The 72,089-nt window shown below is 42.9% G+C and overlaps 2 protein-coding genes across 2 annotated transcripts in view; both read left to right on the forward strand.

Annotated features, from left to right (window-relative positions):
- Positions 1 to 21,105: 21,105 nt before the first annotated feature.
- Positions 21,106 to 36,675, forward strand: LOC142932816 (gamma-aminobutyric acid receptor subunit pi; the record flags this gene model as incomplete). Its single annotated transcript, XM_076076896.1, has 8 exons — positions 21,106 to 21,232; positions 23,816 to 23,883; positions 24,335 to 24,552; positions 26,581 to 26,663; positions 34,250 to 34,387; positions 34,497 to 34,649; positions 35,902 to 36,092; positions 36,304 to 36,675. Coding segments are annotated over 8 exons (1,350 nt in total), but the record flags the coding sequence as incomplete, so codon positions are not given.
- Positions 36,676 to 70,635: 33,960 nt separating this feature from the next.
- Positions 70,636 to 72,089, forward strand: part of adgra1b (adhesion G protein-coupled receptor A1b) — a 148,320-nt gene continuing 146,866 nt past the window's right edge. The window contains exon 1 of the mRNA XM_076077200.1: positions 70,636 to 70,856. Within this exon, the coding sequence (XP_075933315.1) occupies positions 70,636 to 70,856 (221 nt within the window). The remainder of the gene's footprint in view (positions 70,857 to 72,089) is intronic.

Here is a 72,089-nt window from a genome sequence, read left to right on the forward strand (position 1 = left end):
TAGAGGTGATCATTGTTGTGTTTGTATGATTAATGATCTGTAGTCACTGCACTGTGGACATCAGCCAACGCTGCCTTCAGAAAATACAGCTGTACAAGTCATCTCTGTTCTTTATCAATTAGTTAAAAATTTTTATTTTAATGTGAAAATATAACTTTAACTTTCATCCTACCAACATATTTAACATACAAGGCGACCAACTGGGGTCCCTGAGGAAACTACTGTAACAAACAACCGTTGTAGCGAAATTATATTTCTTCCCAAAACATTGTTAGTTATGTAATTAATGTCATCTGAAGAAAAAAACCGAACAGATTGTCATTATTATTTTAGGAAAGTTGCAGTTCATTTGCATATTGCGTAAACAAAAATAGACACTTCAAAACCACTGACAGAGTGTCGCTGATCGTGTGTGATACTTCAAATGAAGGCCTGTGCATGAACATGAACGTGAACTCAATAAAAAAGTTTGTTTCCATTTAAATTGTATCGGTGGACTTGAGTGCTTTTGATCGGGGTCCCCCAGCAGCCCAATACGTTGGTATGTTTTAAAAGTTCTTATTAAAATGGAAAACATGGATATGAAGTCATTCGGTACAAATTGATTGACTACATCATGAGAAGTTGGAATCATAGAATAAAGCACACCTGCAGGATATGACAGCTGCAGGGACCCCAGTTGGTAAGATGAGGGTCAAATGCAATTGAGCGTTCGCTAAGTCACGCTCTCGACTGTCCAATCAGAGCGCAGCATCGGACGGTTTGGACCAGGGTCTGCCAACTATCCGGCTATCAGCCAACTGTGTTTTAAAAATTCAAGTTAAATCTCGTGACGAGTAATCGCTTTGACTTAAGGTTTGCAGCATTTCAGCGTCATATGTTCGCATGTATGTAGGACAGACTTTGACTCGGACTCCCATTTGTCCATGAACTATATTGAGAAGGAGAATTTTAGGATATTTTATTTGAGTAATTTTGCAAAGTATAAGTGCCCTTTCATCCGCATGCCACATTACCTCTTTCACAGCCATTGGCGGTTGCACGTCTGTTATTTACGGTGATAAGGTCATTTTTATCCCCACCCACGAAGACCCGCCCTACTCTGCCTCTGATTGGCTAGTGCTCTTTCCCTTCTTCGCAGGATTTGTTCAGTTGATTGCTGATGAACACGATTGGTGGAAGGTTGGTAGGGTGATTTCATTTGAGATGTAGATGTTTTCATAATGATGGCGGCCGTCTTGTATAGAGATTTAAAAATGTTTCTATGCACTGTCTATATACTATGCTATGCAGTATCTTTGCGTATGTGGATGGGATACGATTACAGATCTGTTGGAGATTTAGTCTCGATGTGATGTCGTAAACAAACTTAATGTTAACCTTAATGTGGATTTGGCAAACTGCATAACGAGAACATTTAAAAATGGCACTTGCTTAAGCCTGGTATATGCTATCGAAGGAGAAAATCCTGTATGACCTCTAATTCTGTTTTCAATTCCAGATCTATACATTATTACCACAAATGCACCAATGTAATAAATCAAAATCCTGTCTTCTTTTTAATCTGGTGTGTTTAGTGAACTAATCGTGTGTAATGTGATGATGGAAATCCAATGATTGCAAATGGTAACAAACAACACAGTGTGTAATTGATATGAGCTGCGTGATATGAAGACCCTGGGAAAGTCGATTTATTGTGGCCTGGAGCCCATCAGCACACCGTGTCAGCATGAGGTGTTCAGCTCCGGAGGCTTGATAGCCTCGGTGATTTAGTGATTAGGAAAACGCCGCTCGCCCTCTGCCAGTGGAATACAAATGCGCTATACAGCCATTTTCACCAGCACAAGCGGCGCCATTATTGACCGAGTTTTATTGAGCGGTTTTATGAAGACGACCCATGACCTTGACAATGCTCAACACTGCCAGGACCCTCACCTCGTACTGAGCGAAGAGCTCGTAGAGGGTCAAGAGAGTCGCACATTCATCCAGCAGAAAAAGACTCACGGGGACACAAATGCCCCGCTTGGACTCGGTGGAAAGACGGATGTCCTGCTTTATGTTGAGGATACAGTATTATTACCAACAATGCAGCAGAATTCAATAATGACACAATGGCAAGTGCTTGAGTGTCAATCCAGCCTCAGAACAAACCTCCTCTCGTGATCCTGTGGCGCTCGGTGAAAACCCTGGCAGAAGAGAAAAAGAACAAAGTACAAAATTCAAGAGGATCAAATATAAAAAAATATAAAAAATAGACTAATTTTTACATGAGGCAGTCAGCCATAATACGTATTTACTGATGCAGCCAACACACATTTACTTTTTTACCTGTTGAATTTCCTGCTCTAAACTTAGCTAGATGTTCACATCGAGGCTGGTGTCTTTTGCAAGAGAGATAAAAGATGCAGAGACTTGCAAAGTATTTCATTCCTGAAACAAAAACACAAAATAAATGTGGCTTTTGTAATATCTAATTCACCTTTGCTTTGTTGCTGTTGCTAAGCCCGTCGAGCTTGTTTTTTCTGTGAAGGTCTTGCACATCTTTTATGCAGTTTACAATTATAACGGTTGCAGATTCACCACTCTCAATCCTTTGCCATTTTTTAAACAATTGGTAACACAGAGACAGACACAGGAAACAAGGGTAAGTTCAAAAGCAAAGTCTTTACTGAGAAAGCGGGCAGTCAAACACCGGGGGACAGTCGAAACAAAGCAAACGAATCCAGGCAGAGAGTGTAGGAAAAAAATCCAGAAACCTGAGAAACGGGCAAAGTCAAAAAAATGTATTCTATATTCTATAACACTTCTGCTCTCGAGTTTCTGGTGGTGGAAAGGCTTTAAAAAAAAAAAAACGCCATCTTTCAAAACACTTCAAATGCCAATCGTTGCTCTTACGTAATGGTTGCCGTAGCCGAGTCTTTGTGATTGTCTTTGTTAAAACAACCACAGGGTATGAAATGCACGCATTTACAATGTTGTAACGAAACGTAACTGCGTCCCTCTGCAAGTCATCTATAAACCCAGGCAGCAGCATCAAAGGATTGATTTCTATTTTAATCTCTCTCAATAGAAGCTTAGTAACATAAAGTTACACCGTAGGACTGCATCTAGGAAGTGATGGTTTGACAGCACCGGTTACAGAAAGCATGGATAAAAAACACTTCTGAAGCGTATTACAGACAGATTAAAGGCTTACAGTATGCCTTTACTGGAGAGACACTACTTAGTCCTGTATAGAGCTCTATTCCATGTCAGCTTTTTAATAAAAAAAAATGTTTTATTGATTGTCAGTGGAGAGATAAGCATACCCCTGTGCTCAGATGGTTACGTGACTGAATTGTCTCAAACTCCCACAAAAGTGAACATGAGGAGAAATAACTGGCTTGAGAGTTTATTACACCCTGCACTATGTTAAAAGGGAATAAGTTGTGTTTTTAGTGTCACTTATTTAGATGATGTTTATCATGTCTTTGAGGAGTTGTTAAAGTTGTTGAATAAAAGGAAATTTGGGTTTGGGGGAAGCGTATTATATTTTCACCAATAACACAGAATCAGACAATGTCTCTTCAAGCCGTTTGAAGCCATGTTGAACTGTGAGCCTCCGGGAGACTGTACAAAAAAACAACAAAAAAAGTGAGATTGGACTCCAACATGTGCGTTGGCACGTTGATTTGGAAGAGTGATGTTCAATTTGACTTCGTCTGACAAGTCAATGCTTGAGGCTGCTCACGCTGATGTCACTTGTCAAGGGTTACCAAAATATAACACCACTGACGCGTCGGAGGCGATGCCACGGCCCATTGAATGCCCGACTGAAAGCCCAAAAACACACATAACATCTGACTTCAGCTCTCACACTAAAGTGGGTTGAAACCCTCAGCCTTGTTGCCGTTATTGCAGCTGTTGCCATAGAAACGCTAGATAGCCGATGTTATCCACGGGTTTGTCGGTGATTTAACTAAAAGCTTCCAGGTTTGTGAGAAAATAAGAGCTACAGTTTCTGACAGTTGAAGAACTTCCTAGACAGGTCAAAGAAGAATCTTTAATAAAGAATATTTGAGCTTTTTTACTCAGAGTTAAATAAGGAGGCAATTGAGGTTCTTTTTAATTTCACAAGATCCTCTTTTGTCTTTCCTACAGCGACTGTCAGAAATTCCCTTTTCCTCGCCTATTTTGAAATCCATCATTTATCATTTTCTGCAGCAGAGAGAACTGAGAACCAGTTTTTCATGTTCATTAAGTTTAATTGTAGCTCCCCTATCTGGAGCAATATCTCGTCTCTGTTGGGTTTCTCTGCCATTTCCATTTTCACAGCGGTTTGTCATGACACCATTGTCCCTTTTATTTTTTCCCCCTCTGCGAGACATTTTCTCATTAGAGACCCTGATTATTCGACACTGTTCAACTTTCTCAACCACAGCGCTGCGCGTGTTTATTGGCCTCTTTATTTCTGTGAGAGCAACTCATAACAGTTTACTGGGGAACAATACAAACACTTAGCCACCGCTCAGGTCTGTGAAGGAATGGGGAAAATGCATTTTGTCGTTTCTTGACAGGGTTGAACATATTCCTCTGAAGCTGAGTCTTCTTTAACAAATGATATTACATTTGCATGAGGAGCTGGTTTCACTCCCTGCTGCTGATGACACATGTGACAGATGTTTTTGGGGCCCAAGATTTGAAGTTTAACGTTCTAGCCATAAAAGTAATTTGAATTTTCTGAATTTAATTAGCGTGCATAATCCTTTTTCTGACTTTTTTCCCCCCTGGCCGCTGGTTCCCCGTCTATCCCAGTATCCCTAGGAATTATGTTCATATTGGACAACTCAGCACCTCACAATCGTAATATATCCAGAAATGGTGTTCCCATTATGTAGTTATTTTGAAAGTCAGTTTGGGGGGGTGAGTCGACGAGTAGTGTTTCTAACTTTCTTGTTGGAGACCAGAGTTTGCAGCTGCAATAATTGTTTCCTTATTTTCAACCTACCCCAGATTTTTCCCTACCTTTAATCAAGTGTTGCCTAAACTTAATCATAAGTTAATTTGCCACAACCACAACCTTTCTCTAACCATAACCATACTATTGCCCTGTGCAGATACTGTAGGAAGAAGGAATGAAGCAATCATTGGCATTGAAGATTAAAAAAAACAAAAACTAATTTGGCCTCATGCAAGAACGTTCCTGTATCCTCATCCTCATCCTGAAACTCTTACTTTTGTTTTTGCGGTTTTGTTCGTACTAGTGTTCCAACAGGTCATAAATTGCGTGTTTCAGCCGGAGTAATGCCGCCCGTTCATGAGGAGGTGCGTGCTCTTTAGATTTCATCATTACCACAATCAACGACCCTGAAAGGCTTTACCCCATTAAGGCTGCCGTTTGTGGGTGAGCTGTATTCACAAAAGTGTTCCAACAGAGTGCAAATAAGAGGAGTTGTAGGTTGATCTTTTGAAAATGATCAGACACAAAAAGTGTCAGTAGTGTTGTTGAACTGTGGCAGAAATGAGGAGGGGAAAGGTTTGATGCTACAAAACGTCTTTCTGAAGCAAATGGTTCCATGACTAATCAGCATACACGTGAATATGTTACGTTTAGAGCAAGTGACGTGCTATAAAAAGTGAGTAGGACTACTTGGTGGGTCAGATAAACCCAGGACATTTACACAGGAGACCGGTGTTAGTGTTGAGTTATGTTGAAGTTAAGTTAGTGATGTTTATGACGTCTTTTCTGGACTTAAGTGCTCTGTTGATTTCAAGCCCTACCACGAGACTTTTCCTGAACCTCACTAAGTGGTTTTAGAATCACAGAGATATTAGACATTTAAATGTTATAGCCTACAGTGGGTGATGTCCCACTGTCAGGTGTACCACAGCGACCTGCACGACACTTTTCTCTCACTCTGAGCTTTATGTTCTTGTGGGGAAATATGCTTTTAAAAAGGAAACGTAAAACAAAACTCTCAGTATATTAGCAAGTGTGGAGGGTTGAATCTTACCCCACAGAGGGAAGGCCGCAGCTCACGCTCCAACTGCTGTTTACAGTAGAGACGCTGCGATAATAAAATCTACCATAAACTGGTTTACAATCAAAAAGTATTTAATCCTACTGAATCTAATACAAATACAGAGTGAAACACATTAATTACAGTGTCTATAGATATATATTCTCTGCGCAGAGAAACATCTCACCCTCATCCCAGCTGTTCCCACCTTGAGACGAGAGCAAAGAGACTGATTCTCTTCCCCGCAGTTCCTCATACAGTTTGAAATCCCCCCCCCCCCCCCCCCCTTTTGTCCATCTCAATTCCTATTGGCTAATTTCGGTTGCCTCCTCCTGGCGTCAGGCTTAGTGGAACCTGCAAATCACTGTCTAGAAAATCTCTCTTTCCCTATTCTCCACAGTTAAATACATTCAATGACTCTTTTATGGCTTAACACTTCTATGATAAACATTCTATATAAAGTTAAGGATTTGCAACTTTTGGCAAAAACTTCACAAGTTTCACAAACAGATATAAAGGTGCTACTAAGATACACTTCTAACTACAAATCACTTATAACTACAACTTCTAAAACACTTCTACAATTATGAATCTTCTAATTATGTATTCCAAAACACTTCTAATTATGAATCATTAAACACTTCTATTATAACTTCTTAAAACACAGTTCTAAACCCAAATTTCCTACACAAGTCACATTTCCGTGTTACATTTAAACTCATTTAAATTCAGATTAAGGCATTAGGATTTAGAATCAAACAGGTGTTTTCCCCTTTGCCGGGGATTGCCTTAAATCACTCATACGTGGCAATGTAACTGTTCATACGAGCGGTTCTTGCGTGCCATTGAATGTAATTTCTGGATTCATTGTTGTGATTGGGGTCGCCTGGTCCCCTTTTTCAATATGCAACATGTTTGTTGCTGGAATTGAATACAACAGTACCCTGGTTAGTAACATTCATATCTGACCTATAACTGGAAACATCAGCGCACCATTTCTAAGACAGCATTAAATAGAAAAACAAGGTGTCACTAACAGCCTGCATGCTCCCATACCAAAGCCTGGATGTGGGGTTTTTTCTTTTCTTTTTTTGTAAATTTAGATAAGCGAGTCAATACCCATGGTAAAGTTTAAAGAAGTAAGCCCGAACAGTGTTTACAGTATCCGTGCATGAGCTCCTCCAAAGCTCCGAGTTCTACAAAGCCTACAAAGCCGGAGCCGGGGATAAAAGCTCTTATTACCACGATAACGCTTAGTTGTGTCATTTTAATTAATACTAACTGAGATCTTATTTTGGCTTTCCTTTGAGCTCCTAAAATCTCACAGCTCGTGTAAAAGAAAATGTATTAAAGAAAGCACATGCTCGCCCCAAAGAGGGCTGTTAGCGGATAGCTAAACTCTAGATCATAGAGGTTTGCTTTGTAGCTCCTTCACCAACAGAGCCTCTCTTTCTAAGGGCTGGAAGCTAAAACGCTTATTGTCATGTGTTCAGCTGTCGCATACACCACGGCTTTACAGACTCATGATCCCAGGATATAATTCAAGAGTAAAACAGCAATTGAATCGTTATCTGCTAAGTTCAAGCTGTGGAACTTCGTTCCCGGTTCACTCAATGTTGAATAATCAGTGCGAGCATGTTCTTGCTATGATCTCAAAGACCTCGTTGAATTTACTCATTGAACACAACACCCAAAATGACCTCATTAATAACGCAGCTTTATTAAAATAGCATGTAATTGCTGTAATTACCTTCTTATACTTACTGTGACACATTAACAAATAATTATTTACTGTCCAACACTGTTGTGTATACACTTTAGTGAGAATGGACAAATGTCCCACAAAACAAACCACAAACACTTGAGAAGATTTGAGAAGATGATTTTATCCACAAAGGTTTGAGCTTCTCAAAGTTAAAATATCCTCAACTTTATTCAAAGTCTTATTGCAGTATTTCAAAACACACCATTGTCTCCACAGTATCCTTCTTGCTGCTCTCTCAGTCACTGGTATCCCGCTGTACAGAACCTTTGAACTTTCTTACCCTGATGGCATCCCGGATGTGAGTCTTTCCTCTGGTTTGTGTCTGCGGGTTTATATTCCAACGATGCGTTTCTCTGGCTGATATGACAAACTAGTTTCTCTGGCTGAAGTTGTGATTTTCTGTGAAATGAGCTGGTAAACTAGAATGGGGGCCCCCGTGAAGACAATGGATGTTTATTGTAGGTGTGTTAGTACAGGTTTTGATGAATGCAGTTGCCCTTTAACCAGACAAGAACATAAAAAAAAAGTCCCATCTGATAGTAGTGATACTAATGATCCTCACTTTCTGGCTCGTTTACCAAAATAACCTGTTACAGGTGCCTGGTGTCCTCTTTCAGTGCATTCAGAGTGAAGAATCGCTCTGGCAACATATTGCCCAAGAGGGGATCATCCCTATGTTCCTAGGAGGGCACGGGTGTCTCTTGACAAACTAACATGGTAAGTGATTGGTAGGGGCTACCCTGGAGATGGATGTTTCAAATGCAGTTTAAATGGTGAGGTTCAGTTCAGCCAATGTGGAGATATAATTGAGTTGAGGAGTATAACATCAGCTCCTCGGGTTTAAGGAAACTGAATACATGGAACAGCAGTAAGTAATTAGGATACAAAAAAGGTACATTTATTCCATTACAGTTGCAGAAAAAAAAGGCATATTCAGATTGATACATTTAATACATATGGGGATTATTAGCAGGATTAGAATTTGAAAATAAAGAAGAAAAACAGAATGGTGTACCTTGCCAGCCCTCCTAAACATGATGTTACCAAACAAAGAAACTGCATTGTGAATTAGGTTTTGAGGAAATCATATTTCGCTTTGTGCGGCACACACTCAGTAACTGGGATGATACCTCTTCCACAATAAGGAATCCATCAAAGCTTTTAAAAAAAACAACAACAAAAAACATATTAAACAAAAATGATGCAGTTCTAATCCCTGCCTAAAAAATGAATCTGCACAATGATAGCAGGTTGGTGGCTTTTTGAGAATATAATTAGACTCTTATTATACTCGCCCTGCAGATATCTTCATTCTCCGTACCTCAATGTTTCAGCTCTGCAAAAAAAAAAACTCTATTAAGTGCTGCTTGATTAACTGAATACCCTCCGGACCTGATTTCATGTGCTCTCTGACGGATGTGACGAAACTGCTGCCAACTCTCCTCCAGTGTTGTGTTGTTTGACGGACTCACTTTTGACAGCCTGTAATGAGAGAGCTGGGGGTGATGGTGGAGGTGTTGTGACTTCCGTTTGTGGTTGGTCTTCAAGTATTTCTATAGCCCTTTAAAAAATATAAAAATACACCTTTTGTTATTCCATTGTCTAACATGCAGTGCCGGTGTGTTTTGCATCCACATGTTGGTGCAGCAGCTCATATCAGCTGTTTATTTTTAATAATTATCAACATACAAACACATATCAAGATGCTGGTATGATGTTTTATTTCATATTAGGTTGGATAAAAAATATCCCATGAAACCTCACTGTTGTCAGTACAGTGTTATTGTTGATTACGGCACGATTGTTCTGAATTTGGCACAAATCTGCATGCCATGTGTGGACCGGTTGGGTGAAGGCATCCATTAGCACGCTTGTTACTCCGTTTCATCTGGCGTCGGCGAGAAAACACAGTTAATTATCCCGCTGATGGGATTTTTCTGGATGGTTAAATTTTTCTTCATAACTAATGAGTTTTTTCCTCAGTAATGACTTAACTCTGCATGTAATGGGCAGGAACAAAACGCCAAATGTACTTATAGATTACCCACAGAGGCATTAAATGTGTCTCCCCTTTAATGAAAAGCCAACTTGTTGATCACAGTCTTGGCAGGATGACATCAAACAGTTTCTGTCAATATAACTTCAGTGTTATCTTTTAGTCCATTTGATTAGATTTAGATACTTTCTGCGAAAATGTTGACATCAAATTTTGGATTCTTTTAGAAGTTTTAGTTAAAAGAATGACTTTTGTTTTTGGGAGCTTTAGTTTTGAAAACACCAACATGACCAACCTTGAATTCAAATCGCTTTATAATAAATGTATACATTGCAAGTTGAAACCTCTTTTTATTGTTACTACCTTCTAACTGTGTTGCATTTGTGTTTGATAATTAGAGTTTAGACTAATGATGAGAAAGATGAGAAAACACAACATGAGCCTCTTAATGGCCTGACCCAACTGATGAGGGGTGTCTGGAACACAGCTGAAAAGCAGGCGCATCAGTAGCTTGTTTCACCCTGTGTAGTGTGTCACAGTAAAAGCGTCGTACTGTCGGTACAGAATTGAAAATTTGATCTGATTGTAGCGCTACATGAAAGACCAAAAGTTCACCGAAATAATTACACTTCATCCTGACGGGAATGTGAATGTGTACAGTATATTCTGAAAAAAAGCTCAGAATATCACCAAAAGATTTTTGTGCTTGACAGGGCTGAAAAGGTTGGTTTATTGACAATAAAAGAAAGCGTGGCAGAATGCAATTGAAAGAGACTTGGCGAATAAATCATGACGTGCATGAAGGATGTGATTTAATTGTCGCTCAAGCTTCCGCTTCACTAAAGTGACGAAAACATCAGCTTCGTGTGGAGCGATGAGTCTGTACGCTTGCTCAATTTAATACATGAAAGAAGCATGAGGCCATTTTTCCATCTTTTCTACATTGTTTACCGCCGTTTGAGGTTCAACCATAGAATGTACTGTGTATATAAGCAGTGAACATAGTCACTGTGACCTCACCCATTGGTTTGTGAACTACCATTTTGAAGCTGTGAGTTTGCCTTTTTGACCATTTGGCCGTCGCCATCTTGGTTTTGGGTCGTTGACATCTTGGTTTTTTGTTGCTCCCATCTTGGTTTTTGGCAGTCGCCATCTTGGTTTTTAGCCATTGCAATCTTGTATTATTTACAACCAGAAGTGACACGAGAGGGTAGAGCTAAGAACAACTGAGCGCTGAACAAGACATTTTTAGATGACCGAAAAAGTTACAATTAATTGTCATGAACTGAAAACACACTATGAAAGGGTAACAATGTTAAGACAAAAACACGGACAACTCCCAGACATTGTAGCGTCAATCACAAGGTAGGCAGTACGGTACCCTGCTTTGTCATCTATTTGACTCTAAATGGACCATAGTTTACTAAATGAACATCATGCTGTATTGAAGAAGACTTGAAACTAAAGATTGAGACCATGAACTCATGTTTACAATGTTTACTGAGGGAATAAATCCAGTGAGAAGTAGAGTCATTTTCTCATACACTTCTATACAATCAGACTTCTTTTTACAGCAGAGGAGTCGCCCCCTAATGGCCATTCGAGAGAATGCGAGTTTAAAGCCCTTCCGCATTGGCTTCACTTTTCAGACCTGGAGGTTGCAGCCTGGGTTTGACTGGCGCTTCTTTAATTGCATTCAATGTTGTTGCGTCCTCTTGTTCTGCAATGGCTTATTGGCAGCCAATTGACCAACTCCTAATACTTGCTAAACAGTAATGGATGGAAACGCACATTTAATTTGCATTTATTTTGCCAATTTTTGCCAAAACGTCTGTAGCTTCCCAAAAGTTGCTAGCATGGCAATAGAAGAAAAATGTCTGTGCTCGCAGTAATGTCCTGCTGATGCACTGGCATCCATACGAGCATATATTCATATTGTCCTCATCTTTGCACTAAAGGAGCATGTGGAACTTGGATAAATTGTTTGGCCACTCATGAATCCCTTTCCAAGTCTTCTCTAACACTGCAGTCTCTAATTAAAACAGGTAAGGGATGAGCCCCGTCAGTTCTCACACAGTGTTTGTCCTCATGATTCTATATATTTATTTATATATATATAGTGTACTATGGAATTCTGAGTTACTTTATGTCAGTTAAACCATTTTCCAAAAAGGCATTCAAATTTGCATCAGTGTTTTTCCAGTCAGAGGAAAATTGCATTATCTCGCAGTGCCGGCTCTCATTTTCTTTAGCATTGATGGGAAGCAGCAAAGGACCGGCTCACCTGCATGACAACCAGCCACCTCGCCGAAGTTGAGCCACTCAGGAGACTGTGCGCACATTCAATCAATTACTCATGGCTGAGCAAGAGTTTGGATCTATAAACATCAGACTGAAAGCAGGCCAGCTGATTTAATGCCTGCTGGATTTGTCTCGCAGCGGGATCCCGAAAAGCTGTTTAATCACTCCGAGAAACTCGCTGAAGAACATTTTGTCAAACCACGCACCGCTTGTTGCTGAGACAGCCATATGTCTCTTTTCTATCATTTTGTGTTTTCTATTTTTGTCCAGATGCAGTTTGGTAGTAGGCCTACGACGGCATATTCCAACACTCACACACAAACGATATAACTTTGCAGCTCGTTGAGTGACAAACCGCCTCCTGAGAGCAGTCTTGTATAAAAGCAGCGGCTGATGCGCGTTAACAACACAATTGACACGCAGACATGTTGTAAAGCTCACACGAATAATCCATCCAGTTTTGCCGCAGCGGCGATTCACGACACCGGTTAATTTCTGATTGTGCCGGCGCCGTAATTGATTAAAAGCCGCATGGACACGAGAGGGCATGACAAGTTGATAGTGCAAAGTGAGCAATACTTCCTCTTAATTGGCTTGGGGTGATGGAGCAGAGCCCTTCATTGACAAATCTCACTCTCAGTAATCAGCAGAGCCGAGTTTCCAGGCCTGCATGTATTATTAATGAACATGAGGTCAGAATAATATAATAGAATGAGCAAAAACGCCACATCTATATCTGTAAAGATTAAGAAGTGGTACTTTAGCATGAAAGAAAACCTATCAGGATTGTCAAGCACACGAAGCCTTGTAATCCAGGCAAAATGGAAGACGGGTAATGAGCTTTTTTTTTTTAATTACAACTAACTTGCCAAGATTATTCTACAGCAGGCGCCTTCTTTTTAACCCTCTGAACCCCAAAACCCGCAGAGGGGATTGAAAAGCATGCTATCTTTATTAAACAATCGTCAAAACCGTTTATCCTACCCACAAGATTTTCATCCCCACGGTCCTTGAACACATCGTGTGTGAGGAACGCTTCCGTCAAATGCTTCCAATTGTGATATTTCATGAAATCTTTTTACTCTACATGTCTCATTTAAAATCAAATAAACCTTTTGCTTTAGCCTGATCCTGTAAAACTGACTTGCCTGAGACCAACAGTCACGCGACAAAAAATTCTGTGAAACTTCAACTGGACCGCAAGCCACTGAGCACCGTGCATTGAGAAGAGGACAGCAGAGGTTGTAAGTAGAAGCTTAAATAGTTCAGTCTATACAGCACGTAGAGCCTCCATTTTTTTTCCAACATTGGTGACACTTGTGGAAATATATAAATTCCATTGTTTCCAATTTTTGCAAAATAAATTAAAAAACAAATTCAACTTGCATTCTCTCTGCTTCTAGCCATGATTGTGCCATTTCCGTAGAGGTGCAGGATATACATATTACCGTAAAAAACAAGAACAGAGATTAATATCTGACAGGAGCGGGGGAAAAAAGGCTCCAAAACTGCTGAGGATATACAGTACATGAGACTAAAGAAGCCAGAACCATCTAAAAGTGGACCAGCAACACTTGCCAATTTGCCTGAAATATAGTCACACATTTTTTTATGTCACAGCTCCCATTTTTTCCCCTGAGATTCAAACTTCAGTGGGCTTATAAAGATAGTAAATGTTCTGTATTTGGCTGGGGGGGGGGGGGAGTTTTTCTATTCTCCCATGTGTTGGGGCTTAGGGAGCTGCCTGGGATAGCATGAAAGGGAGAAACAGCTGCTTTTATCCACGAAAGCCTGCGACATGAACTCAGGAGGAGTTTTTTCTTTTCTTTCTCGCGGTGTCTGGTTTGCCTGCCTCAGCATCTCCGAGCCCGGAGTGGCTGCCGAGGGGTCCGAGGACGCTTTGGAAGTCCCTGATGAGCGAGAGAATAATCTCTGTCTATGAGAGCAGCAGCGACTTTCCTCAAATCCCATTTCACAGCGGCAAAAAATAAAGAAAGAATATTCTCTGAAAAAAAAAAGAAGAGGCTTAATGCAACCTGACAGGCAGAGCATCCAGTGTGGGGGAAACGTTTCCGGCACACTTTGAGGATCGAGCTAATGCCGTGTGTTCTACCTGTTCTCTCCAGCAGCCTCCTCGTCAGACTTATGGCCTACTGTACCGAGGAAGCGATTTCTATGGCTTCCCATTTGATCTGCAGCCGTGAATAATACGCACACGTCATTAGCCGTCACGTAAATATGAATACGCTTGATTCTCTGCCCTTGAAGGTCAACTAAGGGTTGTGCCTCATACCATACATGACCTTATTTACTGTAAATCATAATGGCATAACCCACATAATTAGAACCAATCCAATTCTATCATTTACTAATATTAGGGAAGAAACTAAACTAATATGACCAACAGTAGAGTCTATATAACTGATTTGCTTGCAACAAATCAAACTCTTCTCATGAAAATGCACCGGGGAACCCGTCCATGCGCCACTCTGGGGGCACCACTAAAAACAACAACGTATTCCTTATGCCTTATTAAACTCAGCTGATTTGCACAATGCTCCTGAATAAGGTAATATTTTCATCAAATTGCTCCCCGTGCGCATACAGAACACACATGTGTTACTTTTGTCTCATGCGAATGACTGTGGGGATTCCTGCAGTGGAGAGGGGGAAGGGGGGGGGGGGGGTTATCTGGGGAGGCTATGTCATGAAACAGGATCTGAAAAGGCGAATTCCCCCCACAGTGTTTGGAGTCCTTCGTTCCGAGCCACCCTGTGATCCCTGTACAGTATTGCTCTGTCTGAACCTATTCCTCCACCCACGCATCCACCATCATTAGGCAAGCCTAGGGGCCACAGAATGTAGAGCACAGAGGCCATCCTGCAGTGGTGGAGGTCGCTCATGGCTGGCCAGATGTTTTGTGTGCACTGTGTTCTTTTTTTGTTTGTTTTTATATCCATATGTCCTAGCATTAGCTAACCCTGCTACACTGGATGTTAACCAGCTAACTAGTGAATGTGTTATGAGGTATCATTGCCCGACATATGCACTGCTTTTTGATCCCTTAAGGTTACTGTCAGGAACTTTTAACTGGTTATAAAACAGTCTCAATTTAATACTGAAGCCTTTATATAACCTACATAAGTAAACAAGAGCATCAGCGAGAAGGTTGCCTATATTTCTATATAGTTATTCTTACTGCTTGTCACCGGTGCCACCGGGACCGATTCTGGCGAAATCAGACGTAATCACGCAGGTTCACCGGAAACTCCTACAGATCAGATTCCAGCTGGGCCTTGGAAAGCCACCAGCCCGCCGCGGACAGACCCAGATCCGGCTTTGCCACCGCCTTTGACATGCAGGAATGCTCCACAACCGGCAGCAGCGAGGCGAAGCTCTGCTCCTGGCCAGGAGAGGAGACGCTGCTGCCGGTTGTGGAGCGTTCCTCCTCCCGCCGGAGCTTCCGACTGCATGTCAAAGGCGGCGGACGCAGGCCGTATCGCTGAGAGGTCTGAAATGAAATGAAAGATTTTGCATATTGTGGTGGATCCAGCCCTAGTGGCATGTTTAACATCTGGATAAAAGTGAGCTCACTGAAATGAGAAGATCAAAATCAATCTCATGTCAATGCATTCAGTTTTGAGCTGGAGCCAGGAGGCGAACAGCCTAGCATGAAGACTGGGAGCTGGGGGAAACTGTTAGCCCGGCTCTCTCTTTGAAGTTCAAAAGCTGACTGATATTTCGCTAACAATAAGCGATAGACTCCTTTCCCATTGACAGTCGACGAGTATGTGAGTACCTCTGCTTCTAGTCGTTATGCTAAGCTAATCATCAAACTCTTGAAAAGAAAAGCAAATGAAAACATTGTCAAAATGATGAATTATGATCTTTCAAGCTACGCGGTAGTGGATTTCGCCTTACTCTGGGACCACTGTCCACCTGTCCTGTTTTGATTGGCGGTTCGTTTCTGGTTTCTTCCTTTCATTGGTGACTACTGAGTAATTACAAGTGTTACTGGTGTTTTCATGCTTATTTCTCATACAGTATAGCCAGCAGTCATATGACGGGTGTAACAGTTTAACTAATTATCTTCATCACGGCGCAGTGAAGCAACCCAGACATTGATTGTTAATACTGTGACAGAGAGAGAGAGAGAGTGAAAGAACAAGGAGAGAAGCAGGCGCACAATAAGCAAACCAAAGGGCTCATTACCGAGAATAACAGAAGACTCTGATCACGACCGAAAGAGACACTGATCATTGTCTCCCGCTGGCACTTCCATCCCACCGAGTTCAGGGGGGGCCAAGAAGAAGCGATCAGCGACGACCGGCCAATTAGCACGTTAGAAGATGATGTTTACATCCACGGCATAATGCGTCTGTGCGGATAATGTATATCTGTTCCAAACGCCATGACGGATCAAGCACTCAGCCGACGTTCCCGTTTCAGCAGGGAGTCGAAGTGCTGATCTGCTACATGCGTTTGCGTCCATCTCCCTGGTAGATGATCACCAGAGATCACGTGTCTGTCACAGGGTTTCGCTGGCGTTTAGTTGATTAGTAGTGGTGTAACGGACCGCTGTCGATCCGTAAACGTACGGATTCCCCCTCGGAATAATTACACAGTTTAACGTTAACCATCACAGTGTGAAATAAAGTTTGACTGACGATCGTTATCCGCCAATATTCAGTCAAATCTGCGATCAGGACATCGTTTATGCTTTTCTAGTCGCTGATCTCTGATAATGTTACATTGTGAACAATCAATCCGTGTTGAAATTGATCGGAGGAGAGCTGGTAGTGTTAGCAGCACCGCTAACGGCTAACGAACGGAGGTTAAGTTCAGTTACATTTTTAAGCGGTCAGGCTCTGTTCATTGAACATGAGTATTGGGCGAAGGTCAATTATAACGTTGCATGATGTGTTCAAATGTAATCTCGTGAAATGTAGTTTTGATGAGAAACTTGAATAAATCCAGTTGTTACAACAACATAAATAGATATTAGAGATGAATTATGAGCCGTTTAACTTCCTAACACGAGCTCTAAGCAGCTTATGATACGTCATTCAAATTATGACAAGATTTGTTTGAATCAAACATACAATCTGTTATTTCCTTATCATTATAATGCTGTGTTTTTATGAAGAAAAAAACACTATAAATTGCTACAGCAAAGTAAAAGCATAACATTTAGAATTGATGGTTGACTTCAGAGTGGTTGAAATTAATTTTGGGACGGTGGCAAAAAAAAAAGTCTGGAGCCGTGTAGACCAGCTGCTATAATCAAACAACAAAGGGATTCGTATCTGCCAGTGAGGATCATCAATGTTCTGCAATTATAGCGGCAAAAAAAACCTGATTAGGGATCTGTAAGTCATATTTGCTCCCTTTTTTCTTTTGTACTGATCCGATCTGTGACTCTGATCTGTGATTCGATCCAAACCGCGAGTTGTATGATCCGTTGATTAGCTTGTCTTTAACACCAAATGTAATGTGAAAAAACAATGCGCCCGTCCATCAATTTGACAGATGGAGCTCGCCCCGTTCAGGGTTGTGAGCCGGCCGGAGCCCATCTCGGGGTGCGACGGGTCAGAGGCTCCCTGGACAGGCTGTCAGTCCTCATGGGCAGAGAGACACACTCGGGCGGTTTAAGTGTACCCTGCATGTGTTTAGTTTGTGAGTGGAAACCCAGCTGGTGCCGTCACATGATGAAGTGTGAGGCGGCGCTGCCTAATCTGCAAGTAGACAAATATACACATAGTCATACCCTGCTTAAGCTACTTTACTACTAGTGTACATTCAAATATTCCCGCAATAGCCTAAGACACGGTATAATATGGCAGCTAACGTACAGTTCCTCCCGGGCTAATATAGAGGCATACATATAAGTTTATATTTAGTTTTTTTTGCGATTGTGTTGAGAGCGTTAGCTTGTGACTTAGTATGGCAGAGGCCCCCTCCTCAGCTCGGTTGAGGGCATTCAACGTGCCATCTTGTTATTCTTGATAGACAGCCTGGTGAGCAGGTGTGTCAGGTGCTGTCAGCGTGCATCCTGGGAAACGGTGCACTCCGCAGGCTGCGCTTTCATCTGGGTTGGGAGAGGGACCCTACAATACATAAATATGAGTGTTTGTTTGTGTGTGTGTGTGTGTGTGTGTGTGTGTGTGTGTGTGTGTGTGTGTGTGTGTGTGTGTGTGTGTGTATAGATGTGTGTTTGTGTGAGGTTGCCAGTCACAGTCACAGCCTAAATATCCTCTGTGTTCACCACAATGCCGCCTTTGCACGAACATAACAAGGAGGAGTTGATCATATTAGTGGGATTCTGGGGGGGTTCAATATCCTTTTCTTCTTATTATTTTATTTTTTCCCCATTGTCAGGGCTCAGTGGATAGCGAGTGTTTTGGCAGGTATGAGAGCTCAGGTCTCATACCCGTCTGCAGGTGAAGGTTTAGACAGCCAAAAGTTCGAGTGCCTGGGGATTTGCAGAGATGGATAGCGTGAGAGGAGCCGGAAGCTCTTAGCACACATTCTGGTCGGAGATGCGTTTCAGTATCAGATCGTAAAAAAAACATAAAATATAGCTCTGTCGCTAACAGTAAGTGCTAAATAAATTTTGTTTTCTGTATTTGCCTTGAATGCTACTCCTTTTTTTATTTTTATTTTATTTTTTTATCACATTCCCCCCTCTCACATGTTTTATTTTTTCCCATTTCTCTCATCTCTGCCACGGCAGAGACACATTCAGAAAAAAAAACCGCACACGAAACCACTTATACAGTTACACAGATGCAAAACCATTTTGTGAATGTAATGAGGGTCACACAGGGCGACCCAGATTGATACTGCAGCATGCCGGAGGCAGAGCGCTGCCAAGACCGGCACTAACATGGCTTTCCCATCCGAGTCTGTTGCTTGCTGAAACAACAGGCTGCGAGCCAAGTGAGTGAGACTTTATGCGGCACAGCAACAGTGCGCTGGGAGCGAGTTACCCCACAGTCTAAGCTGATTTGACACAGTCAGGTGAAACTAGTTCTGAGTCTCGCGGAGGAGACTTTTTCAGTGCCTTTTTTTTCTGCATTTTTTTGTAGAAGCCTGTACGGTTAAGAAGTTTCGGCTCTCGGGCCGTGTGGTGCATTCACAGCCCGGCCTCTCATGGGGAAGACATGAAAAGGGCTTTGTGATTCATAGATCTCTGTCCTGTGTTTGTTTGGTCCATCCACCACCCCTCACTCTGGCCTTTAGTGGACCCTCTTGCTCTTAATACTACGCCTGTTACTCTGAAAATTTAATATTGACGCGGATGGGTTTGCAAAGGTGCTTAAGGGGGGCCTTGTGCGTCACTATGAAGACACCGAGGGGCAATGACTAAGCATCGGGATTTGACGACCTGGAAGTAACACCAGGCTGCCCTGACTAAATGTCCCATGAGGTTAACAGTCTTGGTTTTGTGTGAAATGTCTCGACAAATACTGAATGGATTTTGATGAAATTCCACAGAATCAATCAAGGTCCCCAGAGGATGAATCCCAACGAGTGGCAACCTAACTTTTCATCAAGTGTTTCTGGTTTTAAATTCTTCAAAAAACGTTGAATGGATTGCCATTCCTGTTCCCCTCAGGCCATAATGAGGCTAAAATATCACTGTGTCCAATACGATAGCGTATGACTTAAGCCCTCCAAAACAAAAAGTAGAAACTCTCATCATTTTCTTCAGTGCTTTTTGTTTGGTGTTATTTCGCAAATGTTAGCGTGCTAACACACTAACCTAAGCCTAACCTGTTAAACATCAGCATGTTAGTGTTGTCACTGTGAGCATGTTTCCATGCTAACATTAGCATTGAGGTCAAAGCACTGCTGCGCCTCGGTACAGCCTCACAGAGCTGCTAGCGGTAAGTGCAAAGGCTGCGTCTCCCTACAGAAAGCAAAACTTACATGCAGCATTTTCTCATCAATAAATCATTGCATCCATCCTGAGACGTTTCTATAATTAACATACAAACAGGGTCATCACCACCAGGAAGCAACGGCGTTCTACAGGGTCAGAAATAGCAGGAAAGCTACTGGATTGCAAAAGGAGGTTGCTTTATAGCACAAAACAAAGAGGGCGTTGCTTTTCTGCCACCTTATGACAAGAAGCAAAAGCGTTTATAGAACAAGACTGGGTCGACATTTAAACTACTAATCATCTTGAGTCAAAACGATTAACTTGTTTACAGCAATTAACGTGCTGAAATTCATTTTCAGTAACACGCTGGTGCTTTAAAACACGTAGCACTTTCTTCACCCTCGTGGCGATGAATGACTGAATGTGTTGGCATCTGATGAGTCTGATAAGAAAAGCATCTGGCCTCTGTGTTCTTGCTCTCCTTGTCACTCATTTGACGACGGCGGCGCACAAGTGACAGAGGAGACTCGGAAGCTCTGCCAGCATACGGAGATGAATGTTACATCATGGCACGTGCCCCAGGGCTTCCTCCACAGAGCAGGCGTTTCCGTATTTAAAGCCCGATTCATACACAAACACACACACACACCACTGGGGAAGGCGCAATGAGCGTTCTTTTCCCCGCCGCAATTGCCAGCAATATAATCATCTTCCCACACTTCAATGTGCCTTTAAGGATAGCATTGAGAAACAACGGAGAAAGAAATATCTCATGAAAGTGAATGGTAATTTTAAAGGCGTAAGTGAATGGCAAAAAATAAAAAAACAGAGAGAAGGGTGGTTTAAAATATCCTGAACCCGGTCAATCTGAGGTAACCAAATAATTAAAAGCAGGGTTTTTGTTCTCCTCTTCCTGCTGCTTTTCAGTTGCCATTTTAGTCTCCCACCTTTTCTCCCAGCCAGCATGGTTTCTAATATTTGCTGTGGAACTCAATCGACACCCTGCAGATTTCTGTGAACAGTGAGGCGCTCGTGAAGAGGAATCCGCCTGGTAAATGCACGACGGGATGAGGAATGAAAAATAATTTTCGTCTCTGTGTTTTTTCCTTTACCTCCTATCACTCTTTCCCTTTCCCCCTCTCTCTCTCTCTCTCTGTCTGTCTTTGTTCTCAGGTTGTTAGAGAACTCGATGCTCAACGCAGAAGTGAAGGAGGGAGAGATTCTGCCTCCTACCATTCATAGGCTGATGAAAGGATACAACAAGTACCTCAGGCCTTTCTTTGACAGTAAGGAAACTGCAGACACATGCAGCCACGGACACGACAGAACACTCCCGGGAAATGTGTGTTTGGCAGAGAGCGAGAGGGGTTCAAATTGCAATTTTGTGCTCGCCTGTCCCTTTGGAGTAATATAGTCTGACATGCATGCATTTCAATTTACTGCATATGTATAAAATTATATGAAAAGAAGTTTATCTTTGATATTGTCCCATAAATCCTTTGGAAGTAATGAAATGGTAATAAGGAAACGCATGCAGAAGAGAACAACAAACTCTGGTACGAAGCCTGTAAAAGAGTGCTTTATATACTTAAAATACTAATATCTGTATAAATGTGGACATATAACATTGTGAGCCGATCAGGGCTGCTAATACGTGTCATGATTTAGATTCCAATTTTTTTAGCGGCCGTCTAATTTGCTTTCCAATAGAGAAGCAGAGTCTATCTCAGTGTTTGCTCTCAGAGGAACGATGTTATGTCATTCCACCGCAAAATCCCTCGCCGCCGTTATTGTTCTGGGCTCCGAGGAATCCGCCACAATGTGATTATGGTTTGTTTACTCGCTGTTTGATCTGTAATAGCACCTCGGACTTTACCAAGGCGAATGCCATTCAGCATAATCGCCGCTCCTCCCGCCTTGGAACGCGAGCTTGGCACACATTGGCGGCAGAAGCACTGCGAACACACACATTCACACACCCACGCACATGTATTTGCATAACGCTGTGAGAACTTACATTGATTTTATACATTCCCTAAATGCTTCACGAGATATGGGACAGCTGTAGCGCTGTCAACACACACCCCATCTCTGGTGCTTTGTGTTTTCATGGCATTTCCAGCCACACACAAGTTAGAATATTTTCAACATTTTGGTGCAAGGTGCAGGTTTCACTGCTCGTCACTGTCATCCTCTGGCCAGACAGCCGCAGGCACAGCCAGCAGGTTCGCTCCGTGCAGACAGTTCTGCCCTCTTACTCAAACCTTAATAATTAATTCTCATGCTGAAGAAGTAACCTGAAATGATTAGTTCGATGTTTTGGGTTATATGCTTATTCGTTTTCTTGCTGTGAGTTAGATGAGAAGATTATGTTGCTTTTTCATCTGCCAGCGGACTAATTTGCCTCATCTTTGTAGATCTTTAGACCGCTATTGAAACGCAGTGGGCTAAAGCAACGTTTTAGTTCCTTGAAAAAATAGCCCTGGGACAAAAATGACCTGGAACTTCTCGGTGGAAACCAGGCAGCAACCTGTGGTTCTGAAAAGTGAAGCCAGTGCGGAAGTGCCTTATACTTGCATATTCTCTAATGGCCAGCAGGGGGCGACTCCTCTGGTTGCAAAAAGTCTGATTGTATAGAAGTCTATGAGAAAATGACTCTACTTCTCACTTGATTTATTACCTCAGTAAACATTGTAAACATGAGTTTATGGTCTCAATCTCTAGTTTCCTTCAATGCAGCATGATGTTCATTTAGTAAATGATGGTCCATTTAGAGTCAAATAGACCATAAAGCAGGGGATGTTTAAGGGCGTGGCTATCTTGTGATGGACAGGTGTCTACCACAGCATTGTCCTGTCTGGGAGTTGTCTGTCATTTTAGAACTTAAACCCTTTGACAATGTATTTTCTGTAACATTTTTGTCACCTAAAAATGTTTCATTCAGCATTTGGTTAGCTCCACTTTCTTGGAATACATCTGATTGCAAAAAACCAAGATGGCGACGGCCAAAATGCCAAACTTTAGGCTTCAAAACGGCAGTCCACAAACCAGTGGGGGACGTCACTGTGACTATGTCCACTTCTTATATACAGTCTATGGTGGAAACGCAACTTTTTTTGACACTGTTAGCTTGGCTCTGTCCAAAGGTAACTCAATCCAGACGGAAGTGTTTGGTTTTTACACTCCATCAACATCTTTTGTACATAATTCAATAAAACACATACAACATGTTAACAAGTGAGCTTTAACGGTGCTGGTAGGTGGATTGTTTGCCTTTGGACAGAACCAGGCTAGCTGTTTTCCACTGCTTTCAGACTATTTGCTAAGCTAAACTTAGCTAAGCGGATGCTAACCGTGGCTTCATATTTATAGAACAGACATGAGAGTCATATAGATCGTCTTATCTTATCTCATCAGAAATCGCAGAAAGCACATTTCCCAAATATCTGCAGTATGACAACAGACTCATTAGCCTCTCACAGAAACGAAGATTGATAAGAGAGAAGGAAAATGGGAAGATGAAACATAAGAGAGCGACAAAGTTACCCCTCTTTGATGGTGAGCCATCGAGAACTAATTCCCTCAAGGGGGTTCACACTCGACAGACTGCAGCTGCTGATGTGCCAGCGATGTGGGGTCTTTAGCATTTTAAATGTGCTGTCCTTAAAGAAACTGTCATTATACAACACTGTAGATCCCTGTGCATTCTCAATATACCCTGCTATGTCATATAACTCACCCAGTCACATGTACAGTCGTAGCCATCTGTATGTATGCATGGACACTCACAGACATATATTCAATGGTGGGGATTATGCAGTAGATGACACGATCAGCAGTTTATTAGTGGTTTCTTTCTTTGTTTCTAGATGGTCCTGTAACGGTGGGTATGAGCCTGGACATTGCCAGCATTGACACTATCTCAGAGATCAACATGGTAAGACAATATTTTTATATGCTAATCACTCACTTTTTTATCAGCCGTCCAATCCCATTGGAGGAGTGGCGAGACAACTAGTCTTCTGATTAAACCAGGCTCTGTCTAAATACGCTCTCGGACCAATCAGTCGTAGCTTGCCCGCTGAGATGTTTCCTCACTCGCAAAATCTCATGGGCCCATCACTATACATGATGTCAAAACCAGAACAGACTTGCTGATGTGAAGCAATGCTGTGGATTACTACAGAGGGAGCTTAGGGACCTGACGCCATTAATACCAAACAATGCAAAAAGAAGAAAAAAAAGGCACAAGCTGACTAATGAAGCACAGGTTCTCAAAAGAAAGCTTGGTTTGCAAAAAGGTCACTTATTTGTCAGCGTATTTGTGACACGCTTGTTAAAGTAGTCCATTAGCTCTGTTGTGACCTCTGAGCCCCCCCATCCCACAGGACTACACCGCCACCATATTCCTCCGCCAGCGCTGGACGGACGAGCGCTTGGTGTTCGAGGGCAACAAGAGCCTGAGCCTGGACGGGCGGCTTGTGGAGCTGCTCTGGGTCCCCGACACCTTCATCGTGGACTCCAAGAAGTCCTTCCTCCACGACATCACCGTGGAGAACAGGCTGATACGCATCTTCCCCAACGGGACCGTCCTTTACGCGCTGAGGTGGGAGCACAAAGCTCGGTGCTTTATTGCTTGTTGCTTTGGTTTGTTTGCTCCAACAGATGACGCAAAGGAGGCAAGGGAAACGGAGGATAAATTGGCTGAGGGAGGAAGTGCGGGTTGAATTTGGAGATAATACGATTGCAAGGCGGAGAGTTGTGTCAATTATATTACTTGGGTATTGGATCGTATGAATGCGGGTGAGCGCGTGATCTGTCAATACAATGAGCCATCGAAGCAACGGCGAGTCCCGTTTCGCGCCTTCCCCAGCGTTGATTGCTCTGTGTGCGAGGTGCTTAGCATCTGACGAGCTCTTGGCGAGCCTCTCGCCTTGACTTTCTGATTAGACGTCGTGCCAAGCAGGCAGGTTATAGATAGAAGGGTTAAAGATGATCCAGCAAGTGGATTTGTTTGGCTCTTTTAAGCCCGCGATGATGGGATTTACACATCCCACCGCTTCTATGTTGCGCGCTTTAACCTCAGCCTGTCTGTGGATTGTATGAGAGCTGTCCATGGTGCTGATTTGACTTTGCCCCCCCCCCTACCCCAAACAGTCTGTTGTTGCGCCTGGAGCTCAGCGGTGCTGAACTGCATACGAGTTATGTCGTCGTTACACAATGAGAAAGAGAGGAAGTGAGCACATGGGAGACATTCTAGCTAGTTCTAATGGCAACTCTGTAACTATCATGGGGGGGGGGGTAGAAATGTACGTGGGCGGCATGTTAGAGTAAATTGGGTTGGGTATTCAGGTCTCGCCTCAGTCTGGCCTCACAGTTAATCATGTCTCCCTACGCTGTAAACATCAACGGGGCCCTGCATCGCTCTCTGGAGTGCGAACATGCTCGTCTGTGACTTTTGATTCATGCTTTCATTTCTAACAAGTGCGTGACATTGTTATATGCAGTGTGACGTGTGTTGATTTATGGTGTGTGTGTGTGTGTGTGTGGGGGGGGGGGGGGGGGGGGGGGGTGTGGCCTAGTCTTCACGGACCTTTGCCTCCGTACAGAGAACTGCACAGATTCCGGGCTTTTACCCTGACAGAGGAAATGTGGAGGAGGGTGAGGCGTCACAGTCAGAGAGTCGAGCCTAGTGAAGTTAGGGATGGCCACCTCGGGGGAATTTAGGGCTGTGAAGAGGGACAGAGCCAAGAGTGAGAAATGCGAGGTGTTGAGGACAGGACAGCTGTGGTAAATGTTTCAGCGCTGCGCTGGGGGGGGGGGTACATGAGAAAGCACTGAGGCCATCGGAGCAGTTGAGCAGTCAAAATTACCGTATTCTACTTTTATGGTTGACGAGGGTCCAGTTTGTGTCACTGATGAAAAATATGAAGCCAGAAATCAGATATTTTTTAAGGGGCCCCCTCCGGTTATTTTTCCTTTGATAAGTCAATGTGCTACAGCTTATTGGTGTAGAGAAGTTTAAACAATATTAATTATTCAATACAGAAAATCAGTGTCCCTTTGCCTGGTTATGAATCGTGATTATGTATGACATTTCAAAGAAATTATTTTAATCTTTTAACAAAGTGTTATTCTAAAGTGCAGACTCCTAAGTGTGAAGCATGGATTGAAGTTAAACCCAAACTACCCTCCCTAATCACTCCATCAGCCAATAGGAAGCCTCCAGACATGATGAGTCATGGCTGCGTCACATCGATCACCAGAGCTTCATAACACTGTCCATCATTAGATGTATCAAACACTTCTATGACTCAATATATTGATGCTTGCAAGAGCAAAGCTAACAGAAGATGCTCTATTTCCCCCACAGATGTGTTCACAATATAAATATATGCAATTTGGTAATATTATAAAGGAAAGCTATGTAATATGTGACTCAAATACAGGTTTAATCGTATGTTTACTGAGGTAATAAATCAAGAGAGAAGTAGAGTAATTTTCTCATAGACTTCTATACAACCAGACTTTTTGCAACCAGAGGAGTCGCCCCCTGCAGGCCATTAGAGAATAGGCAAGTATAAGGCACTTCCGCATTGGCTTCCCTTGTAATACTACTTTGAATTTTTTCTAGGATCACCACCACCGTGGCTTGCAACATGGATCTGACCAAGTATCCCATGGACAAGCAGACCTGCACGCTGCAACTGGAGAGCTGTAAGGACACTTCGCACTTAATAAAGAGAAACCCAAGTGTTGCAGCTTCAAGCTGTGGCAGTGACTTGGTGGGTGGGCGCGATGTCAAATGAATCTCATCAAACCGAAGGATCAAACGGATCACTTTCTCTCATCTTCTAAACTGCTGGTGTGTGTGTGTGTGTGTGTGTGTGTGTGTGTGTGTGTGTGTGTGTGTGTGTGTGTGTGTGTGTGTGTGTGTGTGAGAGACTGCGTGCTTATTTCAACACAGTGGATCAAATAGCAGGGGCAATTCCGGTCACGATGGAGTATTGTCCCTGTGTGGGTTCGTCTGTCATAAATTACCGTCATGAGCATTGGAAATTGTCTACACTTTAAAGGAACAGCTAGGGAAGCTACCCTGCTCCCAGTCTTTATGCTAAGCTAAGCTAATGGGCTCCTGAAGAATACGCGCGATTTGATTTGGCAACCTATCCTCATACAGTGGTTCGTATGATGTCTTACGAAAAGATACCGCTCATTTCAAGAGCCAGCAACATGTGTTTCAACTTACGCATGTTACATGTGTCACACAGTCTTTACAAAATAAACGTCCTTATTCACAGGAAACAACATAGGTTTATGTATCAAAATCTACTTGGTGAGGTTTAGGAAACGATCTTGAAATAATACGTTAAGTTGAGGCAACAAAACTACTTAGTTTGGTTTCGGAAAAGATCATTTGAATTAAAATAACCACGGAAGTGCTGTAACTGAAGTACGCAAGTTATGCGTCAAATAAATAGACCATGACATCTCGTTTCCTATGGGTAACAAACAGCGGTCTCCTGGGTCAAAGACCGCTGTTTGTTGGACCCATTCATCGCCCTCCCTTACCGCCCTGTGTGGCCTTTTGCGGCCTTTATACTTCCTCATATCTGCAAATTGCGGATTATACGCGTTATTTTTCGTAGGTATAGCTACTAACGCTGGATGAGAACAGCCTGGATTTGGTGAGGAACCAACGTGTGTACACGTATTTTTTTGTTTGTTTACAACTAAATTTCCCTGGGCACCTCTAATGCACAGATATCAATATTCTAACTTTCAGACCAAATACGTGTTTCCAAAAATGTCGATATTAGTCCTTTAATGATCCAAGTATGCTTTTTAAAACAATTTATTTTCGTGACATTGACAGTGATTTGTCTTATTTTGACATGCTGTCAATGGTTTGAAGTGGAAATGCGGTGGCAGTATGTTTATAAGTAAAGCAAATTGCAATTACGATTGAGCAACCTGGATGGATTCTTTTTTTTTTGGGCCTTAGCAAGGGGTGGAAGGAAGAAAATCTCTCCCCACCCCCCCCCCCCCCCCCCCACCCCCCCCTTTCTGCTTCCTTAGCCTCCATCCCTCATCTGCCGTATTTGCTTCCCAGCTTGCTTTTGCTCTGTGCTATTAAATGACAGCCAGCCAGCCTAAGCTAAGTCTGATCCCTGCCAGAAGCCCACCAGGACCTCGGTGCCAAATAAAACATTTAACGGCAGCTCCAGTCAACTCCGGTCCCACTTAGCAGACAAAAAGACATCTGGAGGTTAAAGTTAGGTAACTGAGAGGATGATGGATCCTTCCTCTGCTCAGCTCAATAATTTCAGACTAAATATCTGCATCTCTCTCTCTCTCTCTCTCTCTCTCTCTCTCTCTCTCTCTCTCTCTCTTTCCCACCCTCTCCTACAATCTCTCTCTCTCTCTTTCCCACCCTCTCCTACAATCTCTCTCTCTCTCTCTCTCTCATCCTGCTGCTCCATCTCTGCTGTTTTTTTTTCTCCCCTCTGTCTCTCTCTCTCTTTCAATCTCTACTTCCTTCTTTGCGCTGTCTCTTTATGAAGATGCATATTGAAGGATTTATTTTTTCTTTTAATGCCGTGCCAAAAGTGGATCCTCCGCATTGGAGGATGGTTTAAAAGAGAGCGCCATCGTGGGAGGGGGGGGGGGGGGGGGGGGGGGGTGCGGCGCGTTGAGATCGGGATTGCGGTGAAATATTTAGTGCGTTCTGACGGCAGCAAAAAAAGTCAGAGGATAGTCGCAGTCCTTTGTGATGTAACTTTTTTCCCCCTCTTTGATCGTGGATATGGCTACTTGTTTTGAAGGGGCGAATGGAAAGGTCGTGTAACTCATTCCACGCCAGCCACGAGCCATTTGCGTCTCTAATTTGTACACTAATGTCCGGGCTTTAGGTCAGGAGAATAATGAGTTATTCTAATAAGGACAATGAGAGAGAGAGAGGGAGAAAAACAGTGAATCTACAGGACCTCTCAGCAGCTACGTCACCACTGCCCTTCATTAGGGGACTTTGCTCCCAGCACCATAGCTCACCATCGGTCAATACAGTTTTTCTCGATTGCTAAGACACATTTCTTGAAACGGTCACCCATTTTCTCAAAACTGTAAACACAAAACCTCATCTTCAAGCACTATTTACAAAACCTCTGAATCCTCTTGCAAAATGAAATTTTCGCCTCAAAACAGTTTTACCTGTGCTCAAAATCAAACACTGCTCTCAAATCATAAACAAAGTGATCAAAATAATATACACTGTCAAGCAGTCAGTAAACAATACACCAATAAATAGAAAACACATTGTTCAAAACATATAGTTCTCAGGGAGAAGTAGATTTTTAATCTCAAAACAAATTTCATATGAACGAAAACATGTTCTATTACAGTTGATCAGAAATTACTACTGTGCTTTGCTCTTTGCAATTTCTTTTGTTCTTCCTCCTCCTTGTACCCCTATTTTTACAGTACTGTACCCTGCATCTCACAAACGTGTCCTTTGTCTCTGTGATACTGTAATTCTTGTTCTTTGTTGATATGAACCTGCAACCAGTCAAAATCTATTGAGCAGTCAGTACTGTTACTGTAACAAATAGAAAGCACGATGTTCAAGGCCATACAATTTGTTTATTGTACATTATACAGCCTACAATGCACTGTAGGCCTACTACAGTATACAATACAGTAAAAGGGACAAAAATCAAAGGAGTCAACATGTCATCAATGTGCTTCTTCTTGTCTTTGGGCTGGGTCAGGCCAGAGCACTTCGTCGACATCACAAGCAATATTTTCTCTCCTGAGGCAACAGGGGAAGAAGCCTCTTGTGTGCCGTATCCAGCCCTGACATGATTCCTCACCTATATCACCACAGGCTAATTCCATGGCTTGCAGCAGATTTACTCTGGTGTAGGGTTGTCTATCATACACTTTCCATCTCCATGAGGAGAAAAACTCCTCAATCGCATTCAGGAAAGGCGAGTATGGAGGGAGGTACAAGGTCACAAACTGACCATTGATGTTAAACCATTCCCTTACCCGAGCAGCTCGGTGGAAACTGACATTGTCCAGCACTGTCACATTGGTGGGAATAGGATTCTCATTTAGCTCTTGACCCTGCTGCTCAAATAAAATATCTCTTAGATTGGCCAGAAATCTTAGAAGATGCTGGGTGTTATATGGCCCGAGTGTAACATGGTGATGTAGAACACCATGGTTTCTGATAGCAGCACAGATTGTGACATTGCCACCTCGTTGACCAGGGACTTAAACAATGGCCCGCTGTCCAATCACGTTTCGGCCTCTCCTTCTCCTCTTTGTTAGATTGAAGCCTGCTTCATCGACAAAGATTAACTCATGGGGTCTGTCCAAGGATTCCAAGTCAAATATTGTCTGTGTAGGAATACAATATAATGTATGTAGAATTTAGTAAGTTGTACAGAGACAGTGCTATATTGTAGAGTTCAATTAGGCCTACTGTATGCACTTCTGATTCACATACATTGTATGTACTGAAGAGTAATGTCATTCACATAGTATGTGGCAGTACTGTAGACAATCTGGATTACAGTAAATGTGTCTGAATGTACACTTACTTGCACATACTGAGCTCGCAGTTCTTTCACCCTTGGTGAGTTGCGCTCAAAAGGTACTCTGTATACTTGTTTCATTCGTATCCTGTTACGATGGAGGACACGGTCAATTGTGGAAATGCTCACACTGTCGATTCCCTGGAAGTGTGTGTTGTCTTGTATCACTCGTTCCTGGATTTCTCTGAGTCGTATTAAATCATCTTGAAGGACCATGCCCACTATAAGGGGACAACTGTGGCTAAGTGGATAGCAGGGCCGTCTTTCAATCAGAGGGGCGGTGGTTCAATCCCCGGCTCCGGCTCTGCTAGTCGCATGTCGATGTGTCCTTGAGCAAGACACTTAACTTAATGTAATAGACTCTGAATTGTAATTCGCTTTGGATAAAAGCATCTGCTAAATGACTGTAATGTAATGTAACGGTCTCTTGCTCCTGAGTGAATATAGCTCTCCTTCCACCTGCATGTGGCAGCCTTGCAGTTCTACAAAAAGTAGATGTGCAGTTACAAAAAATATTCATGCAGTACAATACATACAGTGATGAACTTTACAAATGTCTATTGAAACAGCTGCATATAGTGTAGTACAGTAAATTTGCAATTACAAAAATACAGTAGCATACTGTACCTGTTCTCTTCTCTGAATGTCCTTACTATGGTGGACACAGAAAATCGGCTCAAATTGGGGTGCACTCTAAGTCCTGCTTCCCTCATTGTCAGTCCGTGGACTATAACATGGTCTATGACTGTTGCTCGAATTTCATCAGATATTTCCACTCTTTGTCTTCCTCTTCCTATTCGTCCTCCTCTTCCTCTTTCTTGCCCTCCTCCTCGTCGCCCACCTCGCATACGCACTTGTCCTCGTCCTCGTCCTCTCACATTGTTTCTTCTATCCATTCTCAGACTTTCTCCTTCCCACCTTCAACCACCTGTTTGCTCTCTAAACTGGCTTATATTGGTTGTGTCACATCATTTGATACAAGTGAAATCAATTTTGAGTGATTGTGTTTAATCAATGACATGTGTTCTCTATTTGTATTTGATTGTTGCCACTTGTGTTACCAGTATGGATGACATGTGCATTAGAGTGCAGAATGTGTTTTGAGACTGAGAATGTGTTTAGAGTTTTGCTGAAAAGTCTAAGTGAGATCTGCAAATTGTGTTTTACCATGTGAAATAGTTTAAGGTATTGACAACAGACTGCACAATTAGCTAAATGAGTTCAGGCAACTGAGAACTTTGTTCAGCCAATGGGTTTTAGTGTTTTAGCAATTGAGAAAAACTGTAATACATGACTCCATTCTACGGTTTACATCTGTAACGTTAATGAGGATTTCCTGTAGGACATACAAGAGAGGTGTGTTATTCCAGCTCCGGCTTACATTTCTTATTCTCTTGCTCCCTCTGCAGATAAATGAGAAAAATACACCTCAGAGGTTGTGAATCACACCGTTTTTTACTTTATTCTGTCCTCAACAAATATAAATCATAGATAATTATTATAGAGTAACATTGTACCATCAATATGTAGCGCTGCCACACTTTAGCTGCTGCATCTCTGACCATAGTGCCGTCTCATTCCCGAGATTTATTTGGGTTATCGGGGGTCTCGAGGGGCCTAGTGTGCAATGTGCATGATTAGTCTGTTACGGCACGATGGCGAGAGTTAAGCTCCGCAAATGCATTTCCATTAGCAAAGTCCTGTTGGATCTCCGTGTGTCAAGCTGTGTTAGAGCGGAGACCGTTCCGTTTCCACTGTGACTGTACGGCTCCATACATGAAAGATTAACGTCGTGTTTTAGAGTCTTTAAAGTGTCGTCTTGTTTTAACGGCTAACACGCGGCGCTTTAGCGGTCGGTGGGGACTTTAGCTATCTTTAGCTCTTAGCTTCTCACGGCTAACATGACATCTTAAGAGGGGACACTAAGGTGAACGGGGTTAAACTATTCAACCAATAGATACCCCCATGAAACATTACCATTACATTAAGAAGTTTTTATTAAATAGTATGTTTTAAATATGCAAACGAGGCAGTATCTAATTAAATATGTGCTAATTTGCATACATTTCCAGAACAGAAATCTGAACATTGGATAAAGACAGATTCAAAATTCTTGTTTCATTTTGTTGACATATTAGAGTCAAAAGTTTTTACAGAGGGGATTTTGGATATCTCATATTTATCACCCCATGAATCAGAAAATACTCCACAGCCATAAAAAAAGAAACCCCATGTTTTTAGTAATAAAGTGTTGTTTATATCAGGCTGTAAATGATATATAAAGAGACCGCTCAGGGACACACATTGACAAAGTGTAGCAACAATAAGACCTAAATGTGGATCGTGTACTTTTCTCTCCACAAGTCTGAAAGATGACACGTTATGGAAGCAAAAATAGCCCAAAATCTCTGCCCTTAAACTTGATTTTCAGGAGTTTCCGCATTCCCCTTTGGTTTTATGCAAAATGCTTCTCTCGTGCGGATGAGAAGCATCAGAGGGAATTTACCACCCGCTATGGGTTGCAATCCCAAACAACTCAGCCATGAGAGGACCAGACTTCAGCCTAGCTGGAGCCGTTAACATTCACAGCTGTTCCCTCAATTGCTGCTTTGGGGTTTAGCAAAAACTGTTAAAGCTGTTTCTACATCATCATCATCATCATCATCACCACAATAGTTATACATTATAGCAGCTTTCTAAGCTAATGTCTAACGTGCTCGTCATGTTTTCCACCTGCACAAACACTGAAACTGCTGCAGGAAGAAGTAAATGTATTTGTTCCATCTAATGTATAATGCTGACGCATTAGCAACTCATAAAGTTTTTATAGAGAACAGCTGTGACGGAACAACATTAGCGATCGGTCGGATATTCACCGTCCTTCTTAGCAGGCCTGGTCGAGTCCTGCGGGACGTGTCTGTCTCTTTAGCCGCTAAAAGCTCCACCGTGTCCAGCAGCTAGACGCTAACGGCGTCTGACTGCTGTTTGGTGCTTGGTAGGGAGTGTGCAGTGGCTTAATCAGAGGGGGTTTTTTTCTCCTGAAAATAGCTGCCTGCTGCAGCAAGAAACAAGCTTAGGAAGACTGATGTAGAATATAATTGTATTACAGTCAAAAGAGTTGATTTATGGAACCACTGTAGGGAAGAAAGTGGAAATAGATATTTAAGAAAAATAACACACTGAATGGATATTTAATGGGTGGTCGTTGTTTTAAATACCTCATTTTCGTTTGGTTTGATTGACGTGATCGAGGTGTGTCTGGTGAAAGTTTGAATAATGTTTGATTAATACGTTTACTGATCAAACAGTAAGTATTCACTTCTTCCTACTCCTTTTTCGGACATTCAACGCTTAATTATGTTGTTCTTGAGAGATTGTTGTACAGCCTATATTTAATGGGTATTCTTGTCTTCTCTTATATTCTATATAATAGGCTTATACTGTCTTAAATGTTCAAAATTCAAATCTAATCTTAATGAGAGTGATAAGTCTGAAACGAAACAGTAAAGTTGCCATAAAACCAAAACCAGTGAGTTGAAAGCAGACTGTTTTATAGGGGAACTAAAGAATTGGGTGATAATTCTCTGTGGGTTCTTTACTACAAGCATATTGATTTATACTTATTTCAGCCTCTTTTATTTAAAATATATATTGATGAGTGCAGCTTTTTCTGTAATAAAAATGTCATTTCCATCTCCCCTACAGGGGGTTACAACATCAACGATGTCATGTTCTACTGGACCCGAGGAAACGAGTCCGTCAGTGGTTTAGACACTCTGCAGCTGGCCCAGTACACGGTGGAGGACCACTACACGTCCGTCTCAGAGGCCGTTTATGAGACCGGTAACGAGTTACTCCCAGGGCTACGCTCATTTTTTAACGGCAGCCGTAAAATGTCGTTTTCTGTTATTAAGTATCGTACGCTGACAGACTTCTGTCCCTCTTCTCCAAGGCAATTACCCGAAGCTGGTCTTCCACTTTGAGCTGAGGAGGAGCATTCTGTACTTCATCCTCGAGACTTACGTCCCCTCCAGCCTGCTTGTTGTCCTCTCGTGGGTTTCCTTCTGGATTTCCCTGTCCTCCGTTCCAGCTCGTATCTGTATAGGTACGAAACAAAGCATCCTTTTTGCCTTCCTGGGTAAAAAGTCACCCACTTTTACAATACACCAAACCGTATGCAGATACTGTGCGTCACTGTAGGAGCTGTGTGCTCGGTACTTATTTCGTACCTTATTTCTCTTCTTCATCAGTCATCGGTATGATCGCTACGACACTGAGACTTCAATACTGTCCTTTAGTGAGCACAGATGTTGCTTTGGGTCTTGGTTTTCGAGGGCTGACGGTTGAAGAGAGCCTCTGTGACACTGTCGTTATCTAGTGGCAACATCCGAACATGGATGTTGCATTGAATTAAATCCACCGCTATACTGCAGGGGCTTCAGGGGGGCACAAAGTTCTCGAAACAAAGAAGACTACAATATATCCTGCTTCATGGACCACCGGATGTGAAGGGCTTGATTTCAGCGAAGTCAGTGCAGGTTTCTTCTGAACTTTTGTCTCATATGTGAGGACATTGGATACATGAGATACTCCAGATGAGGGCGTATTAATCTGTAGCAGTACTTCCCAAAGACTAGGTCGGGACCCACTGGTGGGTCCAAGGGAGATTTTCATTAGATAAGTTTGCAGAATTTCTTCCATAGTCTTTCATTTATTAATTATATCTGCAGTACACATTTGAGCCACATCAGGGAGCCTGAATGTTCGTATTTTTAAAATAATTGTAGCCACAATGTAGCAACATTGAATCTAATATAAATGGATAGCGTACATTCTGTTTGTTAATGAAAGGAAGGAGATGGCCTGTTAACTCCAACTAAATGCATTTATTTGGTCTCATTTATAAAGTTTTTAACAGGGATCGTAGGTTTCAATAACAAAGGCATAAGTAGTGATTTATCAAATGCATATCTCTTTGAAATGGCTGGTTTACCTGTTAAAGATAACATGAGGTGATGGCCGTTAAAATGGTCAGGAACGTTCATCTATGCACAGATTTCTCCCCAGAAAAAAATGCCTGTTTATCCAAATCTTCATCTATGCCATTGACCTCTATTGTTACCAAAAAAACACAGTAATCACACAGCAGATTTTATTCACTGACTAGTTAGTTGGGTGGTTGTCCCCAGGTTTGAAAACCACCAAAAAATTTGTTTTCAAATCTCCCATAACGTTGAATACCCATAACCATGAAAAATAAACCTTACTCCTTACACCCCATAAAACACATTGCCAACTTTGGCAAAGAATCCGTATTTCACCAGCGTCTCTCTGTGTGTATTTTACTTGTGTGCCAGGAGTGACCACAGTACTGACCATGACCACTCTAATGATGGGAGCCCGGACGTCACTGCCCAATGCCAACTGCTTCATCAAGGCCATTGACGTTTACCTGGGCATCTGCTTCAGCTTCATCTTCGGAGCGCTCATTGAGTACGCCGTGGCCCACTTCTGCAGCCTCACTCACCTCGACACGCACTTGATCATGGTGAGACCTTCCTGGATGTGCTGTGTTATTGTTAAGTGTTGTGGTCACGGTCATTGTCCTCACAAATGGTGCTCATTGTCATCGTCATGTCATCGCGGTGCTCTTTGGGGTGAGTAAAACAAGTGGCACGAGCTCTCTCAAACTTTGGATGTGTCGCGTTCTTGTTTCTGTTCGAAACTCACCCTTTCGTCGGCTCCCGTTTCTCTTGCAGTACGGCCACCACATGCACGACCTGGACGACGAAATGAACGGCATCATCACCACCATCACCAATCACAACAGGGCCAAGAGACGCAAGGACGCCGCCGCCGCCGTCGCGGCCGCGACCCCGCCGGCCACTTCCCTAGAACTCATTGTGAGCCCGTCCAGCCCCTCGGGCAGCGAGCCTAAGCCCGAGGCGTCGCCCCCGAAGCGCACCCACTGGTGCCTCACCGCCCTGGCCACTGTCCGCAAAGTGCTCCGCAAACTATATTGCTGTCGCATAGAGAACCCCCACCATATAGACAACTACTCCAGAGTCACCTTCCCTCTCTCGTTCGTCATGGTCAACCTGCTCTACTGGACTTATTATCTGTACTTCTAGCATTCGCTCGAGTGCAGCACGTGTCCCGGAGAGTGGTGTGTAGACGAGAAGTGTATTCTACTGTATGTATGTACAGTAAGCGTTATTTCGGTGTGTTTTGAGATGAGTGTGTACAATTTCAGCATTTGGATTCATGAGCGAAGTAGCATACTTACATAAAGGGCTGTTTCTGAGGGGGGGAAAGAGAGACGCCTACGATTACAGCTCCATCTTAAAACATTGTGTAGTCAAACTCATTACTTAAAGTTTTATACAGCCGGTAAATAATAGGCCCGTCCGACACAGACTGGGTGAAATTCGATCGACGCTGATACACCTTGAGATTAAATTAAACGTCACTTATAGAAACAGATCGCCCAGTCTGCATCTTTTTCGGCGTAGTGTTTTTCGTTCCTCGTGCAGGTCGTTACTGTCGGACACGCAGAAGATGGAGCTGTAATTTAAGGCGTCATGACGGAGGGAGAGCGAATCCCACTTTGATTCTCTGTTGTGATGGAATGATTATCGACACTTTACGACTTCATCTTCCATTTCTGCCTGCAGGTACAATATTTAGTTTGAAAAAGCAAAAGTAATGGATGGGGGAAGAAGGATGAAAGAAAGAGGCGAGGGAGCTGGAAAAAAAACTCTACATGAAGAGTGTGTTAAAAAAATATAAATCAGTCTCCCAGGGACGTTCTGCTGCTGAAATCTCTCTTTCTTCTGTGTCCTTCTACAAGTTATTTTTAATTCACTGAGCAGTGCTGTGTCTCTTTGCTTGCATTTCTTTTTTCATAGACACTATAAATGTAGTGGCCTTTGATCCCTTCAGTTGTGTTCTGGAAATCTGGCCACCCTGAACAGTATTGTGGCACTTGTCATCCCACAAATGTGCTCCGCAGTTTCACAAGGACGGAAACAAAGCCACAACATGAGAATACGTGGCATAAATATGACATTATGAGATTAATAATCATGTGATTAAATAGAGTGAAATATATCGATCACAAGTTGTGAAATCATTTTTCCAATTATTAAAGAGTTATTGTAACATTTTATGTTTTTAATATTTTTGTTTTCATTATTTCATTCTATTTTATTTCAGGATGTCACTTTCCAAACCTCTCATAGGGGCATTTCTCCCAATCACACTTTTTATTTCATAATTTCATAATGCTAAGCTTCTCGTATCAGGGCACAATTAAAGCTAACATTCCCAAAATTGGACCAGCTAGCTCCTGGTAGTCGTGAGCAACGACTGTACTGAAGTCATTTTAAATCAACCAACTAGCTGCTGCAAAAAAACTGTTCAAAGACACAGAAACTAACCTCTACTTTTGTTTGGCTACAAGGCTACTATGCTAGCCAGTTAGCTAGCTAGCTCGGATAGTTGGTAAGCATGAATCATTTACTTGACATTGAACTGAGGGGCAAGCCAGCTAGCTAGCAAGCTAGCTAGCCGCACAGCTCTGGTCTGTGAAGTGAGTTTTGGTGCAAGGTGAACGCTATTAAAAAATGACATTTTGAAATAAAATGTTCTATAATTACCTAAAAAAAGAACTCCTTTAATACTGTAATTAATTTCTATAATTAAATTATTTCACAATTGATTGGTCTATTTCAGGCTATACATTTCACTTTATTTATTCACTATTGTGTATTGCATTTTGTTGTATTTATTTATTCAATATTGAACACTTTGTGTGTCGATATTGGGCAGGTGTAATGCCACATTGATAGGTTAACAGGTACCACATATTAGTGATATATACAGCGCTATTTATGGGCTGCCGGTCGTGTTTCTCCCTGTGCTTTTGTAAAACATCAAGCAGTAGTCAGACCGAGATGTGTTAGACATTGTAGAGTGATTTGAATATGAATGAAATTACCAACATATTTCAACAGGATGTCGTCATCTGTGCATTATCCAAATCAGAGGGGAAAAAAGCGCTGGATGTGCTTGAGGTGTCACTTGTCTCCTCAGCTTTTCAGGCCAATGTCAATCTTTTGCTGTGTGAGTATTTCAGTTCAGGACAAACAGTGTGTTCGCTACCTGTGATGTGAACCAAAGAGCCAAAGATTCCACTTTGATTTCCTCTTTGTTTCCCTTTAGATCAGATTTGAAATGCATTTTTTTTTTTTTTTTTATGTTAATATCACGTTTGTTATCGATGGGATCATTTTGAAATAGCATGCAGTCAACCGGCAGATGAGCGTGACACAGAAACCAGGATTCAGTTTCAACAACAGAGATGCATGTTTATTTATTGCTGTATTCTATATTACTGTGACATACATACACTCACTCCATTTCAATTTGAAGAACTACCATTCGATGTGTATTGAATAATAAGCTAAATTGGTAATATCTATTTATCGCCTTTTGAACTGATTATGTTCAAATTGTATCTGCATCGTTTCTCATGTTTTAATCTACCTTTTTTTTAATATGTCATCAACTTACAAACGTTTTGATTGCTCTCCTTGCCTGACGATAATAGAAAAGTAGGATTTACTTTGGTTTGTGTTCTTCCCGCATGGTTATCAAGTGCAACTTTTGTTTACTCTGCTTTGCTTGATTTTGTTTCAGTTTAATATGACGGAGGAGAGTAAAATCATGAAATGCACAGCCGAGGCTATTGAAAGGATTCAATCAGTAATTGCTAAGGATGCAACTTTGATTTGGGATCTCCAGAACTGCAGGATTGTCAAACTTGTGTTCTCATTTCCAGTTATTCGAATCTTATCGAAAGGACGAGCAATGGGCGATGGTGTTCATTTGCCTTTTGAGCTGCGTACCCCTCGGTGGCAGCGCGGAGCACTGACCCTTAGAAAAGTGTATGTGTTAAAACACAGACTCAGGTCAGGTTTTACACAAAAATAGCGCCACGGTTGTAATTTTGATCGTCTACCAAGTGAACGGTAGGAGAAACGAATGCCGATATGGAGCCAGAGAGCCACAAGAGCAACCACGTAGAACGTCTTTTTCCACTCGACGATTGAAGTTGATCCACACACACACAAAGCTCAAGAGCATCAATTGTCTTATGGCTCCCCCAGTCGCAACTACATTGCCAGTGCTGGTTTGGATGTGATAATGTGTTGCAGAAAACAGAACATTATGGGCAACGTTGCCAGAACATAATGTGGAGCAACTTTTGGGCAACAGAAAAATGGCTACCGTTGGACCGCCCTTTCTTTCCCGTCGTGGTACGTGTCTAATAATGCCTCAAGGTGACGTTGGCTACCAACCTCACAGATCCTGGGACATGTTCATGTGAAATGTATTTACATACCATGCTAGTATAGGCATCGGTTTCGCTTAACCTGTTGTAAATAAATACTAACACTGCATGTTTATTAGGTGTATGAATATGGATGATAGCAATAAAAGAGGTTTAACGTGTGTTCTGGTTTATGCGTTTGTGACATTGGTTCGTATCATGATTTAACAAAACAAAGTCTGCTAATTGTCCCAACATTTGCATTGAGAAGTGCAGCGGGTTGGACCATAGCTAGCCTGCAGACATGCCAAGTGTGTGTGTGTGTGTGTGTGTGTGTGTGTGTGTGTGTGTGTGTGTGTGTGTGTGTGTGTGTGTTTCCAGATGCTGGGGCAGCAGTGTCCCAGTGAGGGTGGAGAATATGAGTTAATTTAGCTCTGAGTCAGCAAAATACTGAAGGAGAGGATGATCTGAGGTCATCATACCCGCACATAATTGAAAAGAAGCAAAGATTTTCCATTACCTCGAAGTATGTGATTAAAGTGAACTAACTACATTTCTTCTCATTAAGACGGTGAAAGAAAAAAATGTAGCTCTGACTGCAGCTGTTACAGGGCTGATTCTTTGTGTTCTTGGTCAGTCTCACTATATATATATATATATACATATATAAAGGCCGTGTTCACGGCTCCTTTCATTCCTTAAGCCGCGCTGTACGTGGCAACACAACAAAGCAATAAGAAAATATAATAAAATATTTAGACAAAAGCACACTTTTTTTCAGCAAGCACCACAGTAGCATAGAATTAGAGTAACCCCTGGTTACACGCGCCGCACACGTTTATTATAGGCCAAACAAAGGTCAGCATCACAAGCAACACAGTTTTATTCGATTTTCTTCTCTGGATGAACCTTAATTGTGAAGTCCAGACAGCCTCACACTGTAACCTCGAGTCAATAACTTTGTTGGCAAAATTGAAAAAGAGGAGTGTAAATACTGGTGCAACAACGCCTCCAGTCTTCATAATCCTCATGCTTCAAATCCCGATCCTCGGCTGATTCAATCTCATTCAGAAATCTCTTTAAGAAGAGATCATCGGTGGGGCACAGCACATATCAAAGGTGCAGGTTTTCACCTTCCCAGGTATTCTCCACTGGAAATATGTTATGCTCAGCTCTGATAATAAATCTTCTAAACTGTCCATATACCCTCTCAATGTGCGTAGTATCCCTGGAGTTCTCTCACTCTCCTGTTAGATGCACAGCCGCACAAAAGTGCAACATATGAAAATTACAGGCAGTTTTCTGAAACATTTGTGAACAAAGCACATCGTAAAATTGACTTGCAGCCAATTTCAAGCCAAAGCGCTACAATGTAATCCTTCAACAACATATGGAGAAAGCTCGGTCCTTTAAATCAGTGTTTTTCAACCTTTTCTGAGCCGCGGCACATTGTTTACATTAAAAAGATCCCGCGGCACACCAACAACCAAAAAAGTTGCAAAATGACACCTTTTAGCATAATACAGCAGATATGCAGGGGTGTCAAACTCAATCCCAGAGAGAGACTACGTTGAGGGCCAAATAGGGTCAACATTTAATAAACAGGATAGAAGGGATATTGGACAAATAGGCTACATTATTTTATGCATACGTACCAGAGCCAGATGTTTGGCATCTTTTCTTGGCTGCCAGTTCATTAATATCTTATGGGTTAGGTTCTGTGGAAACCCTCAAGATGGAGTGAAGGTGTGCATCAGTGAGACGACTCCTCTGTGGGTTTGTGTTCATCTTCATCACAGAGAACAGCTGCTCACACAGGTATGTGCTTCCAAACATGGAGAGCATTTGAGCAGCATGTAGGCGGAGTTAAGGCATCGTTTTGGGGATGAAGCTTGGAAACTGTGCAGCGCCCACAGAGTCATACTTTGCCTTGAGAGTGTCATCACACTGGAGGTCTATCAGCTCCATTTGGATGTGCACAGTGTGCTCTTTCTACGTCAACTGCAAACGGATGGCAGTTTTAATTTAAATTTCTGAGCTGCAAAGTCGGCAAATCGCAGAGTGAACTCTGTGCCAAGTGCGCCCAGTTTATCAGCAAAATGCGCAGTCAGGAACACAGCGGTGGAGACACGGTTTGTCAACACGGACAGTGACCCAAGTTTCCTTTCTGCATCTGAGTGGAGGTTTAGCGCAGTGAGATGCTTCCTTATGTCCCACAAAAAGGCCAGCTCACATCGTCACTTTTCTTCCCGGAGCTCTGTGGTGTGGCGGGCTAGTTAGACATATGAGCCAAAAACAGTTATAAAATACTGTAAAATTGACATGGATTTCAGGGTCAAACGATTGCTAAATATGGAAAATCGGATATCTTGAAAGCACCCATCAAGTGACCAATGGTTTCTGTGTGAAAACTGGTAAGATGGTAATATTGCTGGGCCTGTTACCCTCCCCACAGGACAGCTGGTCTGACTGTGTTGTGAAGGAGAACGGCAGAGAGCCAGTCATATCGGTTGGCAGATTCGGCGCAACTGACACCGATACGGCATTGGTCTCATTACAAAAGTCCCTCAGGAATGTGAAAATGTGCAGCCATTTTTTTTCTCACAGCCCGTTGAATATCGATACCAATCACACGGACAGTAGCAGAAGGTAGAGGCTAACTACCCTCTTGCTGAGAAGATGGAAGTCTAAAGTCACTGAGATTATTGACTCAGAATTGACGAGACCTTTCAAAAGCGTGAGAGGAATCGATCGCACGAGAGTTTGTTTGTGGATGATGGATTCTATTGAAAGATTTATGCACAGCCATCCATAAGCATACCTGTGTGCAGTGGTGGCGTGAATGTAACTGGGTACATTTATTTAGTAATTTTGTATTTTTAGCACTGTACTTGTGTACAATTTTAGGTACTTAATATTTCCACTTTATGATATTTAGAAGGAAAATATTGTACATTTTACTCCAATACATTTATTTGATAGTTTGAGGTACTTTGCAGTATTTAAGTTCAAAGTGATAACAATGAATGAACATGAATGAACAATGACAATGATGCCTCACTGACTATAATCCAGTAATAATATATATATATATATATATATATATATATATATATATATATTCTGAAATGGGCCAGTCTGCATAGTGAGTACTTGTATATATTTTGATGCTGATACTCACTAAACTAAGATTGCAGAGTATTTCTGCACTACAATATTGCTACTTTTACTTCAGTAAAAATATCTGAATACTTCTGTGTTTGCCATATTACCCACTTGTTTTCAGCTCCACATGGCTGCTCGGAGCATTAGGGAGTAAAATGTTTGTCCATGGCCGGCTATTTCTGTCAACAAGTCCCTCTGCAAATTCACATCATCAAAACGTTTTAACTCTTTTGAATACCATAACATGCAGAGTGCGCTGTGCTGCCACGAGTCTCCACAAGATGGCTGTGTGGAATCACGTTACACACGAGCCAATCCACCCGCCGTGCAAAGCAGGAGAGAGAGCAGTGAGATCCCCTCACGTGTTGATGCACTGAGGACGTATCATTTTTTTATCATAATGGCCAGAATGTCATATTTCAATTACAAATGTAATTTTTTTTTTTATTTCCAAAGAATACTAACAAATATTTCAGAGTAAAAGCCTTGATTGGATTCTGTCCACAGACAGGTGCTAGTGGGGCTCTTGTTTTTAAAATGGAAGCAGGGAGTGTTGAGTTAATAATAAACATGAACTGTTTTCATGTCTGTGAAATGTTTTCGACATTTAAACTGGAGCATTGTTGCTGGTAAGGGTACAAAATATACTGTCAAAAGATCACCTTCAGAATGGTTCAGAACCACAGAATGCGGAATCCAGAAGAAAATGAGCGAGACCACAAATCAAAGACATTTTAAAGCTGTTTTTACAATTGCATTATTGCTGTTGAAACAGACATTATGGAAAGGTCATATTCAGTAGCATAAGTGCTAATTCCTCTATTTAGATTTGAAATGACATAAGATCAAAGCAGTTTCATTTTGGTTTAACGTTTACTCTGACTCACTAACAGTAGCAGACCAAATTGTTGCAAAAGCAGCTGAAAAGGAATGACAGAAAAGTTACGGATAAAGTTTAGAAAACATCGCTGTATGAGAGAAAGTTGACACATGGTACCTCCTCTTAATAAATAAATCATTCAAATATCGGTTCAAACATGAAATTAAAACAGCTCCTTCAGCTAATAACAACGTTACCCACTTCTTACGGCTCTTTCCCCGTCAATCAGATCGCCTTGTTTTTTTGCAAATGTGGACCATTGGGACCATTGCCCTGCAAATTGAATTTAAATCAAACCTTTTAATCACCGGGCGTTTAGCACACTCTGTTTAACACTCTGCCCAGTTTTTCTTGAGAAGCTTCCAGAGGCTCCCTACCAATGAATCCTTATATAACTTGAGTTTAGGTTGGTGCATTTAAATGATCCAGTTTGGTTAGAATAGCCAGGGAGAAACTTGAAGAACCTGTTTTGCAATATTCTACTACGGATTGGAAGGATCCTCTTCTTCATCTTAAAGGTATCAGCTGTGTTTCAAATCGTGTCTTTCACCCACAGACTGTGTAGAAGAAGTGGACGGAGTCGTCGAGACGTCACCCATTGGGCCGTGGACTTTTGAAGTTACCTTTGGACAGAGCCAAGCTAACAGTGTCAACAAAAGTTCCGTTTCCACCATAGACTGTACATAAGAAGTGGACATAGTCACAGTGACGTCCCCCACTGGTTTGTGGACTGCCGTTTTGAAGCCTAAAGTTTGGCATTTTGGCCGTCGCCATCTTGGTTTTTTGCAATCAGATGTATTCCAAGAAAGTGGAGCTAACCAAATGCTGAATGAAACACTTTTAGGTGACAAAAATGTTACAGAAAACACATTGTCAAAGGGTTTAAGTTCTAAAATGACAGACAACTCCCAGACAGGACAACACTGTGGTAGACACCTGTCCATCACAAGATAGCCCCGCCCTAAAGTAAAGTCTATTTGACTCTAAATGGACCATCATTTACCAAATGATAGAAGAAATAGAAGAAGACTTGAAACTAGAGATTGAGACCATAAAAGTCTACCAAAGTTTACCTGAGATAACAAATCAAGTGAGAAGTAGGGTCATTTAGACTTGCCATAGAAAAGCAGCAGTAGGAAATAGGTTGTTGCGTCAATAACGTCCGCTGTCGCATAATTACGTTGCCTAGTGTAGGTGCAGTCGGGTTCTCTGAGCACAATACGTGAGATGCGTCACTTCCTTTTCTGCCACGGAAGCATACAAGTGAATTGGCTACTACTTTTTATGGTTAACTGAGCTCCTCTTTGCACCAAATGAGAGGCTAACACTATCTACTGTAAGAATTTGGTCCAAGTCAAAAAGGAATCCAAGAAAGCTGCACAAAGCATGAATTAAATGTCCAGGTTACAAGACTTAATCTTTGAGTCTAGTCACGTCTGTGGCTAACATCAGCGTTTTAACATTAGCAAAGTGCGGGATGAAATAGAGAAGCATCCAGTCACGTTCCAACTGAATAATATTCTAAAAAGAAATTCTAGAAGAAATACAAAAAAATGCATTAATCGTCACAGAAATAATTGCAATCAACGATTTCATTTTGTATTTTGAATCACTTTATGCAACACGCTTTGTGCTGTTGAGTTTGCCTTCGCTACGAGACCCAAATCCATGTTGATTCAATCAGCCGCTCATCACAATGATGCGATCATTGGCAAAGGAGTGTCAATTAATCTTCACACAGTCTCGCTCTGCCGCACAGATTTATTTTAAAATAGCTTGCTGTAAAACTGTTGAGCAGGCCGACCTAATGTAACGTTCAAGCCAGTTAATGAATGTAGAAGGGGGGGGGGGGCTTGATTTGACTGTGGGAGGCACGGGGGGAGACTTCATTTTTTTTTTGCCTCCAGGGCCGAAGTTGAAGCTCGCTTCGGGTTCACAATGTACATCTACTACCTTTTACTTTATTATTAATATCGCCATCACCTGTCTGCTCTCACCGCATCCTCTCTCTCTCTCTATCTTTCTCTCTATCTTTCTCTCTCTCTCTCTCTCTCTTTCCATCCAAACATTGTCATGAGAATTATCTGATTAGAAAAGCTGGATGGGAGCAACAGCTCCCAACATTCCTATAGAGCTGTCAAACGCACCGCTGCACCCGTATGGGAGACTGTCCGCTATAAATCCAGTAAAGGCACCTCTCTGTCTCGTATGAAGCTGAACATCATGTTTCAGCTTCATATCAAACCGTCCAACAGCAGTGAGATCGAGACAGCCGAGCTCTTTTTTTCCATGTTGTTGTTGTTTTTTACCCTATGCTCTGCTTTATTTACCCAGCGGATGAATACGCACCTACATTAACTCACATTCTCTTTGTTGCCACGGTTATGCAAAACAATCGGCGTGAGGGTTAGATTATGACTTGCGAGAGAAGCCTAACTGTGAAGGCAACATAATTGAATGCTTTTTATTTGTCTTCAAAACGATACCTGAAAATATAACATTGAGTGGAAGAGGTAACGTTGCACATATACTTCATGTTGCCTTGTAGTTTACAATGCGAGCTTCCGTTGTTGTGTGACGTCAGACAGATGCTTCTTCATGAAGTCGGGGTAGAGTTTAAAGGTGGGATCTGCGACTTTCGGCGTTCCATTGCACGTCATCATTAGAAGTTGAACATTTTTGAGTTCTCAGCATCTGTCATCGCGTGACGATAATAAAGCACGGCTCATGACACATTCGAAAAAAGACGACTAAATGGGACATGGGATTAAAGCTAACAGCAATGTGATGAGTAACAGAGTAACAATCAGGCAGAATATGGCCACCAACCGGGTCGCTGCGATGTGAAATGAGTAAGCGGTTTCAAAATCCCCCGCTGTGGTTATCATCCCGTTCCTCAGCTCTCCACAATCAACCACAACAGTCTTATCAGATGTGGCTCTGCGGCACCAAAATCGCATCAAATGTGTGTTCCTCCTCCTCCCCCACGCTCGTTGTGTGCGGCCTCGGAGCATAGACAAACCTCTTCCACCTGCACACACACTTACCGATCTCGCTGAGCGCCCCGTGATGAGTCATAGCTCAGTCTGGAGCCTCTGCATCACAGCGGGGAGTCGGGAATACAGACCAGGCACGTGCATGAAACAGGGGGGATAAGGGAAACTGATTGGAGGGCAGATTCACAGGTAACATGACATGCATAGACACACGGGATTAATAGGAACGTGTGTGTGTGTGTGTGTGTCTGTGTCTGTGTGTGTGCATTTCAGAGTGAGCTAGAGAGGCATTGCAGTAGAAGGAGTGTTTTCAAAGGTGGACGTATTTGACAAGGTGTAAGCTTATGAGCTATACCTCCCAATCGACAAAAAAAGAATATTCATGGGCACACACACACACTCGCGGACATTGTTATCCATAATAATGCCTCGTCCCCGGGAGCAGATTATCTCATTGTCTCACCCTGATTGATCCCTGCAATACACAGCACTGTGACGTTCCTGTGATCTTACGCACTTTTTTTTTTTGCCGGGAATCGTCAAGAGCCCTCCAACATCCCTGATTAATTTCACTCGGCGCTGTGATGGAAATGCACCACGCCACCACCTAACAACCACCGCTACGTTAGTGCTGTCTCCGCCGCCGTGTACACGTATCCCTCGTCATCTCAGCGTTTGAGTTTCATCTCTCTGTGACTAAAGCGTGTGTTTTCTGTTCCCCCACCCCTGCACCTCCTGAGACTGCAGTGGGATCTCAAGAAGAACAGCATGCTGTGATGTATATTTCAGCTACTTCCCCTCAGCAAACCCTATCTCCACCCACTCTTTCTCCTCTCGTGACTATGTAGTCGTGACAACGACCCTGGAAAGGGTTTAAGCTGGTGGTGCTTGCACGGCGGCGAGGCTCTTTATTGATCTTAAACAAGTTTCCCCTGATCAGTGACTTGGGTTTGAGCTATGTGATACTACGCATTCAGAAGTGAATAAAGGAGTGCAGAGATGAGAACTGTCTCCAATTTACCCAGCTGAGCCTCGCTGGGAGTTTGAACGCACGCGGCCTCCAGCGAGTGAAGGTGTAGAGGAGTCGTGAATCCTTCTGGTCCCTGCACGACACACAAGGCGGTCCACCATTAATGCCAGGAGGTCTTCTCTCAGTTGCATGTAAAAAAAAAAAATCAGGGTATTTGTACGTGCAGCGCCCGGGACTCTGTTGTAGGACACGCACCGCCTTTTGAACTCACTGTAACAATATGCAATATGACTGCACTGTAGGGAAAAAAGCAATAAGCTTAAAGCTCCTTGGATTTCTGCCTGCGCCTGTCTTAGCACCTTAGCACACACGCACACACACACACACACACCTGAGGACCAAGTTACAACCCCAGACAAAAATGTGGCTTTAGGTAGGGATTTAAAGAGGTGCTCCAGCAATTTGGTATTGCACTTTTATAAAGTTGTGGGACTTGCAGGGGAGAGATTTAAAATAGAATAGACTCAATTGAAGCAGCAGAGACCGAAATATCCTCAGCGTTAGTTCCAGTGATGGATTTGAGTCTCAGAGCCGCTGGTCATTTTGGTCTTGGAATGCACCATATGATTGATCTGATCCTTTAGTCCCATAATCTATCGACTGATTTACCCATTATTCTCAAGATTATTTTATTAATTCATGATTAATATAACAATTCATTAACACTGAAATAAGTATCAAAAAACTTGTCTGATCAGTGTTTTATCAAATCATCTTCTCGTAAAAACAAACAAATGTATCAAGACAATAGACCCTATTTGTCAGATGCCTGATCAGAAAAATGACTGGACCTCAAATTCAAAAGGATTGATGTGACACACAGATGAATTCAATCACTGTGCGTGATGGCAACTCTTTCCCTGAACTGGAGGATCAGTATTTTAACTAAGTACTTGACTCAAAACCTAAAATGGTTATGCAGTTATGATATTCAAATGTATTTTGCATCAGTGTGGGGCAAAGAAAAGATTGAGACTGAAAAGACTGGAAACGATTTCTAGATTGTAACAGTTTGAAACGTTAGTTAACGCCATTTTCTCACTCATACGTGTGTGTTATAGTAAACCTAAACGTTACATGGCCGTGGTGTAATGTTACGTTACTATAACATCAGAGGTGCAGAAATTACTTTTAACATGGGGGCGATGAAGCAACATTTAGAAATGGCGGAATGCCTGCTTTCACCAGGCGCAGCGTTCTCGCGATGGATGCGACGCAAATCTACGTCTTTTTGTTATCGATTACGCCGTAGATTGGCCCAACCTCTAATGATGTCATCAGCAAAAATACGATTTTATGGACATGTTGCTCGCTGTGTGTTTGAGAGAGAGAGTGAAGACAGTTAGTAAGTTATCAATAACAGTCATTTAAATGTCAACATTATTAATGAAGCTTTTGACTATTTGCTAACCCCTAGTTATGGTCGGATATGATTTGGATTGTGATATTAAAGATAAAATAATAGCCTTATGTTAACGGAACGCGAGCAAAGACACTAGGACTTTTAAAAGGGAGCCGTGGTTTTGATAAAGTACATCTTGCCATTAAATAGATTGGTTTTTAATGTTTAGCTATTTTAGATAAATATATTCGCTCTTTATTTTTAGAAACGTTTCTTCACAGAACTTAAACTGTGTTGCTGTCGAAACGCTTAAATGTTCTGTTATGTCAAAGCTCTGTTAGAGGCTGAGCCATGATGGATATGTTTTTGTGGTCCTAGCACACACATCCCCAGCACACACAGACCATTACTTCCCATAAGGCACACAGTCAGTGGCTTCTATTTCCTGCCTCTAAGTGTTGTTCCCATGATTCATAGGAGGCAAACTGGAGGGATAAAAACAGTCCTCCAGATGAGTAGCTTTCAGTCCGAGGAGCTCTCTGCTAACTTCCTCTCGAGTGTTTACCAAACAGACCCTGATCTGTTTGATCCCCTCATCAAACTCTTAAAGTTAGATTATGTTTAACTAAGAAGATCCTTTTTAAAGACTTGAGGAATAAAAAAAGGCAGACAGCTCAAAAGATGCTGGAAATGGCGGGGCGGCTTTTGATCAGCCCGTTTCTGGTTTTCCTCTTCATTCGTCAGGGAACTTGAGTGTCCCCGACAAATATGGCATTTTTCCAGCTTTTATTAAATTTAAAAGCTTTCCTGTGTAAAGTGAAAACTGTGGTGGTGAGACATGGTGCCATGATGAAGATCAAAGCAACGCGTTTTAAACAGAGGAGCCTCCAACTCTTATTTTCATACGATTCAAGCACAATATTCAAGGTTGCTGGAGGTGACAGTCTCTTTCTCTATGTAATCTTTTCATAAAGAACCTTTCAAAATGGCTCCTTCCACGTGAGACACCGAAAGGTGTGAAATGTCAAGAGACATACAGAAAAGCCCCCCCCCCAACAACACAGAAAGCAATTCCACACCTGTGGAATTCATACGGCGTCTTTGTGCCCCACAGATGCTGCTGAAATTGTCGGTGATCGCAGCGCACGAGGGGGGGTGAGGGCAAAGAGCGGCAGCAGCAGTCGCAGAAGAAGAAAAAAAACGAAATCTATGTTCTTGAAATCTCTTGTATCGCATTTCATCGGCAGTCCACTCCATGTGTTGGGCTGGAGAAAAGGAGAAAGTGGGTTTTTATGGCATACCCCTGTAGAGTAATCAGAGGCAGTGGCTAAGCAGAAGTGACAGCAGTGGTTTTGGGATTAGGGTCAGTAGCCGCACACAGCCGCACTGAGAGGGAAAGGGGGAAAGGGGGAAAGGGGGGGGGGGGGGGGGGGGCAGGGGCCAGCTGGTGGAAGGGAACGGCCTCAAGGCCCACGGGTTAAATCACAAAAGTCTCACTCCCGCATCTATCAGAAATAACACGTCAGCAGCTCGGGCTGATTAACCACCCACTGGCCCGGAGAGAGCGGTGTGTGGGTTTGAACTTTGCGCTCAGGGCCCCGCGTTAGTTCACAGGTGTCAGGGGACCTTTTTTTTTTTTTTATAAAGTGAAGACGATGGCAGGACCCTACTTCACCGTGGACTCGCCACGTGACCCTGTGCTGCTCGTTATTAGGGTGCCGCATGAGGATAATGCTCATGTGACGCAGCCACAAATGCTTCATATTTGGCTTTCAGTGACACTCGTGACGGGTCTAAATCCTTCTGCAATCAGTTTATTTTGGGGACGGCAAAAGCACAAGTTCAAGCAAATGAAAAAGAGTGGGCCACTCTGAGATCAGAAGCAGCACTAGTATGGTCGGTATTAGATGCCTCCTCCTCCACCCTACTTACCCCAAAATGCCTATTAGTCTTTATTTTTGTTATCTATTTTTTATTAAATTGCGTTAGAGGACACTGAGTCCCTAAGGAAGAAGAATAAACCCTCGTCCTGCGGTGTAATAGACATGATGGGACGAAATGAGGGAGACAAAGAAAGACGCATTAACACAGAGGAGGAAGTGAGCCAGTCTCTAAAGAGTGAACACAATGAAAGCCTTGACAGTCTCCAATATATTCACCCGACATAACCCCACAAAGGCCAAGATTATCGTTCAGCGCGATACTGGTTGGCCACCGTAATGGTCCTCCGGTGTCCTTGTTCAAGTATGCAGCCTGTTGGCAATTTTGTGTTGTAGTCAGTCTCTCTCTCTCTCTTTTTCGCTTACTTTCTCTATGCTTCACCGCATTGTTGCAGCGTTTCAAGCGTCAAGTAACAACACACTAGCGTCCGTCCTCTTTAGTGTTATTGTGGTTATATAAATGTGATTTACGGTGCTGTTAGATTGCTGCTAGAACGCCCCGTCAATAGTGATTCGTGCGGGAGAGGAAACAGTTTTTGACCACAGTGAAAATTTAGTTTTTCAAAAAGGCTAGATGCCAACAAATATGGATTGGAGCCGAATAAATCTTAATATAAAAACATGTTGTCAATTTTAGATATAATAGCATCTTTCTTTATTTCAATTCCTTTTCACTTTGGGACTAAGCACTGAGATAATGATTATTTGATTGGCTGAGCAGCATCACGTGATTGGATTTACAACGCATGTAATTGGTCGATGTGTTTCCTGCGCCGCTGAGCGAGGCTGGAAAAGCTGCGGCTGTTCAAACAGAAGCGCTCCGCCAAAATTTCATAATTCTCAATTATTATCGGTCTTAGGTCCAGCGTCCGGATACAACGGCGTCTGTGTCCGGACCGCGGTCCGCCTATTAGTGACCCCTGACATAAATGAATAAATAAAGTCGTGTTCGTTGCAGTGATTTCACTCACAAACACTTTATGAATGTGCTTATTGAGTACTGCAGACTCCTCCCTTTCTAGGTTACAGTTCACTGTACAAAAGCCCGCTGGCTAACCTGAACCAAAGACAGCATGAACTTCATCACAAAAAAGTAGCTGAAGAGTAGATGTGACAGGTTTCAACATTTACAGAAGGATCTCAACTTTTCTCACACCATGTTGGCGCGTTTAGTCTCTCTCACCTGTTTGACTCGAGGTTCCTGCAGACTGCAGGTTTATCTCTCACAGATGAAAGTGACATGTTGTTGTGTCAAGTGTTTTTGCAAATTCCAAGCATGTGAAGAGCAATGTGTCTTTCTGTGTCTCTTGTTTGAACAGATGATACTGAAATGATTTCTGACTGAGCTCCTTACTGGTGTGCCTACTGTGTTCTGTTCTTCAGTTTAATTCTTCAGATTCATTTAGAATCCAGAATGTTCTGAGATGAATATGACAAACTGAAACATTCGGGGAAAACTCATCAGGGTGTTTTTGACAGACACAGACTGGACAGACAGAAACAGTCAGGCATTTAACACAGTTTGTGTGTGTGTGTGTGTGTGTGTGTGTGTGTGTGTGTGTGTGTGTGTGTGTGTGTGTGTGTGTGTGTGTGTGTGTGTGCACTTCACCACTGCCCATCTAGGAGCAAAATCAATGTAATTAAGGCTATAAAGAACAGTCACTCCCCACTCCCTTCTTTTAAATGAATTTAAATAAAAGGCCTTTAGTCCTTCCTCAGTTTAGGGAATGATCATATTCATTTTGTTTACTAATAAATCATTTGCTAATCCAACTATAAAGAAAGGAATCTCCATATTAGTGTGGGTATATCGATTCATTGAACGTTTTTTTTATTTTTATTCCTGATATTGAACAGAAATCTATTGATTTAATCATCTTCTCCTAAAAAAAAACAAATGTAAAAAGATAAAAGCTCCTATTTGTCAAATGCCTGATCAGAAAATGACTGGACCTCAAATTCAAAAGGATTGATACGACACACATGGGGATGCCCTCTGATACCCAGTTCTAAACGAGAACTGATAACACAGCAGTAAATAGTATCGATAAGGTTTGGAGTTATCGGTTCTGCTATCGGTACTTTAGAAGTTACAGAGTGACATGTCCTCGTCTCAAACCTCCTCTCGCCTTCTCTTTGTCTCTGTGCATTACTCTGACACACACACACACCGACTCCAGCTCAGTACAGCGTGAGACACGCGTCATGGCAGAGAAAAGGAAAAGATCCAAAGTGAGGCTACATTTTACTCGAGCAGAGGCTGAGAACTCTCGTTGTGTCAAATGCAATAAAACCCTCAAAAGTCAGGGAGGAAACACCAGCAGTTTATCACAACATTTAGCAAACACATAGAACATAAATGTGCAGAAATGCACAGTGTTCGACTGTCCATCCTCGTCCAGTGCAGGTAACGTTAGCGATGCCATACGGAGTTGGATCATAATAAGAACAGGCTAACAAATGGAAGCTAATCGCTCAACTAATTATTTAGCTTCGACTGTACTTTAAGGATTCGGGAACTGGCTGAGGCTGCAGCCATGACCCAGCCCATCCCCCCCCTACCACCTCCATGCCACAGGAGAGTGTGGACGGGAGCAGCTGTGTTGTTATAAGTTAGTGTTATAAGTATTTTGAAGCTGCTAGTCCCACTACCGGACAGGACCAAGGCTCTCAACTCCAAATATACTCAATTTAGAAATTTACATTTGTTGTTGGCATTGAAACAGTATACAGTCAACAATAGTGAGTTATTTCAACATTTCTGCTGTTGCCGTTCAAAAAAAACTATTTGTTTCCATATTGACAGCAAAGCAATGTTGATTATTTTTAAATTATCGACTTATTCCGAACGGGCACTGGAAAAAATGCTCCTCACTGTTCAACGATCCAAAACCTAAAGACGTTTGTGGTTTAGAATTTCTTAAAAAAATTCAAAAAGCACGTCACTTCATTCATTTGCATTAAGCTACATACAACATCTGACAAGTTGTGTTTACTTTTAATTTACGATACAGTTTTTAATAACCGGCGCAAAAGCTGAATGTTGCACTTCAATGCTCCTTTAGAAAAAAATCAGTGCGAGGCATGTCAGAGCGGGCTCTTAGATCACACTGATCGGAGCAGCGCAGGAACATATTTCGTGGGAGACATGCATGAAGGAACCGGAGGTGGAAAACACGAGGAGTTAACGATGCAGTGGTGCATTGTGGGAGACTGTAAGAACTGTCCCTTAGACTTCCAGTATCGCAAAGACTAACTTCACCGACACCGAGAAGCAATTTCCTCTTTGAAAGAGCAGCTTGAACAACTAAGTAATCTTCACCTTTTCTGAAATGTGATATAAATTAGCATTTTGTGATATCGCAGAGCCGTTCCCGGTGTAAACTGCATGTAAAACTTCAGATGCCCAATAATGCACAACACATCCATCACGTGTGGCGGCGGGTTAAAGAGCTCTCCGAACAGCCCGGTGGAAATTGTGGGACAGCTGGAAACAAATGGGAGCTTTACTGCTACGCCGTAAACTGAATTGATTTTTTTTTTTTGCTTCTAGAACTACAGGTAGCGTTAAAGCTTGTTACAACATCCAGAATAAAAGCGGCGGTCGTTGTACATTTGTTGGATTGCCAAAACAGGGGAACAAAAAAAAACACAAATCCATCAAAAACTGAACCACAGCTTTGAGAGTCTGTGCCAGTGATAGATAGTGAAAGGACTGTAATGCTGATGGGAAAAAAACATTTTTATCCTCACGGCCGAGATAAAGAGAAAAGTGGTGAAATAGAGGCTGCGTAGTCTCAAACATGGCCTCCTTTGTTTGCAGCGATGAAGCAAAAGTGTCACCATTATTTTGACAGTAAGGTGTTGATCAGTTGTATTTCCTTGGTACTACTGAAGAGACAAATTAATTGAGATTTGTATTGACAATATGTGACCCATTCATTTGATTTCATTTTGAGCATATGCGATACTCAGAGTGCGGTTGACGTTCCCGCCGCTCCCGCCCTCACGTGTTCTGACCCAGAGCAAGCGAATCAGCCGCCGCCGATTGTGTCACCCTCCGACTGTCACCGTCTCGACAGCGATCTGAGCGAGGCTTGGCAGCCGCCGGGGGGGTGGGGGGGCCTGCGCTCGCCCTCCACCGCGCTGAATCATGATGTATGATGCTTACATAGCCATAAAATCCCCTCCGGAGCCGCGACGCTCACCGCTTCCCCTAATTATGAGCAAGTAAGATATAAACATAGCGCACCCCCACATTACAGGCGAGAGGATACACAACGATATGACTTAACAACCACAAGGATACAGAAAAATACACACACTCGCATTGCATATTACGTTTGGCAGATATCACAGCCGGTGAGCGGCAGGTTTCTGCTCTGTAAACATCAGCCGGATCATGTTGAGATGAGACAGATGTTCCCCCCCCCGGTGCTCTTTATGCTCAATCACATTAATGTGAAGTTATTGATCAATTCAGTTTATATCATTTAATATTGCAACTCAAGTGCTGTGATACCACCCAGCCCGCTTCTTCATTTTCTTCATATGGGACTGCAGGCATCCGGTGATGGTAAACGCAGGGTCGGTGATGTTTAGAAGTGGGGGATGGGAAGGGGTCGAGATGGATATGATTTTATTGTCAAAGCTTGCGGTGAAGCGTGTGTGTGCCGTACAAACACCTGGTGCAGACATGTCTTCACACACACACACACGCGCACGAATAAGTCCAACTGATGAGCGAGCCCTCTCCAGATTAACTTGTCACTGAAGTTGAGGGGCCACAGTCCTTAGTTGGGGGGGTCTTATCCTCGGGCAGACTGGCCCGCTTGCTGCTCATTGTGATTCAGTGAGCTTTCATCTGTCCGGGGCAAGTCAAAGGAGGACGGGCACACAGAGCTGCTCGCTCCAACACGCTGCAGAAAAAAAATACACTTGAGTTCAATGTTTCCAATGCAGCATGAAACTAATTCATGCTGCAATCATTTAAGAAATTACCGAAATATAAGACACAACGATTTTCATGTTGTTATGGTCCGGCTTCAAGACCAAAGCAAATTATGGAAGCACACACAAGAGATTAACTAAATAAAGACTTTTTATTTAACAAAGATTGAAATTACTTTACCAAATGTAACCACAATGTGAATTCTAATACATGATGCTGGCAGGGAACATACTGCCAAGTCAACTGAGGTAATGTTAAAATAAAGTATACAGCTAATCAAATATCCAACATAGCACAAGGTGTGCCTGGGGAAAAGAATCCCACACTCCCCCAGGAAGGGGCGGGTCTTATAGACTGGAAGCAGTGGCTAGCTGCCTCCAGGGGCGTTTCTAGGATTCAAAGAAAGGGGGGGCTTAGCCCCAAGGGGATTTTTTTTTGGGGCCCATTTGGGGCCGCGGATATCCATTGTTTCAGACAGTTCATAGATTGGTTCAATCAGAAAGAGTGTGATTTTGCTTGCATTCAGTATATGATAACACAAGAGACAGAATTTCAGGGTCATAGTGAAATTTGACAACACAAATATGAACTTTTCTCAAATAAAGAGAGAGAAATAATTTTCATACTTGTAAAGGAAAGACGGATAAACTAGCTTTCATATCCGCGTCACTCCCAAATCCTAATTCTTAAAGGGACCGCACACAATGGATGGAGAATGGACCTGACAGTGTCAACTTTATATCACTTTATATAAGTATGATGATAGGCTATTGGATTGTAATTTGAAGGGGGAGAAAACATACAAACCAGAACGCACGCACATATGTAGCATGTTAGAGTTATAAATAACTTGTCCATGTGAGAAACAATAGTTTAATTTAATGAAATCACCAAAAAAAAAAAAAAAATTTAAAGCCAATAATGCCAAATTATTTGAGGGGGCTGAAGAACATTTTAGGGGGCTTCAGCCCCCCTAAAATAGGCCTAACGACGCCCCTGGCTGCCTCCATTTCCTTGATGGCCTCAAGGATAAACCCACGCAAGTCTCAAGTCCTGGGAGAGGCCCTGGGGCTGTCACAATATTGAATAGTTACTTTAAGGCAGTGGTTCCCGTCTTTCTTGTCTGATGTACTCACATTTCACATTATTCAATATTTGAGGCTATCTACATTATTCATTACTTTTAGCTGTGTATGTCACATTATCCATTACTTTTTTACGCACTCTAAATTACTTTACATGCAGGCCCAGGTGTAGCTGATGCAATGTGTTGATATATATTTTTAGATTAAATTGAAATTTCTCATTCTTTTCAAATTACTTGAGCTACTCCACAATCCATCGAGTGCAGAAGTCCCCCTGGTGAACAAGTACCGCTGGCTGGGAATCCCTGGTTGAAGGCACCACTGGAGTGACACAGTCAGAAGTGAAGTACATCTCCTCCCAGCCCCGAGAGACAAGTGAGCCTGATGGGTGATAAAATACCTCGACAACCACAGAGTTGGAAAACTGTCAACTGCAAGCTTGCTTGAAACTGACAGGTGTCTGAAAGCAGACATTTTCCATCCCATGAGCTGTAGAGGAGTACAGGTGAGGAATTAATTAAGTAAGTGTTCTTTTAAAAATGACACTCTGACCGACTTTCAGCAGACAGACACAGTGTAACACAAACATTGTTTTTGGGCAGCTGCTACCTTCCATGGACTGCTGTTATCCAGCACAAGAGTTCATGCATATTTATCAGTGCTGTGATGATTCAGATGTGCAGTGAGACTTGATTTTTCTCACTAATTTGAATCAGCAAACTTCTCTGAGACGCAGTATAAACTTGTTTATCCATATGAGGATAATTATGGTTGATGACACTCAGCATATATGCAGTTTGTCACATATAGTCAAAATAGATTTTTGTCTTGTTTACCAGCCCAAGACATGAAGCAACTGTCTGTTATTTATTATCTCTCATGACTCATGCGTCTGGACTAAAGTATGTTGTTTTCCTCTAATTGTAAGTTCTGTTTATGTTGTCGGTCTGACGGCAGCCAGACACTTGATTGGGATGTTACTGGCCCCGCGAACAGGCTCTCGTCTGTTCGGCTCAGCGTTCTCAACACAATGGCAGGAAGTGATGTCACACAGTACCAGTCTCCCCAGGCTGCAAGCCGCTTTGGGCTGGGGGCCCGCTGGCATCTGGGGTGCAGCGGTGACCATGGCAGTTACCCACAGATGAAGAATCTATAAAGGGCTCAGTCTCATGCAAAACCAGTGGAGAGGAATCCAAGGGGTCAGATGGTTTATTTCAATCCGTATTTAGAGCGGCTGGGTACTTCTCTGTGAAACAAATCTGGTCATTTTTGAATGTTTAGTGACATTTGCCACGTCAATTTAGTTGAATGAAAGGAGGTCAAGTGTGCAAATTTTCGATGCTGAATTATTAGTTTTCCACTGGAGGTTCTGAGAATGGCTTGACCTCTTGGTGACAGACCAGCAGGCACATTAGACATGTCAAATCCCTCTGAAGATAAATCCTGGAGCGTCTCCTTGGAGACTCGGGGGGGGCCAAAAAGCCAAAAAGTTATTTTAAAAAGTGAATCGTAACTGCTCGTGGCCGGAGCCGAGGCCCTGCAGGACCAGCCTCATGAGTGACGCCGGGGGAATCAGGGTCAACATTTTGCTTGGCACGCTTCCAGTGTCATGAACTGGAGGGAGTGAAAAAGAGAAAAAGCGAATGGAATGAGGAGGGGGGGGGGGGGGGGGGGGGGGAACAGGAAAAAGAGCTAATATTTTTAAGTCCTGCAGTGCGTCACTTAGATGTCTAGGCCCCGTCTGCTGAGGATAAGAGCGGCCAGAGGGAGGAGTGTGCTCAGCCAGGGTGTTCAGTCCGCTTCTGAAGTCATTCACAACATACAGTTTGCCTCAGGTTATGCTTTTTCCACGATGTCCATAGGAGGTAGTAAATACCTTCCTGTCTATTTTTGTAGCCATATATTTTTTAAAGCTCTTCTCTGCTACGTATATATACAAAAGACACCGAGATGCTGTGCATGCACTTTTCTGTGCGTCGACTGTTGATTCAGCTGGAGCCTCCCGAATGCCTGACAGCCAACTGACACCCTCTGTCACTGGGCGATGGTGCGCAATCATGACTCAATAAGCCCAGGAAATCAGGGGAGAGCGAGCGAGTGAAGAAAGAGAAAACACGCACATACGAGGGCCGAGCAGAGTAGGGAGCAGCGGAGCAGAGGTTAGCCGGCCCCGGGGGTCGGAGGACTCCGGCACTGAGCTTCAGGTTTCATCCAGTTCCAAGACCTCCCTGGAGAGTACAGTATGTGTGAACATGAGAAACCCTTTGGGGTGAGTTGACTTCCACCGGGGTTAATCTGCTCTCCATAGGAGCGTAGGTCAACTCCCTACAATATGTATAAATATATAACAATGACAGTCCGGCTTACTCATGAAGAAAGTTCTCGGTGGTAGTTGGGTGGAAAACATTGGAGGCACTCAGAGTTTTTAAGTTAAAAATCCTTTAGTAGTTCATGGGTGACCAACGCGTTCACCTTATGCTGCCCCGTCCATTACTTCACTTACATTTCGAAACACATTTCCTCCGGTTCAGCGCTAGCAGCGTTGTAAAAAATGAATGATATTTGGGAACATTCAGCAGCCAGCTACACAGCGGCAATCGGATGGTTTTACAGAATCTATCAGTGACTGAGAGGACGACGTATGAAACTTGCCTAAAATCATATATGAGGTCATTTTGAATAACTTTGGAGTGTCTATTGGTGTAGATGGCTCTGCTAATAGAGACTACAAAAGTATCAGTACACTTTCCAGTCGAACAAAAATACATGTCAACACTGTTTTTGTTATTATTCTCACTGCCAGAAGGCTAGACAAAAGGTCCACACAGAGAGAGTAGGGAATTTATGAATATTAGTTCATCTAGAGAGTGACTTAAACCAACCGCTTGTCTGTCTGTTTATGTGCCAGTTAGTAGCAAGCTGGCTAGCTGATAGCTATCTAGCTATCCCCAAATTGGAGGTTCGTTTATTAGTATTTATTAATACCCCATGGTTAAACACGCAGTGCGGACCTGTGTCTACCCCCTCTGGCAGTGAGAGTACTTACAAAAACACTGCAGACGTGTGCTTTCTCACAACTCCGTTGCTGCCCAGTCTGCATTAAATACACTTTGTGTCTAAGAGACAGACAACTAGACAGCCTGTTACATTATAATGATATTATAAGTGTTTGCTAGCCAGTGTGGTAGCCACAATTAGCCCTAGCTAAAGCTAAAATTTCAATTTCTTAAATGCTTTTTCCCTAGCTGTTATCTAATGTCCTATTTCATGAGCCGACATTTTTATAATTCTGTTTCTTGGCCCACATAGTTGAATGAGGTGGAAGCTAAATCCAATAATGATGGAGATAAACTTAGCTAAACTCCTGCTAATGCTAACGAGCTTAGCAGAGTAGCAGTAACTGCCAATTCAGGTTTTGACTCCGGTGGAATTCACATGACGTGGTGTGTTTAATAAGCAACCTTTATACATACATAAATACTTAAATTAATCTATCATTTTGTTTTCCATATAAATATAAATATAAGTCGACGGAAAAGCAGACTCCTAGCAAAACAGAGAAACCTATAGTCCCTATAAACCCTGGACTGTAAATAATCAATTCAGTTTATTTTCTGAAAGTATCTGATTAAATGGATGAGAAAGCTTAAAGAATACATTTTGTTGGTGAATGCTGCATTTTCTCTGCGAAGAATATCCAAAGATATAGTGCAGTACCTGCATGTTTTGTAAGAATTGTATACAGTTTAGGGGCTTTTATTTTTGGGGGGCAAAATAATCAGCCTAAAATGGCATAACATTAAGGCATTGCGATCTTATTATATGTTGCACGGTTCAAAGATAATGGTTAACTTTTTTTCATAAATAAAATGTCAGTTTCTGCAGGCCTAGTAACCGCTCTCGGCCCTTGTAGGGCAGCAGAACACCATCAGGTGATTCTGTTATAGTCCAATGACCTCAGCCCCCCATCTTTTGAAGCACCCTCTGCATTCCGTCCTTCATTAACGCTCTTGCTCACCGAGTGCAGGACCGAATTAGGACTCATTTTCCCTTGTGGAGTTAAAAGTGCTATGTGAGCCATTAACGTTAACATTTCAGCGGGGGCAGAGATGCTCGATAATTCCAGCAAACACCAGTCGTAAAAATCCTGCTGTTGCTCGGAGGCCCCTCTGCTACCACGTCCAAAAACTTGGGGGTCTGACATCTTTATTGCCTCATGACAGTTACGTAATAAAGGTGATAAATCCCCTGCGTAGTCATGTGTTAAACTTATGTAGCTATTTCGCCGGTGCACTTGTCCATAAAGTCCGAACATGTTGAAAGATATATTCATCTGAAACTCTGCCTGGTTCCACGTCTATAGTTTGTGGAGTGAAGTGAATTATTGACGTGAACAATAAAAAGCTTGTTGTATTTCAGTCAATAAAACATGTCAATGGTCCGTTAAGTGAAGAATGAAACCCAAGCAAGGGTCAATAGCAGCTGCAAATTAGTAAATGGAGACAGACGGGTGGAAATTTCCTGCAAAGGACAGTTTAGACTATCACATAAAGTATTTCTGCTGTTCGGCAACACACCTAACCCTATCTGGATTTACCCAGTTTGGTAAATCTCCATCTTGAACTCAAAGAAGAATAAAGGAATTATTCACAACTGCACACAAGTCTGTTTTTACGTAGTCAGTTGCCAAACACATGCTTAGTGCAGTAATCTGGGATAGCCTGAGACACCATCTAGTCTCTGTGCTGGAAGTGGATCTACTCTGTTCTACCAGTTTGGGTGATACTTGTTCGTGCAATATATTGTTCTGTTGGGTTTCTGTGAAACCTTGTCAAGAGGCAACAGGGACAGCTAATAAAATGCAGGGATGATTGCTGCTCCGCCAACCCGTTTTCACTACAAACTCATCCAACACCGACGCTTGGATACCGACGCACCAAGGTACCCTTTAGGGTCTGTATGACACGCATCAGGCTTTCAGCTCATCGAGAAAAGAGAGAGTCTACGTAGTGAGGGACGAGAGGTTGGATGGGTCGAACAAACACGTGACTTTCACCAAGTAGACCTCTGTTTTTTTCCCGTGTGAAACAACGTTGACTTATTTTGGCTTAGCTTTTTTGCGTAGCTTCCGTACTTAACGGCAGTTACGTAACTTGTATACTCATTTTAAGTAACATACTCAGAGCAAGTGACGTAGTTTAATGTCCACGTAGGGCAGGATGAGTCAAACACACACAGACTTTCACCCAGGAGACAGCTGTTTGTGTCTTGTGTTTACCCTAGTTTTGCTATGTTACTGTCGAACTTTGCTAACGGCAGTTATGAAACAAACTTTCTATCTTAACACCCAACCAGGATATTTTCCTAAGTGTAACCCAATCATTTTGTTGCCTAAGTAAACCTCAAAGTAAACCTACGTTGGAAGTGATTTTAAAAAAGACTGTCGCGCATGTAACAGGCAGAAACTGTACGTTTCCTGTGAAGATGGAAGTTTATTTTAAAAGAAACTATGGATGTAACAACCGGAAACTGACATGCCATCCCTGCCACGTCCACAGAACTGACGCTTGAGTGGTAAGTAAAGCGCCATAGTTTGAAGCATGGCAACTGACCAAGCGTCGGTATTCGACGAGTTGGGAGTGAGAACGCGTCGGCTCTGCCTCCCAGCTGCAGGATCAGTCACCGATTAATTTTAGTAATTTTAGTAATTTTACTTTTTTAGTAATTTAGTAATAATAACCATCTAGATTCTTACAAAATCCCTCAGATTTAGCGAGGTCTGCTGTTCAGGGCTATCTGCTGTTTTAGCTCGTCTGGGAACACTCCATACATGACCTTCTGGTTTTTTTTTTCTCTCTCTCGGCGATGCCAGCCACACCCCTCCTCCGTGTGCCCACAGCCCGCTGCATCCTCCTAGTCTTTGCTGCGGCAGAGCGTTCTGTGGGGAGGCCGGGGCGCACCAGCCAAATAAGCGGTTTAGACCAATTACAGAGCGTTTTGGGCGCAGGGCTCGGTTTGGTCGGCAGACCGAGGGGCTCACGAACCTGCGAAAAGCGCCGGAGCAGGCGGGTGCGAGCGAGCGGCGGGAAGAAGGCCACCAGCACACCCTGACCGTGAAATATCCAATGAGAACGCATCGCTGAAAAGCCCAGAGTTGCCTCACTCTCTTCGTGGACTGTCTCTCGGTGAGGCGGGGCTTAGCCGAAGCTTCCTGTGGTGAGAGACATATGCTTTCTTGATTTCCAACCATCCATCCTCTTTGGTGGTGGTGGTGGTGGGGAAACAGAAAAGAGACATTTCTGTATGAAGGCCACGTCAAAGAGGAGTGGATCCGCAGTGAAATAAGGACGGTTAAAAAAAGAAGCACTTACTGGCCTTATACTGCAGTGGAGCGGGGATGAACCGAGGCCTCGCTGCATTCGCGCCAAAGTGTCCCGCTGTAAGCCTCGCTCAGCAGCTATGAAAACGACGTCCCCCCCCAAAAACGAGGCAAAGCATGTCTTTTTAATAGAGGAGGCAGAGAGATGAAGAGAGATCTACCGACAGGCGTGAAACAGCCGCCACCGGAGAGCCTCGGCCCGGACTGTGCTATGATATATCTCACCACCGAGAATAAGCAGCAATTATGTTGAAAATAATGGGCTCGATAGGGGAGTCTATGGGAGCCCTGCCTGTTTGCCCCTCACTATTCTAGTTTACAGCCGTCAGGGTCAGAGTTCACACGCAAAGCCGCCCCTCGGAGGTTGTTTTTAGATCCAACCAATTCAGACAATACGTCTTTGTGTTGAAATGAGTCCAAGATAGGTTCTGGTTATATATATGCTCATTTTTTAAAAACATGTTTCTGCCTTTCCGTTTCCTGTTCATTGTTTGTACTATAAAACAGTGGAAACCAATGTATGAAACCCGTTTTTTTTTTTTTTTTCAGCATAGCAATATTGCCACTTAATTCCCATGTTTGGATCACACTGGTGGGACTGTTTGCTCCATGCGTCTCTCTTTCTCCACATGTGTATGTGTGCATGTATCTATCCTGCCCTTTCCCAGGCAGTACTGCACTTAATCCAAGAATATCTCACATGGCAAGTAAATGTCAACAGAGTAATGTTTTCTTTTTTTTTTACACTGCAACAAAATATGTCAGTAGAAATAAATCTGTTATTCTAAAATCTTTAAAAGGAGTAAAAGCCACAGGAAGACCTCCAAGGATCGGCATGATGTGTTTCGAAACATTGCTCCTTGTTTTAAAAGAGAACGGAGATAAGCTCAAAGGTGCGAGTGAATTCCGTGCGCCCTGCTGGCAGATTGTTTTCAATGTTTTGTTTTATTAAAAAAAACTCATTTTAAGACTGGGAACATGATAAGAAAAAAATGACTTTTTGAAATAGTATCTTCTTTTGCAGTGCCCTTCCCTTCCCTTCTCCTCTGCCAGGAAACGTTCCCATGGTACTTCATCTCCTCATTGGGTTCCCACTCACGCAGGCCCGGATTACGGATGGAGACCGGAATACTTATAAGGCCGTGTTCACTGCTGCAGCACAGACGGGAGCTAGGCAAACGTCTCTCTGCCAACGCTCCCGTGTCAAAACAACAAAATAAAAGCCACAGTAAACAGCCCCGGAGCCAGAACAGCTTTTATTTGTGTCAAACTTATTGTCGAGGATCGTCGGGCGGCGGCGGAGTGACCCGTCGACGCTAACGATGACAAACGAGCGGGCTGATGAAATTTCACGATGATCGCATCGAGATGTGAAAGCGGCCCGAGGAGTTTGTGTGCGCCGCGTTTACGAGACTTGAGGGGAAACGGTGATTACAAATGAATGCACTCGACTTCTTGTCCGCAGCCTCCGTCGAAAACAATTCTGTGAAAAAGCGGCCGCGTGCCCCGGTTGTAAATGAGGCGGGAAAAACCGACTGGAGCTCAGGCTCATTGTTGGCACCTTTGTGATGCAGCGCTGATATTCTCGGGGCGAGGGGAAAAGTGGAAGACATGTGTGGAGGCAAATAACTCTCATAAAAGGGCCTCGGGAGATTATTGCCAGTCGTCTCTGTTGAGATCATTATACACGTTCCAAACCTTTACTGGAGTCCCTGTGCCGGCGGTTGGTGGTCAGCGGGTCCACCCTGCCGCTGTAGGAGCACTAACGCGCCAGCTCACACCACACCGACCTCCATTCTCAAGTTTAAAAGTAGCACTGGTTTACCGAATCCTCTTGGCACCTTATTATAGCCCGTCTTGGTTCATTGATGGTAAATTCAACCCAGGACCCCCTTTCAACCAGGAACTGAGGCCAGATTGTCCAGTGCACGACATGTAATTAGCCTTTTTATACCGCGCTGTTGTACTGTTGGTGGAGTAACATGCTACGTCTCCCCTTTTCCTATGTTCTCTATAGATGTTTTTTATTTTTTTAAAGTGCTTTATAAATAAATCTGATTTGATTTGACCTGACTTCTCTTGACCAACATCCTCTGGGCTCAAAGCTGGTTTAAAAGCCACGGGCTCATGTTGGTGTTCAGTGCGTCAAACCGATACTTGTCACAGGTGCCCGCTCGCATTCCGTCAAACGTACACAAGCACATGGTAACACGTGGGGAAGAAGGAGTGAGTGACTATGCTGATTAACTGTCTGGACAGCTCATGTTTGACTCACAGACAAACCAATGGGTTGTGAGCTTCATGGATTTGGACTTGAACCCGCCTCTGTTCTCACAGCTGGAGCTGCTATGAATGGAAACAGTGAACTAGACTGACTTCAGTTAGATTAGTAGGTTGCATTTGTGAAAAGCAGCAAGTGGCTGGTGTGCAGGTGAAGTACTGACCAGGTGCTTTAGACAGAAGGTGAAACAGAAAAAAAAGAGATCATGCCCTCAGTTTTGTGTCTGCAATAAAACCTGTTGTAATTTACTTTTTCTGGCCACTTGGGGGCAGTGCAACAAGCTGTAAACATAATATTGACATATCATCGACAAATGACTAAACTTAATAAGGAAGTAGCCTCCGTGACATCAACCATAGGTTTCTGAAGAGGTGTTGTGATAATAACTTTAAGCCTTAACATCAACTGGGTGAGTGATGACAAACACTTTATTAGAGCAGCTTTAAATTTGTACATAAGTATGAAATAAGGTGATTTAGTATTTCTGCAAGTTCATTCACTAACCTTTCAGAAAATGATCCAATAATATGTAAATATTGTACAAACGCACATTTGGTTATTGGATGCAGTTTTACATAAGCTGACATTACACCTTTAAAATAAAGTGAAACATAGACAATAAAAAAGGTATAGAAAAATATGTCCATATTGAGCAAAAACTTTATTTTTTATTTTGCGAGGGCAATTTTAGCGTCAGCTGGCTCTCTTCAGACTGAACCACCGAGGAGAGCGTTATGGCCTCTTTTTACTGTTTCACCCCCTACAGATAACACCGGTATTAATGACTGCGCCATGAAAAACTAGAAACCACCTGTCACGTTTGCCAAAAGCCAAAACAACAGCCATCACCTTTTTCTTTTCACGCTACATCAATGACACGTCCCATAAAAGTAGAAGAAGTTAAAAAAAAAACCCGCAGGTCTTTATCCCAAAAGTCATGGAGTAATAATGAGTCTGTCATCCCGCCGTAGCGCGGCCTCCTCAAGTGGAGCAGGTAAATATTTAGTGAGGACCGTGATTCATCTCTGTCACTGAGAAATAATGGAGAGCCGCAAACACTAATGTGAGACGAGGGGATACGCCAGAACATGCTCTGCGGAGGAACACTGTTTGCGTTTGCTCCAATGCGATTGACTCCATTCTTCGCCGTGTGCTAACCAGTCTTGATCTTGAGTTTAACGCTGCGATCTGGAGTCGTTTTAACGGTTGCGTAAAGTATTTTATAGTTCAAATAACGTCGTTTGATCCTTTTAAAAAACAAAACTGTCTGCCGGTGTGAAACCACAGTATTCTGCCAGAGAGAGAACCTGACTCGTGTTCATGGATCTGTTTTCCATTAGGAGCTAACGAGTAGCTCGGTGAGCGGCCGGGGAAATGTTTTTCCCGCGGGCTTCATTAAAGATGGATCCCCTTGAGATGGTAATGTCAGCCACGCCAGGTGACTTTCCTGCGGGTCAGCCGACGGGAGGATCCTTGCCTCTGCACTTGCATCCACGTGGTAAAACATACATCTGTGTCAACATATGCGTGAGTGACGGTCGAACAAGGGGCATCGTGGGAGCGCAATGAGGAGGGAAAGAAGGCCTCCATATGCGGACGAACGCGGAGGGGAGGGGACAGTTTGCTCCTCCAGGGAGAGAGAGTCTTCGCCTGTCAACACGGGAGACGGGGACGGGGACGGGCTGCTCGCGAGGTCAGTGGGAGCAGCTTCAAATCCTCCCTTGTGCTCTCCGGCCTGCGTCGGAGACAATGTGGATAATGAGGGAGGAATTTGGCGCGGGGTTGCAGTGCGCACACACACACACACACACACACAGACACACACACACACACACACACACACACACAGGGGAAGCACCTCGCCCCGGCCCCGGGGAGCCCAACCAGCCAGCTGTCTCAGCTTCTGTCTCCCCGGGGCAAGACACTTAATACACAAGGTCCACCATCAACGGACATGATTGATGTCCCCCGAATACAGTGTGTGGGCTGTTCAAAAACTCCCATCTCCGATTCAGAGTGAGCGATAACGTCTGGGTCAACGACAGATTCCCGAGTCTCCCTCGCTTTCTCGGTCGCTGCAAGAACATTGAGATGTTTCTGAGTAAACACGGGTTGAAATATTTTAAGGTTCAGCCATAAAGAAGCGAGACGTTATTCATCTCCCGAGCGGCTCCACCTGGTCACCTTCCAGCTCATATTCTTTATTTATTGCCTTCATTTAAAAGAGCGTCAGGTTTACAAGCGTGTCCTGGCTTTGCTCGTATAGTGCCCGATGCCTGCAGCCAGTGGCGTACGGGAGTTTTGACGGGCCGCAGTGCACGCTGGTTGCTAGTTATGAAGCACACACACAGGGAGGGGGGGGCGAAAATAAAATGCCAAAGGTATCAGAATTTAAGGAGCTTTGCTACCCTCCTGTTCTTTTCTTCTGTGTCTTTTCTTACTGCTGCTTTTGTGTTGGAAGGCGTGACTGCTTGCTCGGCCTGCAGATGTGCTCAGCTAGATTTTTAGCCCAAACTAGCTCAGAGACGGTTCAGAAAGGAGACTCTCCTGCGCACTGAGAGACAGTTTCCTGTATCTGTGTCACATGGGTTCCACCCATAGACCTGTATATAAGAAGTGGATGTAGTCATCGTGACGTCACCCATTTGTTTGTGGAATGATGCTTTGAAGCCTCGAGTTCGACGATCTTGGATTACGGCTGTCGCCATGTTGTTGTTTTTTTGCAACCGATAAACGGAAGTTTCCATATTTGGAATGCGGAGGAGCGTCGTAGTGACGCCGGATACGTCTCTGGTAGCGGCAGAGACCTCTCAATCAAAGAAAGCCCGCCCTAAAGCACACTCCGCTTTATAGTCTATTTGACTCTAAATGGACCATCATTTACTAAATGAACATCATGCTGTATTGAAGAAGACTTGAAACTAGAGATTGAGAGCATAAACACATGTTTACAATGTTTACTGAGGTGCTGAGTCTATTACTTCCAATGGGAGATGTAAACCTGAACACAGACTATGACCGATTCCTTCGCTCCATTGTCACAAAAGTAAATATTTTTTTTACTTTTTAACAAATCTGAAGAAGAAATTTACTTTGTTTGAGACCTCACTCTGGCGAACGTGCCATCCATGACCACGCCCACATAGGAGACAGGAAGTGTATTCCATCAAACAATTGGCTGAGCTTTTAATGCGTCATCCTTGTTACAGAGTATCATTTTCTACGATATCGTCTCGTCACATGATCAAAAAGAAACTTTACACCGGACAACATCCACTTATACATTACCCAGCAGACATCATCACATATCTTCATATGACAAATATACCAAACAAAATAAGAAATTATTCATATCATTAAATAGTGTTTTCTGATTTATTTACATAGTTTAGGTATAATAAGCGTATCATTTTGTTATGGATTGCCACTGACTGATTGCCTGCCCAACCGTGACATAGATGGGTTTGATTTTTAAATGGCATTAATATATATATATATATATATACAGTATATATGACCAATACACGTACCCTCAGTGAATTCTGGGATATATTATATTGATTGTTTTGATTATAATTGTATGACTTATGTGGAAGAGTTGTATGACACTGCAATACACTGTGAAATACATATAGTATTCATTATATTTTGTGGGAGACTTTAATAAATGAATTGCATTGCTGGTCGACAGCTTGGGTCCGTGTTTATTTCCTGTCAGCGCATGTCATTCACGTGCACTGTAACAGGAAATGAACCGGGACACATTTGACAATTGTGGAGAATGTCACAGGAGAAAGACGGACTTGTAGTGAGACAGCTGTGGGGGTATCGCAGTGATTCATTTTCACTTTGTGTTCAGGTAACAGAAGGACGGTATAAACATCTCATTCGCAGCTGCTCCTGAGTAAATGAGGGGAGCAAAACAAACCGCAACACCTTTTAAATCACCCGGTGTAAATGTGACGTCCCAAAGCGGGACCCGGGGGGACTTTTCGGGCGACCCCCCTCAATAGAGTGGCGCAGTGAAGAAAACGTCATTGTGAGTTGGGACGAGACTGTTTCTCAGTGACTTAAAACGGGAACAAAATTATGGAAACACCCGCTGTGGTTTTATCGATATCAGACGTGTCATCCAACTGGTGTATGTGGCCTCACGTGCGCACGCTAGTCTGCCGGGACTCACTCGGCGGGGGAGGAGGGACTTTCATTGGACGCTGCGCAACAAGTCGCCGGGGCGCAAGAAGTGGATGATGGACGAGCGAAAACGGCAGCACCGAACGGCGTGCAGTAGCAAATTATGCTAAGTAATGACAGTAACTACCTCAGACACACGTTTCGCTCGCGCCGCCGCTTAAGAAAGGATGTGTCGCAGTAAAGTTTATGCGGACTTTGAAAGCGCGCCGTCGGAAGTTTTTTCTCTCTCTCTCTCTCACCGAAACGGGAGAACAGTTTGGAGGACTTCTTCTATCAAAGCGAGGCAAAGATGCAGCGCTTCCCCACCAATGATGGTTAACTTTCCTCTCGGCGTTTAACGGCTGAAAGTTTCCAGGAGGGGGGCAGAAGGGGGGTTAGGGGGACGCAGCAGGTGAGATTCGGACCGCGGCTGTAACGTGACCGGAGGGCGACGATGTGAAATGGTCCCGACCTGTCCCAGAAGCTGGGAGGAAATAACCTGAAAGTAATAATAAAAAGAGAATCTCAGTCCACCATGAGAGCGCTGACGTTGCTGTGCCTCGCGGTCGGGCTGTGGGAGTCGAGCCTGAGCAACAGGAACTGCCCGGACCTGATCGTTGACAGCTGTCACTGCTCGGCGGAGAGGACCAAGGAGCTGAGCAGGCAGCACGTCCGCAGAGTCAAAGTGGTGTGCGAGGACGTGGACCTGATGGACACGCTGCAGACCAGCTTCCTGCCCAACAGAACCGTGTCCCTGTGAGTATCGGTTCCGGTCCACTGTGCTGTGTGATTTTTGTTGTTGTTTTATTTTTTTTTGGAAAGCGATTACAGTGAGCAGTCAAAAGTTAATTTTTGTCCTTGAATTCGAAGAGACCCCGTCTAGAGGATGGGGCCCTTGAGCGCCCTTAAAGGGCCCCTGGAGATCCTTAAATCCCCACTCAAGGGGACCCTGAACGAGCGGGCGAGAGCATTAACCGCTCTGAATTGATTCCACAAGGTTAAAGAGCTCTGACACAATTCATCAAGAGCTCTGTTATCCAGGATGAACGGGTTCTTTAGAGGGGTTCCACACCAATCAAGTAAATCAATACACCGTGGCTTATATTCCACAGAATATTAATCTACAGATATAATATAGGTCCGTATGTTGGCCATAGAATGAAATATCACTCCCCAACAACAATCATATGGAAGTAGTGTGGTCATACCTCAAGAGAGCAAAGCAAAACACAGAATATTCACCAGCATTACGGGTACTAATTCAATGTAAATAATTGGTACTAATTAGTAATTACATCCTTTGTTTATAAGACCAAACACTTACTTATTTAATTGATGAGTCAGGACAGGAAACAGATTGCCAACAACTCTGATAATTGATTTATTGTTCCAGTCATTTAATAAAGGAAACAGTCCAAGCTGCTTTCTCTATATATCATGTTAAATGGAATACGTTTCAGGCTATTGCTCAGACAAAATAACAACAGACAAACAAGTTATCAAAAAGATAACCAACGGATTTATAGATGATGAAGAATATTATTTAATCTAGATGAAGAAATGGGAACAGCGATAATCAATTCAAACAGCGTCAGAAACAATAACACATTTGAAAAGTCATCTTAATTTATCCTATTTAAATCCTGCAAGTTCAGTATCTACTGGCATCTAAAGCAGGTCTGGGATCTGCTCTGATGGGAAGAGATTTAACGTATAGTGAGGCAGCTTCGTGTAGTGTGTACTTCTCTTCTTGCTGCTGTGATGAACACCATATTTATGGCGGCCATGCTCGTCTGCACCGGAAGACCCTCAGCGGTCCCCGCAAACCCACGCTTGAGACCCCTGCGTGAGCCCCTATGCTGCTTTACGGGGGGGGTGCCATAGATCTGTAGCGCTTCGACGGAGGACCTTTAGTATTCACCTGCGCCTCTCCTGTAGATGAAATAGCACTTCAAATGCTCGAGGGGTTGATAACTCTCACCCCCTCTG

The sequence above is a fragment of the Anarhichas minor genome, unplaced genomic scaffold, assembly GCF_050575085.1.
Source record: "Anarhichas minor isolate MPS153535 unplaced genomic scaffold, ASM5057508v1 ptg000058l, whole genome shotgun sequence".
Lineage (NCBI taxonomy): Eukaryota > Metazoa > Chordata > Actinopteri > Perciformes > Anarhichadidae > Anarhichas > Anarhichas minor.